General features: G+C 44.8%; 2 protein-coding genes and 1 pseudogene across 2 annotated transcripts in view; all 3 read left to right on the plus strand.

Annotated features, from left to right (window-relative positions):
• Positions 1–221: 221 nt before the first annotated feature.
• Positions 222–32,776, plus strand: HTR3B (5-hydroxytryptamine receptor 3B). Its single transcript, XM_022559165.2, has 9 exons — positions 222–267; positions 5,518–5,678; positions 19,618–19,662; positions 19,983–20,092; positions 21,047–21,216; positions 21,730–21,887; positions 30,941–31,151; positions 31,285–31,467; positions 32,460–32,776. The coding sequence occupies exons 1-9, from the start codon at positions 228–230 to the stop codon at positions 32,693–32,695; spliced, it is 1,314 nt and encodes a 437-aa protein (XP_022414873.2). The 5' UTR covers positions 222–227; the 3' UTR covers positions 32,696–32,776.
• On the plus strand, positions 31,858–31,955 carry LOC115801609 (U6 spliceosomal RNA; annotated as a pseudogene).
• A 26,251-nt stretch (positions 32,777–59,027) lies between the features above and the next one.
• Positions 59,028–71,750, plus strand: part of HTR3A (5-hydroxytryptamine receptor 3A) — a 13,093-nt gene continuing 370 nt past the window's right edge. The window contains 9 exon segments of the mRNA XM_089915889.1: positions 59,028–59,094; positions 61,401–61,579; positions 62,571–62,615; positions 64,773–64,882; positions 66,269–66,438; positions 68,694–68,854; positions 69,175–69,436; positions 69,439–69,717; positions 71,610–71,750. The exon segment at positions 71,610–71,750 is cut by the window's right edge and continues 370 nt beyond it. Coding sequence (XP_089772015.1) covers positions 59,028–59,094; positions 61,401–61,579; positions 62,571–62,615; positions 64,773–64,882; positions 66,269–66,438; positions 68,694–68,854; positions 69,175–69,436; positions 69,439–69,717; positions 71,610–71,750 — 1,414 coding nt within the window.

Consider the following 71,750-nt stretch of genomic DNA (forward strand, 5'->3'; position numbering starts at 1 on the left):
AAGAGGTATTGCAATGGCATCAATTCCAAAACATTTGTGTGGTGCTGGTACTGCCTTTGGTCCCATTTAGTGTTTACAAAATAGCACCAGCGAGGACAGCATAAACTGGCAAACAGAGAACGGAATGGAAAGGAGGTCTTTTAGGAAAGATTGAGCGGCATTCCATCCAATAGGCAAGTTTGTGTTTCTCATCTTCTGGAAGTGCCTGGGGAACACTGGCAAGTTCAATGGCCCCTCTGTGGCCCTTGGTCCTGGTGGCCGCCTCAGGTGAGTCCTTTAATGATATTACTAGGCTTTGAATATTAACGCCTAGAAGCTAGAGACATGGTTTTCTACGTTGTGCTGTATAACTCGTCACAGGTGTTTGTTTTTATTTACCATCTGTAAAATGTCAGTCCTGTGAAGCTACACGGAGACCAACAATTTGTTACGACTTTGCTCCTACAATTATAGATGTATATACACATAGAGTCACACAGTGGGGCTTTACACATGGCTGAAAATATGCTCTGAAATGTTATAATTGTCTGATAAATTTCTGCTTCCTTAGAAATCAAGCTTTCTTTACAACAATTGACATTGAGGGTTTGGGGTATTCTCTTTCAGATTTACTTTTATGTCTGAATAGTACATTTTTATTATCCAAAGTAGTCTTGGCTTTTAGTAGCCCAGAGAGTTCGTTCCTTGGATCCATCATAGCTACAGAAACCTGGATGTCATTTTGGTATTAGGGGCTTTACATCCAGCCATACAAAGTCTGTGTAGGTGATGAGTGTTTCTCTAAAGACGAGCTCTATAAACTTGCATGTTTTGAGTGTACAATTCCCCTTAAAAATACTTTAGAAACTAATATATATATATATGTATATATGTTTTCTTTCCCTAAATTTCTGAAACTAAAATTCCATAGTGCCAGTATTAACTCTACTGAATTGAGCCATTTGAATAGGATACAATTGGTTCTTAGAAAATATACACAAATCAAAAATTTATGTTTATGCTGGTGTTTCCCAACACCCCACTTTCTTGAGGGTTCTCCTAGAGCTCGTATCTGAATTTCCATGTTTTAAAATATAACTGAAAGTGGAATGAGTCAATTACGGAGATGAGGAAGGAATTTGGTAGCCAAGCAGCTGGCAATGATTTTTTTATTGGATAGAGAAGAAAAATAGCCACTTATTATTAAAGAATAAAAATGCTGGGTGTTGAACTTAAAGGATAAAAGCATATCTTAATTATAAAAATGAAAACAGAGGGAATTTCATTAAATGTCAAATGGGTTTCTTAGCAGAAAATAATTGTGAACATTAAACTAAGTAAGATAAAATAGAATAATGAAGGTTTGAAAACAGAAGAAATTCTTCTTCAAGATTTCTCTTTCTAATGTTTTGCATTATGCTTGATTTTTGCTCTAACTGTGGCAGAGAAAGTGTTTTAATAGTGTCTCGTAATCAGTGCTTGACCATAAATCATACTGAGAACATTTGTTGCAGAAAAATTCATCCTTTGGAATTTTTACTGGTTTAATATCAAGATGATTTGTAAACATTAAAGCCCTGAACCAACCACCAATTCACCGCTGCACCCAGGAGACAATGTGCTAGGGTAGGGGGCCTGGATTAGAACCATCTAGGTCCTGCCACTCTACTCACCAGCCACGTGACCCCGGGCAAGTCAATTAACCTCTTAGAGACTCTGTTTCCCTATAAGTTAACTGTTTATTTTGTATATTCATGAAGACCGAATAAGATAGCATTATGAAATTGTAAGCTACAATGCAAATGTAACATATCACTGACCTGAAAACACACAAATGGCAGTCCAGTGGCTAAGACTCCGTGCTCCCAATGCAGGGGACCCAGGTTCGATCCCTGGTCAGGGAACAAATCCCCCAGGCAGCAACTAAGGGTTCACATGATGAAACTCAAAGATCCCGAGGGCCGCAACGAAGCCCCGGCACAGCCAAATAAATAAATATTCTTAAAAACCCCACAAACACAGAAAATAACAATGCGCTGTTTCTGTCCAAAAATGTACAACATGCAACTCTTCCTTTTGAAGGGTTACTCACCTAGTATTCTCAGGGAGCCAGTTCAGGGTAGTGCCAGAGTAAGAGCTTGACCTTTGCATCCAGATCAGTCTCGTTTAAATTCTGGCCTCCTCACTTACAAGCTGTGTGATCTTCAGTGGTACTAACCTCACTAGGCCTAGAGTCCCTCACCTGTAAGTGACCCTTCATGGGGCTGTAGAGTACCTTCTTGTAGAAGTTAAATGAGATAATTCATGTAAAGGGCTCTTAGCCCAGTGCCTGGCACACAGCTAATTATTTAATCAGTATTAGGTATTCAGTAGTACCATGCCCCCAAACCTCTGTTTCCTTGTAACATCTCAGATATATGTATTGTTACCAACCAGGTTTCTTGGCCTTCCTTAATCAATAGAAATTGATAAGAGGCCAGACAAGAAGTTCAGGCAAGGCTCTATTGGGACTCCTACTATATAGCAGGGAGGAGTAAAAACAAGTAACAGGTTCCCTTGCTCGCTCCCTGAGGTGGGAGGAGCTGGTTCCTTAAATGGCGTGAGGGTAGGGGTGTGTCCAGGGGTCCAGCCAGAGGGGAGGCTTAGGTGGTCTGCCCACCCCCTTGGTGGTGCTGCGTGCAGGGGCATGTGCAGTACCCTGCTTTTGCTCCCTGCTCTTCAGAAGTGGAAGTTGGGTTTTTTTGGTCTTTTTGTATCTTGTTGTCCATAATTTGCCCTAACTGCACATGCACGCAGTTATTTTTAGTCCCTTTTAGTTTCTTTGTATTTTTCTTCTTAAGGAGACATTTGTCCAGGTGTAAGCACTGCAGCAAAGGGTCCTAGGTCCCAGGTCCCAGCCTGTCTCAGTATCATTCTCTTATAATCCTAAAGGTGGTAGACTCACTAAAGCAAAAAGAGCTCTTTTCATCAAAGTGCCCAGAACATTCTAAGATAGGCATGTGTGTAACTCGTTGAAATAAGGAAAACAAAGGAATAATTCTATTGTATCCTTAACTTTTTAAAATCTCTCTTCACCAAAAGTGCTTCACAGCTCAGTTCCTAACACATTCTACTTTCCAGAAATTTACAAGTGAATTATTTGAAGCTGATTATTATCATTCAAGGAGGCAGAGCTAGTGAGGAATCTTTCCTGGGTCTGTTGATAGTTTACATCAGTGTCTGTTGAAACATCACTGAACTGTGAGTCATTTAGTGCTTGTGTGAATGTCACATTAGCTTTCAAGGGGCATAATTTACTGTTAATTAATGGTCACTTAAATCCTTAATCTCTCTCCTCTAATTGATCTTTCTCCTCAGGCAAATTTGCACTCATAGTAGAAATGTAATTTATTATTTCTTCCCATTTTAAACAAAGAACTCTTACCCTCTGTAGTTTATTTAAGCATACTTCCGTTTGCTTCTGATCTTTCTCCAATCATTGCCTGCTTCTCTTTTGTTCCTATTTCCAGCTTCCAGAACATTCTCTTTTTACCCAAAGACTATGACACATTCTAGAAAGTATGTGTTTATCCATAGGGGACCTATGGATTGTTTCCTAGAAAAGGTATCAGAGGGGAATTTGACTCTCCATGAACAGAGGGTATAGGGAGCACACATTCACTTCTCAGAATTATGTCTTAACTCTGTCTCAAGTGGTTTCCTGTATTGAAACAGGCACATTTCAGTGGTTCCCCAGCTGGGACTTGAATTGGGAGCTTCCAAGGGAGGTAAGAGTGAACTTGCCCAAAGCGAAGTTCTCAGGAAAAGCACCAGACCAGCTTTGCTTTGGGCTCCAGAAATCTCTACCCGCAGCGTCCGCCAGCAAGAAACAGTCTCAGGTAGAGAGATTCACAGCACACTTTTTGACAATCACAGTTCACAAAAACTAAAGATGATGCCTGATGCAAGTCACCCACCTTAGTCCCGCATGCCAGAATAGCTGTTAACACTTCTGGCGTCTTGTCGGGTGAATAGTTAGGGAGTTAAAACGCTAATTAGATTCCCGGTTCAGGTGATAATGAAAGTGAATATTCCACTGCCCACAATGAGTCTGGAATTGCACCTCCAGCACCGTTGTTAGCATTTTGGTCACACTGACATTGATAAATATAGAAATTGCTGACTGCGGCAGCAAGTGACCCAGCATCATTCATAAAGAGATGGGTATAAACAGGATTGTCGCATGGGGAGACGATATCTCATTTACAGTTTCCTGCTGGATCCCGCGTACCTTCAGCAGCTCATCAAAATAACCATCAAAACCGCTGAGAGCCGAGGTGAATTCACACGCAGGACACTACAGATAGATTTCACTCAGGCGCTGTTGGCGGGAGGTGTGCAATTTGCTTCAGTCCAATGACTTAGCGAAGCTTTGAATCCCCCAGGGGCCGGCAAAGCTGGTGAACAAAATATCTTTTTGCAATTCTGAGAAAGCCCTCACAGATTTGTCACTTCCAATTGCTGGTGCTCATTTCTCTTGCTTGCTTTCCCCTGGCCTTCTCGGCCTCAACACCAATCACGGCTCCTCTACAAATCAAGATTCCTGGGTCATAGGAAATGGTTGTTCCCTGGAGCCACAGAGAATTTTCCCAAAATGAAGATCTCATTTTCTGACAAGTGCATTTTAAGGCAGAGTGAGAGAACAGATATATTTTTGAGGAGAAAAATATGAATTGGAATCTCACTTATCCCATTATTCAGAAATCCACACAAATTTTTGTGTTCAACTGGTTTGTCCATGTTTCTGCTTTGGGCTTTCTATGTGATTTTGAATTACGAACAGAAAATCAAAAGAAAAATCCAAAGAGGAAGTTAAATGTTGGCTAAGTGCATAGGAAGTTTTCTCCTATGTACCGGGAGGGGGTGATACAGGAAAAAAGAAAGGATGTTGTCTCCAATATGCAAGATTGTTGTACAAATGGAACTGTAAGTGAAAGTTTGCATCCTCAGAGATGGGGTTGATTTATTTATCTTTACAATGAGATTTCTCCATTGAGCACTTAGACCATCAGCTTACTTTGCTTTTTTTTTTTTTTTTTTGCTTTTTAATTGAAGTATAGTTCATTTACAATGTTTCAGGTGTACAGCAAAGTGATTCAGTTATAGACACACACACACACACACATTTTTTTTTTCAGATTCTTTTTCATTGTAGGTTATTGTAAGATATTGAATATAGTTCCCTGTGCTATGCAGTAGGTCCTTGTTGTTTATTTTATATACAGTAGTGTGTATCTGTTAATCCCAAATTCCTAATTTATCCCTTCCCCCTCTTGCCAGTTTGGTAACCATAAGTGTATTTTCTATGTCATCAGCTTACTTTAAACAAGTGTCTGCCAATAAGCCCGCTAGTTGGCTGTGAACTTAAGCAGTTCGGATGAGCTGAAAACTATATCCTGCTAGGAGCCACTGAGTCCTGAGCAGTCTGAAGTGTCCTAAAGATGCTAAGTTCTTTTTATTTTCATAAACGATGAAAACGATGATCGTTTTCTTTTTCAGGAATCCTGGCCATAGATACCCCTCATCCCAGGAGTTCTGCTCTGCATCATCTCACCGAGCAGCTATTACAAAAATATCGCAAGGAAGTGAGGCCAGTTCACAACGGGACCCAGGCCACCACAGTATACCTGGATGTGTTTGTCTGCGCTGTGTTGGATGTGGTAAGGACCATCTTACCATCTCCTAGTCCCACCATTCTTTTGTAAAACTACCTGCTGTTTACGCAGGGGTCTAGGAGAAGTTTTATTCTTGAGACTCTCGTTGAGCTGATAGAGAAGTTGTGCTAGGCTCAGCAGTGAGCCTGGGGTAAATATTTATTAGGCAAATCATGCTTTCTAGCCCCTGACTTACAGTGTGAGGGCAGATATAGAAACAGGAATTTCTATATCTAGAAAATGTTCCTAGAAATAGGAATTTCACAGAAATAAGATGTTTTAAGAATTGTGGTCATAGGTCACAGAACATATTTTATGAGCATTGCTGAAACCAAAAATGGTAATAGGTGTTATTTTCTATGGTTCACATTTCTTAGTGATAGTAGCAGGTTTATGAAACAACTTCTACAACTTACTGCCTGAAATTTTAAAAGGGGGAAAAAAGTGCCTTGCTATCCTGAGTTTTTAAGGGAATTTATACCTAAGGTATTTGCTAAGGGTAGTGGGAAGGTTTGTTTATTAAAGCACATCTTTCCTACTATGTCTGAAAAATGGGTTGTTGTGGGTATTAAATGAGAAAGTGCATGTAAAGCAGTTAGCAGAGGTCTTAGGAAGCCCTCAGTGATGGCCCGTATAATTATCTCTGCTTCTTCTTTCTTCTTTTTCTTAATCACAAAGTCTTCAGTATCAATAGATCCCAAATTTCTTTTGATTTCTTTTAAAGCAGACTTTACTGAGCTTGTTTGTTAAAGTAGTTTAATAATTGTTTTTCAATTTACTTCTCAAAACTTTTTTTCCAATTGAGGTATAATATACAGATATTGAAATGCACAGTATGAGTTTTGATAATTGCATGCACCCACATAATCCATATCCCTATCAATATGTCAAACATTTCCATCACCCCAGAAAGATCCCCCATTTCCTTCCCAGTCAATCATCATCCCCTCCATCCACAAGGACAACCACTGTTCTGATTTCTTTCATCATAGATTATTTTTGCCAGTTCTAGCACTTCTTAAGAATGAAAATTTACTCTATGTTCCCTACTGTGCCTGGATTTTTCACTCAGCATGTTTTTGAGCTCCATTCATGTTGTTGTGCATATCAGTAGTTTTTCTTTTTTATTGATAAGTAGTATTTGGTTATGGCTATACCATGATTTGTTTATCCATTCTCCTGTTGATAGGCATATGGGTTGTTTCCAGTTTTAGTGTATTATGAATAAAGCTGCTGTGAACATTTCTGTACAAGTATTTTGGTGTATATATGTTTTTATTTCTCTTCAGTAAAACCTAGAAGTGGAATAACTGCCACTTCTCATAGGATAGATGTACATTTAATGAGAAACTGCCAGACTGATTTACAAAGTCGTTGTACACTATACACTCCCGCCCATCAGCTACGAGAGTTCCCATTTCCCCACATCTTCACCAACATTAGGTGTTATCAGTCTTTTTAATTTTAGCCATTCTGGTAAGTGTGTAGGGATATTTCATTGTGGTTTTTCTTTATACTTCCCATGGCTAATAATTAGGGGCTCTTTTTTTATGTGTTTATTGGCCACTTATATATCTTTCTTTGTGAAGTACCCGTTTAAGTCTTTTCCTATTTTTTATTGTGTTGGTTGTATTTTTATTATAGATTAATAGGGATTACTTATATATTCTGGACACAAGTCCTTTGTCATCTATGTATTGCACATGTTTATTCTCAGTCTGTGGCTTGCCTACTCATTTTCCTAATGGGTCTTATGATGGACAGAAATTTTTAAATTTAATGAAGTCCATTTTTTACCAGTTCTTTATTTATGGTTAGTGCTTTCTGGGTACTGTCTAAGAAATCTTTGCTACTACAAGTTTACCAAAATATTTTCCTATATTTTCTTTCAGAAGATTTATAGTTTTTAGCTCCTTAGATTTAGTTCTGTGATCTTGAGAATTAATTTTTGTAATGGTGTGAGGCATAGTTCAAAGTTTTTTGCTGTTGTTTTGTGTTTTGTTTTGTTTTTGCATTTAGAAAGGATTTGTTCCATCACCATTTTTTGAAAAGTCTTCCCTTTCCCCGTTGAATTGCTGTGATGTCTTGGCTGAAAATTAAGTTAACTTATAAGTGTCAGACTATCTGATATCTTGAAATCAGATAGTGTAAGTCCTTGAACTTTGTTCTTCATTTTTAAGATAGTTTGGCTTTTTAGAACCTTTGTACTTCTACATAAATTTTATATTCAGTTTGTCACACTTCATTAAAAAAAAAAACCTGCTGGGAGTTTGCTTGGAATGGTGTAGTACCCACAGAGAAATTTAGGGGAGAATTGACATTTACCAATACTGAGTTTTCCAGTCTTTGAATATGGTATGTCTCTTCATTTATTTGGGTCTTCAGCAGTGTTTTATAATTTTAAATGTAGAAGTTTTATACATATTTCCATTAAAGTTATCCCAAAGTATTTTTGATGTAGCTATAAATATTACTTAAAATTTTAAATGTTCTAGTTATTTGTTGTCATTATAAAGAAATAGGATTCATTTTGTATGTTGACTTTGTGTCCTGTGACCTTGCAAAATTCACTTACTAATTCTAGTAGTTTTTCAGATTAATATTTTCTACATACACAATCATTTCATCTGCAAATAGTTTTACTTCTTTCTTTTTTAGTCTGTGTACCCTTTATTCTTCTTGTCTTATTGCATTGCCTAAGACCTCTACTACAGTGTTAATGGAAGTGGTGAGAGCAGACATTTTTATTTGTTTCCATCCTTACAGAAAAATCTTTCACCATTAAGTGTGACGTTAGCTATAGATTTTTCATAGATGATCTTTATCAGGTTGAAAAAGTCCTCTCCTATTTTCTATGTGCTGAGAGATATTTTAAAAATCATGAATGACACTAAATTACATCAAATTTTTTCTCAATCAATTTGAATGATCATATGATTTTTCTGTTTTATGCAGTTAATGTGGTAAATTATTTTTGATTGATTTTCAAATGTTAAACCACCCCTGCATTCCTAGAATAAACCCCACTTGATCTTGATATATTATCCTTTTTATATATTTCTGGATTTGAATTCCTACTTATTGTAGGTTGCATCTATGTTAATGAGGAGTATTGGGCTATAGTTTTATTTTTTGTAATGTATTTTTCTGGTTTTGGCGTCAAGGTTATGCTGGCTTTATAAAACTAGTTGAAAAGTGTTCCCTCCTCAATTTCCTGAAGGAATTGTGTAACATGGATAATTTTCTTCCCTAATGTTTGATAAAATTCACCAGTAAAACTACCTGGGACTGGAGTTTTCTTTGTGGGAATGTATTTAAATATAAATTCAATTTCATTAACATATATAGGAATATTCAAATTTTCTATTTCTTCTTGTGTCCGTTTTAGTAATTTGTATTTTTCAAGGAATTTGTCTGTTTCATCAAAGTTACAAATTTATTTATTCATAATATTCTCTTTTAATTCTTTTAATGTCCAAAAGATCTCCAGTGATACTGCCTCTTTCATTCCTCATGTTGGTAATTTGTGTTTTCTCTTATTTTCCCTTGACCAATATTGCCAAATGTTTATCAATTTAATTTATTTATTTAAAGAACCAAATATTGGTTTTGAATTTTCCTTATTGTTTTCTATTTCACTGATATCTACTCTTATCTTTATTTCCTTTCTTCTACTTACTGTGTACTTAATTTTTTCTTCTTTATCTTGTTTCTTAAAGTGGAAAGTTATATCATTGATTTTAAACCTTTTTTCTTTTATAATTTTAGCATTTAAAGTTATAAGTTTTCCCCCAAGCACTAATTTAACTGTATCCTATGAAATTTTGATGCATTTTAAAATTTGAGGTAAAAATTATATAGACTGAAACTCATCATTGTTTTAAGATTTATTTATTATTGACTTTATTTATTTTTAGCTGCATCAGGTCTTAGTTGTGGCATGCGGGATCTTCATGGAGGCATGCAGGATCTTTTGTTGCAGTGTGTGGGCTTCTCTCTAGTTGTGGCATGTGGGTTTTCTCTTCTCTAGTAGTGGTGCGTGGGCTCCAGGGCTCCTGGGCTCTGTAGTTGTGATGCACAGTCTTAGTTATCCTGCAGCATGTGGGATTTTAGTTCCCTGACCAGGGACCAAACCTAAATCCCCTGCATTGTAAGGGGAATTCTTTACCCCTGTACCACCAGGGAAGTCCCTGAAACTCATCTGTTTTAAGCCAGTCCCTTCCCCCTAGCCCCAGTCTCTGGCAACCACAGATTTTCTTTTTTCTCCCTATAGTTTTGCCTTTCTAGAATGTCATATAAATGGAATCATATTGTATTTTATTCTTTAGTTTTGGCTTCTTTCACTTAGAATAATGCCTTTGAGAGCTATCAGTGTTGTGTTGTTGCATATGTCAGTAGTAGTATTCTATTGTACAAATGTACTGCAATTTGTTTACTTATTTACCAGTTGTTGGACATGTGATGTGGGTTGTTTCCAAATTGGAACAATTATGAAGAAAGTCACTATAAACATTTGCATACGTTTTCAATTCTGTTGGATAAATACTTAGGTGTGGGATTGCTGTGTTGTATAAGTCTATGTTTAACTTTATAAGAAGCTGCCAAACTGTTTTCCAAAGTGGCTGTGTTGTTTTGCATTCCACCTGCAATGTCTGAGAGTTTCAGTTCCTCCACATGATTGCCAGCACTTGATATTGTCACTCTTTAAATTTTAACCATTCTAGTAGATTTGTCACCACAAAGTAGATTTGTGATATCTCGATGTGGTTTTAAACTTTCATTTCACTAAAAACTAATGATGTTGAACATCTTTCCATGTGCTTACTTGTCAACTGTATATCTTTTAAAATAGAGTATTCACTCAAATCTTTTACCTTTTAAAAAATAGCGTTGTTTATTACCTTATTATTGAGTTGCAGAAGTTCTTTATATAGTTTTGGTCTATTTTTAGATTCTATTCTGTCCAACTAATCAATATACTTCTCCTTACACCAATACACTGTGGCAATTACTGTGCATTACAGAAGTCTTGAAATCAGATAGTGTGAGTCTTCCAACATTATTCTTCTGTTTTAAAATTGTTTTGACTCTTCTAGGCGCTTTGCATTTCCATATAAACTTAAGAAAATTCATCAACTTCTATTTTAAAAACTACCAGATTTTTATTGAGATTGCATTAATCTATAGATCAATTTAAGGAGAATCAACATCTTAACAATAAGCTTTCAATCCATGACAACAGTGTATCTCTCCATTTGTTTAGTTCTTCAATTTCTTTGCATAATGTTTAGTGCTTTTCAGTGTTCTACACATATCTGGTTAAATTTATCCCTAAGTATTTCACATTTTTGATGCTATTATAAAAGATTTTTTTTTTTTTTTTTTTTGCGGTACACGGGCCTCTCACTGTTGTGACCTCTCCCGTTGCGGAGCACAGGCTCCAGATGCGCAGCTTCAGCGGCCATGGCTCACGGGCGCAGCCACTCCACGACATGTGGGATCTTCCCGGACCGGGTCACAAATCCGTGTCCCCTGCATCGGCAGGCAGACTCTCAACCACTGCGCCACCAGGGAAGCCCTATAAATGATATTTTTTAATAAGAAAGAGAATTAAAATTTTAATAATATAAATGTTTTTTAATTTTGTGTCTCTGTTACTTACTAGCATACAAAAATATAACTGATTTGTATATATTGGCCTTGATCCTGTGACCCTGCCATCTAATTAATTTTTGAGTCTTTTTTGTATATTCTTTCAAATTTTCTCTGTAAAAGATCATGTTGTCTGTGAATAATGAAAGCTGTATGTCTTTCTTTCCAATCTTTATAGCTTTTCTTTCCTTTTATTTCCTACTGCCCTGACTCGAACCTCTAGTGCAATGTTGAATAGAAGGGTGCACTGTTTTATAAATGTAAATTCAATAAATGTGTTTATAGTATTGTTAAAATCTCCTATAACAATTTTTTTGTCCAGTTGTTCTTTAATTTTGTAGAGAGGGGTATAACAATCCCCAATTATAATTGTGGTTTGTCTATTTCTCTGCCCTGTTATTAGATGCATACACATTTAAGATCATATGTCTTCTTAACAAACAGAACCTTTTACCATTATAAAATACCCTTCTTTATCTCTGGTAATATTCTTTTTCTTGAAGTTTTTTTCTTGCTTACTTTTTGCATGGTATGTATTTTGCCATCCTTTTATTTTCAATTTCTGTGGTACTCAAAATCATCTCTTAGACAGAGCATGTAGTTTGGTCTTTCATTTTGTTAAACTTTTTATTTTGAAATAACTATAAATTTACAGGAAGTTGCTAATAAATTTATAGGGAGGTTCTGTGCACCCTTCACCCCCAATGCCCCCCAATGTTAACATCTTGTGTAAATACAGTACAGTATCAATACTAGAAAATGGACTTTGGTGCTTATTCAGATTTCTCCAGTTTTACATATACTCATTTGCATGTGTGTGTATGTTTCTCTATAATTTTATCATACGTGTAGCTTTGTGTAACCACCACTACCACCACATCAAGCTACACAATCATCATCACAGGGCTCCCTGGTACTGTTGCTTTATAGCCGCAATCCTTTCTCCCCTCTAACCCTTAGCCCCTGGCAACCAATAAATCCCTTCTCTATCTTTATAATTGTGTCATCTCAAGAATATTATATAAATGGAATCATGTAGTATCTTACCTTTGAGGTTGGCTTCTTTCATTCAGTGTAATTCCCTTCAGGTTCATCCAAGTTGTTGTGTGTATCAATAGTTCACTCTTTTTTGTTGCTGAGTAGTGTTCCAGGGTATTGCTATTTTAACCTGTCAACCTATGCATTTTAATGGAAGTGTTTTGTCCATTTACCAATACCATCTTGCTATTTGTTTTCTAGCTGTCGCATCTGTTTTCTGTTTTCTGATCCTCTTATCCTGCCTTATTTTGGATAAATTAAATATTCTTTAATATTTGATTTTAGTTCCTCTGAAATCAAATTAGCTTTTTTGCAATCCCTCTGTGTATTATTTTTAGATGTTATTTTAGGGATTTCCATATCCATCATTAACTTAATACAATGTATTTAGAATTAATGTTATTACACTTCATATAAAATGTACAAATCTTACAACAGTAAAATTCTATTTACCTGTTCCCCTTACACTTACATATATAATATGCCCTATAATACAGTGTTATTATTTTACTGTACTTTAAAAAATAATTCAATAATTTCTCTTTAATTTATTTTAATGGACGTGTTTCTCTATGTTAATATCTTAGTGCTGCACTATGAATCATAGACTCTGATTTTTTGACTGAGACTCAGGTATTGAAATTGATGAAAAATACTTCAAAACTGAAAGTATAAATTTTCTGTTATAACATGGTTTAAATTATTTTTTATCCAATGAAGTTATTTTAGCATAATTTTCCTCGAGCTTAGATAAACCCCTACTCATTATTTCTTCGTAAGCAGGTACATTTATTTATTTATTTTTAACATCTTTATTGGAGTATAATTGCTTTACAATGGTGTGTTAGTTTCTGCTGTATAACAAAGTGAATCAGCTATACATATACATACATCCCCATATCTCCTCCCTCTTGCGTCTCCCTCCCACCCTCCCTATTGTACCCCTCTAGGTGGACACAAAGCACAGAGCTGATCTCCCTGTGCTATGTGGCCATAAGTAGGTACATTTAAATGCAACACAAAAAGTCCTCCTTTTAGCACACAATTTCACTTTTCTCAGCTTTATTTTCCCACTCACACTAGTAAAAGTACTCTAAGATCCTAGAAATTACTGTTTAATTAAATGCCAGAAAACGGCCACCCTTACTATCCAAAAGACCTAGTCTTATACAAAGCCCCAATAGAAAACTCCTTTAAATCTCTTTTCTATTTGGATGTTGAACTAGAATTTGGGAGACAATTTTCTGGGGCTGCATCTTCACTTACTTAAGAGATATTAGTCCTTGCTATTTAGTTGTCAGTGGGTTATTATGTCTATATTGTTTATCGGACATTGTCCAAAGGGAAAAACATGATTTGAATAAAGACACAATATGAACCATGTTATATGAAACTCCAGGGAAGAGATAGAATCAGCCTTGAGTTAAGAGCTGAAGACAGGTTTCTAGGTCTCTCCTCTTTCTTTTACTTTCTGAGTTCATATTGGCGAAGGTGAAGTAGAATTGCTCAGGCTTTCATTTAGAGGCTTATTTGGAGATAAAGAAAAGGAGTAAAGTCTTTATTTTACTAATTCCCTTGGAACAACTGTATCAAATTGAAAGTTTTAATCTAACTCTTTCTTCCTACCCCAATAAAAGAAAATAAAATTATATCCCTTATGGTGGGTAAGGAGAACACCGTTAGTTTTTCAAAGATATGCTTTTCTCCACTGTTGTGAAGTATACTAATTTTTTACAAAAATATGTTAGACATATTTTATTGGATATGGAAAACTTGCCTTCAGAAATATGGAAAAATCTTATATTCCATCCCTCTAGTTTTATCCCTATCTACTGTCTTAACTTTATCTTCTACATGTACTCAATGCTACAAGGAACCTGAACTTCTTGTTTCCTGCCTATATGCTGTTAATTCTGCTATTTCCTCCAATGCATGTGTTTTCCTCTTCATTTGCCATCTATCAAATATTATAGTCCTCAAATCTCAGCTCCTAAGAGAAATTTTCCTCAATTCTCCAAACTGACAGCAATGTCTCCCTCTTTTGAATCCAACGAAGTATGTGTATTTCTTAATGCCCATAGTTAGCTGTTAAAATGTCACATACACTAATAGCTACTTGAGGGAAGGATTTTCTAACTCATGGTCCTATTTCCCACAATATGCAGCATAGTATACCTTACTTCAAAGCTACTGGGTAGATATATGTCTAACCAACTAATTAAGATATGTGAGTACAATTCTAGGGTTGTCTTTATGAATGACTTAGTCTAATATAATTTGCAAATGTCTCTATTACATTCAGGTGGGCTGCTCCTAAAGTTCGTTCCAGAGGCAGGGCCGGTTTGAAGGACTTGATAAAAATCACTTACAAATTCTGCTCAGACAAGGACACTCCCAATGTGAACAGATAACTTGTTGGATACATCTACCAACAGCTGAACTGCTGGCAACTTTTGTTTGGAGTGAAGAGCTTTCAGCCCAGCTTTCATCAGTGCACCTCCCTTCCGTTATGTTTTGCCTCCTGTTTTGTTTACGTGAAAGACTACAGTCTTGTCTTAGAATTTCTGGGTATTATGTGTACCTTAGGGAAATCTGATTGTAGAGATAATCTACTAACAGGGATGAGTTTCCATTTGTTTCTATTGAGTTTTGTCAATTCCGAATCCAAGATTCCTTTGTGTTCCAGTCCATTGACTAGAGACTCCCAGCCAGACGTTGAGGCATCTGTTTCTATAGTCTTTGGAACTGGGAAAGATAAATAAGAATGTGCAGGAATTATCTGTATATTTGCTAACCACCAATTTAGATCTAAATAGACTCCCTCTGTTAGGAAGGCTAATGAATTCCAATTCTCTGAAATATCCTTTGCTTTTAACAAACAAGATGGAAGGCATCTAAAGAAAAAAAAGAAAGAGATGCACAGAGGGAAAAGCGTGAATAATGCCACCAGAGAACCAATTATGTTCACCAGCTGGCATTGAGAAACTTGTTTCCCTTGACAAAAAAAAGACTTCAGTTTTAGCTTCAAACTTCTTTTTGACATTGTGTTCTTTAGGGCTGAATGACAAATCTTCCCAGACACCCCCATAAGATATTAGGAAAAAAATTCTTGACACTATTGTTACGTGTAACATGACAAAGGGCTTGGCAGGAAGAGAAAATCGAGCGAAGGCATCAACATGGCAGTTAATAAGAACCAACTAGGTAAAATGACAGTGAAAATGAAACATTAATACGTAGAGACCTTCCTCCCCAGCCACATGACTGAGTCAATGAGTTATATTCACAACTTGTCATGACAGTGATAAAGAAACTGGTTGGGACATTTCATAGATGTAAAAGTATATTTGTTATGAAAGAGTAGCTAAAAGCTATATTTCTCAGTAATAGAAACAACATTTTGGACTTTTTCCATTGTTAAGGGGGGGCCCTCTTTGATTGCAGCTAAGCCTAGAACTGTGCCTTTTGTGTGTTAGTGGGTGAGATATGATCTATTTCAGGCTCTCTCAGCCAGTAAAACTTGGAAGAAAGTGGTGTCACCCAATCTTGGGCTCTCAGTAGAGGTCTTTTTTTAACTGCCCTGAGCCCCTCAGAGCCTATCTTGGCTGGGAGTCCTCTCTGTACCTCCTCCAAGCTGTTTCTTAGGGAATTACTTGTGAATTCAGTGTTTACATTTTGTACAGTCAGTCCTCCATATCCGTTTTGTATTTGCAGATTGAACCAACTGTGCCTCGAAAATATATTTTTAAAAAATTCCAGAGACTTCCCTGGTGGCGCAGTGGTTAAGAATCCGCCTGCCAATGCAGGGGACAAGGGTTCGATCCCTGGTCCTGGAAGATCCCACACGCTGCGGAGCAACTAAGCCCGTGTGCCACAACTACTGAGCCCATGTGCCACAGTTACTGAAGCCCACGTGCCTAGAGCCCACGGTCCGCAACAAGAGAAGCCACCGCAATGAGAAGCCTGCGCACCACAACAAAGAGTAGCCCCTGCTCTCTGCAACTAGAGAAAGCCCGCACACAGCAACAAAGACCCAAGGCAGCCAAAAATAAATAAATAAAATAAATAAATTTATTTTTAAAAATTCCAGAAAGTTCCAAAAAGCAAAACTTGAATTTGCCACTCATCAGCAACTATTTACGTAGCATTTCATTGTATTGGGTATTATGAGTAATCTAGAGATGATTTAAAGTATACTGGAGGATGTGTGTAAGTTACATGCAAATACTTCTCCATTTTATACATAAGGGTCTTGAGCATCTATAGATTTTGGTATCTGAGGGGGTTCTGGAGCCAATGCCGCATGGATACTGAGGGACAACTGTATACCATTTTAAAACCTGCCTTTCTCATGTATCTCTTTGAAGTTCATAAAAATCTGCAGAGCAAGTTCACTCCAGCTAACCTTTGCTGAACCACTGAAGTAGAGTCCCTCTGTATCTGTGCACAATCCCTTTTTTCTCAAGGTATCTAGAAATGTTTATTCAATAGCAACTTGCTTTTTTGATTGCAAAAAGGGGGAACTTTAAAAAGTTTATTGTTTCTCTTTCAAATGATGCCATCCTGTGTACACCTGTATAGTCTGAGCACTACACAATTCCAGGTGCACCCCCCGCAAGAAGTAAATGACAATGGCTCCTCCCTACCCCCCACCCAGGCTGGATTGAAGAGAGTGGTAGTCTTGACCCTACGCACAAAGATTATATATATATATATATATATATATATATATATATATTTTTTTTTTTTTTTTTTCGGTACGTGGGCTTCTCACTGTTGTGGCCTCTCCCGTTAAGGAGCACAGGCTCTGGACGCGCAGGCTCAGCAGCCATGGCTCACGGGCCCAGCCGCTCCACGGCATGTGGGATCTTCCTGGACCGGGGCACGAACCCGTGTCCCCTGCCTTGGCAGGCAGACCTCCAACCACTGCGCCACCAGGGAAGCCCTATTTGTCCTTTTGTGACTGGCTTATTTGTGACTTTGCATAGTGTCTTCAAGGTTCATCCATGTTGTAGCATGTGTCAGAATTTCCTTCCTTTTAAAGACTGAATAATATTACATTGCATATATATACCACATGTTGTTCATCCATTCATCCACTGAGGGACACTTGGGTTGCTTCCACCCCTTGGCTATTGTGAATAATGAACATAGATGTACAAATATCTGTCCAAGTCCCTGCTTTCAATTCTTTTGGGTAAATGCCGAGGAGAGGAATTGTTGGACCATGTAGTAATTCTATTTTTAAGTTTTTAGGAACTGCCATACTGTTTTCCATAGCAGCTGCACCATTTTACATTCCCAACAATAGTGCACAAGAATTCCAATTATCCTCACCAACACTTATTTTCTGCTTTAAAAAAAAGATAGTAGCCATCCTAATGAGAGTGAAATGGTATTTCATTGTGGTTTTGGTTTATATTTCCCTAATGATTAGAGATTATATCAGCCAGCTCCAACTGCCGTAACAAATACCATAGACTGGGTGGCTTAAACAACAGAAATTTATTTCTCACAGTTCTGGAGGCTGGGCAGTTCAAGATCAAATTTCCAGCCAATTTGGTTCCTAGTAAGAGCTCTCCTCCTGGCTTGCAGATGGCTGCCTTCTCACTGTGTCCTCACAGGGAGGAGAAAGTGAGATCATTCTCTTTTCCTTTCTTTCTAAGGTCACCAATCCTATTGGATGAGAGCCCCACCCTTTTGACCTCATTTAACCTTAATTATCTCCTAAAAGTCCTATCTCCAAATACAGTCATATATGAATTTTGGAAGAACACAGTTTGGTCCATAGCTGTGATGTTGAGCATATTTTCATGTATTTATTGGCCATTTGTATATCTACTTTGGACAAAGGTGTATTCAAGTCTTTTGTCCACTCTTAAATAAGGATATTGGTTTTGTTTTGAGTTGTAGAAGTTCTTTAATATTCAGGATAATAACCCTTTATCAGATATAGGATCCACAAATGTTTTCTTCCATTCTATGAGTTGCCTTCTCACTCTGTTGACTGTGTCCTTTTTTTTTTTTTTTTGCGGTACGCGGGCCTCTCACTGTTGTGGCCTCTCCCATTGCGGAGCACAGGCTCCGGATGCACAGGCTCAGCGGCCATGGCTCACGGGCCCAGCCGCTCTGCGGCATGTGGGATCTTCCTGGACCGGGGCACGAACCTGTGTCCCCTGCATCCCCAGGCGGACTCTCAATCACTGCGCCATCAGGGAAGCCTTGGTTGTGTCCTTTGATGCTCATTTTTAAATTGGGTTATTTATCTTTTTATTGTTGAGTTGTAAGAGTTCTTTATATATTCTGGATACAAGCCCCTTACTAGGTATATGATTTGCAAATATTTTCACCCATACTGTGGTTTGTCATTTGACTTCCTGAAAATGTCCTTTCAAACACAAAAGTTTTAAATTTTGATGAAGTCCCATTTACTTTTTCTTTTGCTGCTTGTGCTTGTGGTGTCATATCTAAGAAATTATTGCCTAATTCAAAGTCATGAAGTTTACTCCTATGTTTTGTTCTAAGAGTTTTATAGTTTTAGTTCTTACATTTTGGTTTATGATCCATTTTGAGTTAATGCTTGTATATGGTATGAGATGTTCCTTTTCTTTTAATCTCTAAGAATATAATCATTTTAGCATGTTTTTACTAGATTCAATATGAAAAAAATTAGTAAAGTGGATTTTTTTGTTTGTTTGGGGAGATCCTTTTTTTAAATCACTGACGTGGGAAGCCACATCTATTTATATCACCAAAAATATACCTCACTTGGATTAAGCTCATTCAGTCTGTTTTATAAGCAGAGAAATCCAAGCATAAGGTAACAACAGGAATGGCTGCCAATGGCAGTTGAGATAACACTCATTGAAAGATTATGAATAACATCTTGATTACAAATAAAAGTGTGGTCTCATCTTTTTAGTCCAAAATTGGCTACGACTACATATCATCTTTTAGTCTGATTAATGGCAGGGTAACAATTAGAGTAGGAAAGAGATTCACAAATCATTTAAGATGTCAAGTGCAGTTAGTGTGTCGTTTTATCATAGATAATATAGTAAAGCTCATAGCGACAGGTGTATGTAATAAATAAGAACTGAGAATACTCAGATATTGAAAAGTCAAGGTAATGTTTCTAAAATCAGCATTATTTCATTGGATTTGATTCTCTTCCTCTGAATTGTCATACTGTTGAACTGGGCTTTGATTTACTGACACTCTAAGATTTGGTGTGTATGTTCTTTTTGCTTTGCAGGATGCACAGAATCAAAAATTAAAGACAAGTGTATGGTATCATGAGGTAAATGATTATGTTTTCTTCCGTGCATGCTGGACTCCTGAACTCGATCTCTTGCAAGATGTAATTATTCGAAGAAATAGATACTATCTTGTGTTTCTAGTTCTTTATGTCTGCAGCAGACCTGATTTATTAGAATCTGAGTAAGATACATGGCTGTGGTTTCTGGTTGGGGCAACCGTCTTTAGGAGTTGAATGGAAAGTCCTCTTCCCTGACAGATAGAACCAACGGGCTGTTCAATTGAGCTATTCATCCGAATCCCTCTTCAGTTCTTTGATGAGATTGGCATTGCCACTTTGTGATGTTTCCTTTTTGGATACAGGTTTGGGATGATGAGTTTTTATCCTGGAACTCCAGCATGTTTGATGAGATTAGAGAGATCTCCCTACCCCTAAGTGCCATCTGGGCTCCTGATATCATCATAAATGAGTTGTAAGTGTGCTGGGGTGTGTTTCTGTGGGGTTTAGACTGCTTAGAATATTCAGGCTGGTTGCTGCTCCCTTTAAGTCATTGTTACTATTTTTTGTTTCTCAACTTGAAGAAGAGCATACTGTTGGGAATATTCAGGTTAGAAGTACCATGAGTTGACATCATTTAAGATACAGATTTGATTGCTAATGCTTGATGTTACTCATGGATTATGTCTGTGTGTGTGTGTGTGTTTGTTTTATACATTTACTTATTTATTTATATTTTTTATTTTTGGCTGCATTGGGTCTTTGTTGTTGCGCGTGGGCTTTCTCTAGTTGAGGGGAGCGGGGGCTACTCTTCGTTGCGGTGCGTGAGCTTCTCTCATTGCAGTGGCTTCTCTTGTTGCAGAGCACGGGCTCTAGGCATGCGGGCTTCCGTAGTTGTGGCACGCAGGCTCAGTAGTTGTGGCGCACGGGCTTAGTTGCTCCGCGGTATGTGGGATCTTCCCAGACCAGAGCTCGAACTCATGTGCCCTGCGTTGGCAGGTGGATTCTTAACCACTGCACCACCAGGGAAGTCCTATGTCTGTGTTTTTTTTTCTTTTTTTTACATCTTTATTGGAGTATAATTGCTTTACAATGGTGTGTTAGTTTCTGCTTTATAACAAAGTGAATCAGCTATACATATCCATATGTTCCCATATCTCTTCCCTCTTGCGTCTCCCTCCCTCCCACCCTCCCTATCCCACCCCTCCAGGCAGTCACCGAGCTGATCTCCAGTGAGTTGACTTACAAGGCTGTCATTGCTGAACCCACCTTTGCCAGGGTGGCTATCTCATGTAAAGTGTGATTCTGTCTTTGCACTTCTAGGCTAGTCTTGGGTGTTACGGTCACTATCATCTCATAATCAGTTCTGCTTATGTATTGGAATGACTAAAGCCCTTTCTGTAACAAAGATCTTTTGTGTTTCATATAGTGTGGACCTTGAAAGATCACCTGATCTTCCCTATGTTTACGTGAACTCATCTGGGACCATTAAGCACTCTAAGCCCATCCAACTGGTCTCTGCATGCAGTTTAGAGACATACGCTTTTCCATTCGATATCCAGAACTGCAGCCTAACCTTCAATAGCATTCTGCACACAGGTAAGCCATGAGAGGTGTAGCCTGCTAGTGGGCAAACACACTTGTGCTGGGTTGGCACACATAGGTGAAATGATTACATTACGCTGTCCCTCAGGTCTATTTTATTCTTGCACATAATTGACTTTTTATAAAGCTAAATCTCTTCTTGTAGTTATTTGGCTCCTGCTGTAATTCAGACTAAGTACAGTATTGTGCCCAGAGATATTGCCCTTTGCTGCTGTTGGTTTGAAAATACAATATTAGGCCTCTACTGCCATTGAGAACGTTACAGAAGTCTCATTCTATCGACAATGGAGTACAAACCCTCAGTTCATAGCTGCTTTTTTTCATGACCTGAAAGTTTTTATCCCCCATCCCTACCCCTAATTCAAAATGGTATATTGAACCCCATCTCCATAAGATTGTCCATGTGGGGACAAGAGTAAAAAGGAAGGATTTGAATTGTGAGTTGGAAAAGTGGGTTAATATTGGTGCCTCTCTCCATGGGAAGTCAAGTGTTTCTGTTGTTTTCAGTGGAAGATGTAGACCTGGCCTTCCTGAGAAGCAGAGAAGACATGACACATGACCAAAAAGCATTTTTGAATGATGGTGAGTGGGAACTTCTTTCTGTGTCCTCAACATACAACATCCTGCAGAGCAGCGCTGGAGATTTTGCACAGATTCAGTTTAATGTAAGTCCTCCCCCTTCCTGTCCCTGTTGCCCACTTCTCTGCAGTCTTTCACCTTCTCTATTGGGCTGAGGAGTCTCTCTCCTGCATCTTCTCATTCATTACCACCTAAGTACAGGAGATTCCAATGGTTCCATCATCCACTTGCATTTTGGCATTTCAGAGACGAGAGATTCAGCCGTAGATCCTGGACTCCTGCTGTAGCTATTCCATATGTGAATATAAAGAGAATGGTTTTCAGACAGAGACCTGAACCAGCCCCTACAGCAGGAATCTCCAAGGCTTTCAATACATGTAACATCCTCACTTTTAATTGCTACTGAGAGAGAGAGAAAAAATACCCCACAACAACAGCAACAAAAAATTGGGAGAAGAGTGTCTCTTCAACATTAATGTCCTGTTTGCAATTGAGTAAATTATTAATTAATCCCAGACTCAAGTGCATAAAATTATCGTATTATTAACTTGAGTATCTTGAGGTATTAGCTAACAAATCACCTGCAGGATCCACAGAGACCACTGGTGGTTTCCAGATCAGAGAGAACAACTACTCTAGAACGACGTGATAAGAACCCAAACTTCTCAGATGTGTCACCGGGAATGTCCTTGGCTGCACTGTTCCTGGGGAAATTTGTCCAGCAGACACCTGGGAGGCAGTTGGGAGCAGGACAGTGAAGGCTGATACTTTGCAGCAAGTTTCTGCAGCCGGCAGACTTGTCATTGGTATTCAGCCCTGCTTTTCTGCACAAAGTCAGCTGGTGGTGGGAGCTGGGGGCAGTGGGAGGGTCTTTCATGACAGGTAATCTGATTGAAAAGTAGAGACTACAGACAGGTCAGGATTGCACAGATGAATTCACACAGATGAAGTCTCCTGGAAACAAACCTTTTGAATAAGAAGGAAAAGTCAGACTAGACTAAGGTGCTACGGTTACAATGGATGATCATATGCTAAGGCGAGTGGTGGGGATGAAATAAGCGATTATTGAGGGCATGGAAGTCCTCCATTGGTTAAAAGGTGTGGTATGCAGCTTTCTAGCAAAGCTCTTGTTAAATCAAGGCCTCTTAGACACAGCTGTGATTTGAACATGACTAATGTATAACTCCAGGCACCAGCTAATCCCAATTCATACCTTCTTTGCGGTAGGGCTTGGGTTCTTGCCTATTCTGCTTGGTTTTTATCAAAGCTTGCATCATGGCTTGTTTGTCCACTTTTTTTCCAAGAGAAAGGGAGGGGAAAAAGAAAGCTTTTTTAATTTCAATGAGTTTCTTGGCTAAGAGTAAACACCTCATTAATTTTAAAGATATCAGCCCACAAACATTATTAATGCAGCCCGAATAATGGAGATCATTAAAGGGAAATGTGAGGGAGTAGCACATGCAAGGTGGAACACAGTCACCTATCAAGCACTCTGGAGAACGCTGCACACACCATTACCTACACTGCACGGAGGAGACAAACAAAGATGGGAGACGGGGCAGGTAAACAGGAGTGTGTGTTCCCGCGCACACAAACGCACTCTCTCCATAGAGCAGCCATTATTTGTAGTTACATGTCACTCTTTACCCTAAATATTAATTGTCTTCTCAACAGTGGCAAGAAGTTTTCTTTTTTTACTTTATTTATTTATTTGTTTGTTTATTTTTGGCTGTGTTGGTTCTTCGTTGCTGTGCGCAGGCTCTTCTATAGTTGCATCGAGTCAGGGCTACTCTTTGCTGCTGCACGTGGGCTTCTCGTTGCGGTGGCTTCTCTTGTTGTGGAGCACGGGCTCTAGGTGTGCGGGCTTCAGTAGTTGTGGCACGTGGGCTCAGTAGTTGTGGCTCGTGCACGGGCTTAGTTGCTCCGCAACACGTGGGATCTTCCCGGACCAGGGCTCAAACCCGTGTCCCCTGCATTGGCAGGTGGATTCTTAACCACTGTGCCACCAGGGAAGTCCTGGCAAGAGGTTTTCTATGTCCTAGCTCCATGTAAATATGATGAACAGAAGCGTAAAAGATTGTTAAAGGGAGAAGACGATCTCCTCCCTGGATCTCGGGGACCAAGGTCCCATTCGTTTGTTGTCTTCACTGCCACCCTTCTTTTCCATTCAGTGTTTACATTGAGTGGGGCTGGAGGGGACATCGGTGTGAGATTTCATGCTCTTGGAACTTCTCCCTGGGGACCTTTGCCCTGGAGGTTAAGGTTGGTTATCTAGCAGGCTGCCTTCCACCCTGGCCCTCTGGAACAGAGTAGGGAAAGAATCCTGAGAAGAGCCACAGATCGTGTTTGGTAAGGCAGGGAGTCAGACTCAGGGGCATTCCTGCAACTTTGGAAGACAAAGTAGATTGAATGACTCTCCAGTTCAGTTCTTTGTCCCCCTCGACCTCGTTCAGCCTCCCTGACTCCCTATTCCCACTATGTGCACCGTGTCGGCCCATGTTCTCCTACTCCGTGCCAGACATCCTACTCTGAATTTAGCAATCAAGTCACCCTGGTGTCCTTCAATGACCTTTAGCCAATAATGTGAAATTCAGAGCCCAGTTCCATGCCAACAGTGGGCCTGCCAGGGTCCTGACAGCAAAGGGCCAACTCCCTCTTAATCTAATCACCTCCTATGTCCAAGTCCAGGCTACCCAGCAGCGGGTAGGGAACAGGTGGGGCAGGCAGGAGGAACAAAGATCTATTCTAAGTACGTCATCAACCTGGGCCTGATGTACATGCTGCCATTGATACTGAACCAAATGCTCCGGGTGCCCCATTAGTTCTGGCTAATGTGCAATCCTGTCTGCAGCTCTAGGACATGTATTGTTGATCAGAGGGCACCGGTGACACTTTGGGTCAGGCTGCATTCCACAGGGGGCCCAGAGCACAGGCACCTCTGCCTACGAGGATGTCTGTGTGCAGCCTGGCACCCGATCCAGCAGCCATAGGAGGGGAGGTTTCCTCCAACACATTGCCAGAGGTGCTGGTTCCCAGAAAGAGCAGGGTGAACATTTGATTTCTATATGGTAGTGTTTTGTTTCTTTTTTGTTTGTTAAAGAATGAGGGTAGAAGTGAGAGGCGGTAGAAATAAAATTTGAGAACTCACGTTGGATAGAAAAAGGCGGACCGTGGGAACTAAAGTGAGCCGGACCACAGATGTCCTCTCACTGACTAAATGTTCATGCGGCCAGAATTGGGAGGCCCACAGGGGACTCCTAGAAAAATGCAGAGGGGCATCTGGGAAAGAAAGGTGCCTTGTTTACCCTCACTTTCAGATGTAATTTTCCTTTCTAGAGTAGGGTAGATTAATTTCATTGAGATATCCTTTGAATGCAGCTCAGAAACTTGATAGAGGATCCTTCTAAGCTCTATTAGGTCACTCCAGAGACAGAGATAAAGAGAGGAGAGAGACACACACACACACACACACAGATATATAGATAGATGATAGATAGATAGATAGAGAGATAGAGATAGAGAGAATTTAGACCCCTAGAAACCCTTCCAGGGTCACTCAAGTAACCCTGGAATCACGGACTCTCTGCTAATCCAACCCGACCCATGGTCTAGTTCCAAGAAACTCTCACTCTTGTGCAAGGATCTTACTTAAATGGCCGCAACTTTCCCATTCTTTCTGAATTGGGAATGTTAGGAGGGGCTTGGGAGAGGAGGAGAATGGGCTTCTGTATGAAGCATGAGTCTGGGCGTCAAAATTCCAACTATGTCATAAAGATGGTCATGCAAAATTGAGTACTGGTGAGGTCTACCATCAAGGAGGCAATTAGAGGCTAACCTTGGGGCCTATTCCATCTCCAAGGAGCTCTCCACATACACATTCTGAATTAGATTGATCTCTTTCATTAACATCGATAGGCTCCAAATACCTTTGTGTACTTATTATTACCTGGCTTTAATGGATGATGAAATTGTGGCATAATACTGCTAACACCTGAAGGGTGTCTAATGGAGAATACGGACTGAAACCAAAGTGCTGTTTCTTCCCCTTCTGTGGAATTTAAAGGCACCAGCTCCTTTAGTCCATTAGAAATGACGGGCTCTAGGTAGGGGCAGTTCTGCAGAGAGTGGCGTCTCACTGGGCTGGTGACATACCGTCCCCTGGCATACAGGGGTCACTGCCTGACATGACCTGCAGAGAGGCAGCCCTCAGCACACTGACCTTAAGATGAGAGCCCCCCGTTGGGCTCGCTCCACTCTCCCACCCTACTGGAGCTAAAAGAAGCATTATTAACAGACTCTAATACAGCTCAATGAACACCTTTTGTGTTCTTATCATGCACCAAGCTCAATGCTGAGCACTGAGGACACAACCATGAATAAAACAAGTCTCTTGGTTCCTATCACAGGCCTCAAAATCTGCCCAGGGAGACATGATAACAGTAACCACAAAACCAAGCACTAACTCCAAACCAGGCACTGTTTTAAGAGGTCGTACTGTAACCCTCACATCTCTATGAGATGCAGCCTCTAAGGATCCACATTTTTACAAGTGCTTGAATTGGGGTGCAGAGAAGTTAAGTATCTTAACCAAGGTTATAGGGTGACTGGTGGAGCCTGGACTTGACTCCAGAAACTATGTGCCTAATCCTATATGATGGTGACACACAACTAAAGACAAGCAGTAATATTCCAGTCCAGTCTGTGGCATCCTTCCACTGTGTGTTACCGGCCAAGTCGCCTGTATTAGTTTCTTAGAGCTGCTATAACAAAGTACCACTTTAAAACAATAGAAATTTCTTCTCTCACAGCTCTGGAGGTCAGAAATCTGACATCAACGTGTTGGCAGGGTTGGTTCCTTCTGGGCACTCTGAGGGAGAGACTGCTCCATGCCTCTACCTTAGCTTTTGGTGGTTGCTAGCAACCTTTGGCTTTCCTTGGCTTGTAGACATATCACTCCAATGCCTGCCTCCATCCTTACATGGCATTATCCTTTGAATGGATACAAAGGATATCCATTTTTTCTTCTTCTTACAAGGACATCAGTCATATTGGGTTAAGGGCCAACCCTATTCCATATGACCTCACCTTAACTAATTTCATCTGCAATGATCCCATTTCCAAATAAGGTCATATCCTGAGTTTCTGGAAGGACACGAATTTTGGGGGGCATTATTCAACCCAGTACCATCTGCCACCCTCTGACTCCCCCAAATTCATGTCTGTCCCATGTGCAAAATATAGACGCCCTATCCCAACATCCCCAAATGTCTTAACCCATTCCAGTACTGATTCTAAGACCAGAATATCACCTAAACATAAACTCAGAAAGTCCCAAATCTTGTCATCAAATCAAGTATAGACCCTGGGTATGGTCCATTCTGGGGCAAACTTCGATCTGCAGACTTGTGAAATATCTAACCATCAGAATCTGGTTCCTGATCCCATAAGACATGGGTTGGGGGTTTGCGGGGCAAGAGTAGAGACCTGTCCTGTCACCAGTTCTAACTCTATCATTTAGGTTAGTGCCTGATACTCTCTTCATGCTCAATTCATGTTTCTTGAGCGGGGGGACAGAGGGCTTTGAGCATCAAAGGAGATCATGAAAACAAAACATTTCTGAAAACTGTGGGATAAAATTAGAGTTTCTTTAGGCTGTACTGGGCTTGTAGAGAAAATTAGTCTAGTCCATAGGTAACATTGCCCCCAGATCAACTTAAAGTAAAAGGTGGGTCCTTTGTGCTTGAAGAAAACCAAAACTGTAGGAACTATTTGATCTGTTTTAGGAATTGGAACATCCTTGCTAAAAGGCAGAAAAACGGCTAAGGTAGTTCTGGAGGGTCTGTCTCGTTTCACGATTTTACAAGCCAAACAGACATAGAGCTTTCTGCTTTATGTCACAGCCCAAGCTAATCGTCCACCCTTGTACCTACCTGTTTACTTTCAGCTATTGTTGATAGCCAGTGAGGAGTATCGTCACAACAGGACAGGCTACATACTTTTTGGGGCCTCCTGCAAAGTGAAAATGCAGGGTCCCTTGCTTAAAAATTATTGAGAATCTCAAAATGGCACAAAGCCAAGCATGGGCCCATCTCAGCGCCGGGCTCCTTGTGACTGCATGAAGCTGGCGTGCCTCTCAGCCTCTTAGCTCTTGCCACGCCTCTCCCCTGGCACCTTGGAGAACACGAGGTTTGGTGAAACTTCACTTTCCTAGGAACCAGGGACCCTAAGGAGCCACACTGCCCATGCTTGGTTCCGTCCCAGATTTCCATCCACTCTCTGCGTCAGCCTCTGGGTGGAGAAGAGTCATCTCAGCATATGCGCTGTTTACACGGGAACTTTATTTAAGGAGTACAACAGCTAATCTCAATTGTACCCAAGATGCTTGGCAAGGCAAAAGTAAACTGCTTTTTTAAAAAGGGAAAAATCAAGGCAAGGAGAGGTTCGATACCATCCAGAATCACTTGAACCAGCACATCAAATTGAGAAGCTTAGGAACTCTGCTGTTCCTTTGACTCTAAGTCTGGGCTCTTTCTGCTTAACCAACATGCCTACTGGTACTTTTCTTTAGGGTGGTATTCTTATTCCTTTCATCTCCTTTATGTAACATCCACCACGAAGTCTCTGGGGGTCTTCCCACTTCTACCCTCCAGAGACAGCAGGCTTGGTCGCCCCCATCTCCCCATATGGCTAGATCACCAACAGCCCAGGTGGGGCTCACAAAACAAGAGCCCCTGTGGACTCTGGCGCCTTGACTCCCTTCCCCCTGTGCCTCCAAACACGGCTATGTCTGTCACAGCACAACGAAGGGAGTAGAAAGGTGCAGGTTGATGACAGGTCATGGTTTTCCTTGTTGACTGCACTTGGGTAAAAATGTATTTTAACCAAATGATTGCAAAGCAGTGAGTGTCACTCTGGTTTAGATATTTGCAGCCAGTTATGTCTCATGTGAAAGACAATAGCCCGACTACAATACGCTGAATGGCTCTGGTCTGCAGAACTCCCCTGAGTCAGGACACGCTTCAGGACCCAAAGGCTGGGGAGGCCCTGCTCTCACCAGCAAGGTGACATCTGGTCTCACCCAGCCAGGCTCTTCGCCCACCACCTTCTGCTCTTTCCCTGGTCTCTGACCTGGCTCCCTCTATGTGATCCTCGTCCAGAGAGGGAGGCAGAGGTGAGAGAGAAGACCCTGAACTCAGCTCAGAGGTCTGATCAGACCAAGAGTAGGCTGTATGGGAAAGAGCACAGTGCTTGGAACCAGAAGATGTGGGAGCACATCCCAGCTCTGCCACTTACTCAGCTTACTTAGGGGGTTGAGCTTTATTTTTAAAGATCTATAAAGTGGGGATGCTCTATTACCTCCCAACAAACTGACAGTGAAGAGTAAATAAATCACATCCCATGTGAAAAAGTATCTAGCACACTAACTGACACGTAGAAATCGTTCAGCTGTTTGGTGAATCAGAGAAATGGGAGATTTCAGACATTATTTTTTTCCAAATCTAACAGCAACATGGCCCAGAACATTCATTTGTTCAGTAAACATTTATCGAACACCCACTGTAAGATAGGTATTATTTCTGGCCCCATGAAGGATTAAAAAATGCCATTTTCACCCTGAAACGGTCATTGCAAAGCAGTAAGTGTCTGATGGGGGAAACAGCCCTGTCATATCATAGTTTCTCTCCAGGAAGGATGAGAATAGATTTTGGGTTAATTACAGACATCTCCTATTCCCATCCCAGAGAAGCTAGGTATAACAAAATGGCAACAGCAATCATTGTAATTTTATGAGTCTTAAATTCCCAGCTAAAAAACCTGCTCAGCAGCTCCCTGCCCAGCCGTGCTGCAGGCCCTGCTGGGTATCTGCAGTTGTCCCCACCTCACGTCTACTTTTGCTCCTGGAGGCTGGTCTACGGCCTGTAGAGTTGGGACTCCTCATCATGTTTGGCCAGTAGCGGGCAGGGGAGGCAGTGGCAGGAGATTGGAAGGAGGCGGAGAGTCAGTGGGGCATTTATCTCTCCATTTCTCCCCACCCCGCGGTGTCTCCGCCAGCTGGCTGTGCTCCTATGAGGAAGCCACAAGTCCAACCAGCTTTCTGTCCCCTCAAGTTCCAACCACATTCCCGGTCTTTGGTCCCTTCAGGCCTAAGGGTAGGAAGAGCTGACGCAGTCCCCCGAATCCCTGGGGCACTGTCCTCTTCCTTGTGGTTTCTCTATGTCCTGTCCACACCTTGTCAAGCCCTCCTCAACTTTCCTAGTTTAACTGTGCTCTTTGTTCCTAACAAGACTCTGACAGATACACAGGTACTAAGGTGTTTGCATCCCAGGTAAGAAGAGAGACTAAACCAAAACCAATACAATATATTGCAAACTAAATGGTTTAAAAAGAAAGATTATGGTGTAAGACCTGGTTTTAAAACAGTTTCTCACTCACCAGTTATGTGAATTTGGAGAAGCAATTTAATCTCTAGGAACCTCAGTTTCTCGGTTTGTAAAATGGATATAATAATACCCAGCCCTGTGAGAGAGTGGTAGTGTATATATGGACATATATACACTACCAGATGTAAAATAGATGGCTAGTGAGAAGCAGTCGCATAGCACAGGGAGATCAGCTCGGTGCTATGTGACCAGCTAGAAGGGTGGGATAGGGAGGGTGGGAGGGGGGGAGACGCAAGAGGGAAGAGATATGGGGATATATGTATATGTATAACTGATTCACTTCGTTATAAAGCAGAAACTAACACACCATTGTAAAGCAATTATACTCCAATAAAATCGTTAAAAAAAAAAAATAATACCCAGCCCTCAGAGCAGCCCTCAGAGCTGTTGTGAGGATTAAATAAGAGAAATCATATGAAACACTTATTCCAGTGCCTGGCACAGAGCAAGCGCTAAATAAATGGTAGCTTCTTCTTATAATGGTTAATAATATTAATATTAGTTCTATGTAAAAGCTTAAAGGATTTTTTTCTATTTTCTAAACCACAAGATAATCTCCTATTCTAAACTACATAGACTTTTCATATTATGCAGAAATGTTGGGATGGCAGAAAGTGTTCTTGGCTAAGTGTTCTTTGGCCAAACATTTGTCCATTGGCTTAGACCCTCTTGGCAACAGATTCCTCATCCCTGTCCAGGTGGTGATTCGCAGGCGCCCACTGGTCTATGTTGTGAGCCTGCTGATTCCCAGCATCTTCCTAATGCTCGTGGACCTGGGGAGCTTCTATATCCCGCCCACCTGCCACGCCAGGATTGTGTTCAAGACCAGCGTGCTGGTGGGCTACACCGTCTTCAGGCTTAACATATCTGATGAGGTGCCGAAGAGCACAGTGACCACCCCTCTAATTGGTAAGCAGCTCCGGGGTCGCTAGGTACCTGTCTTGCATTACTTCTGTCCAAGATCTGATGTTGCCTTTCAGATGGGGAAGGAAGAGGCCCAGGGACCCCTGCTAACTCCACCTCCATTGGCTCCTTCCCTCAGGGGTCTTCTTCACGGTCTGCATGGCCTTCTTGGTCCTCAGCTTATCCAAGTCCATCCTGTTGGTCAAATTCCTCCATGATGAGCAGTGCAGCCGGCGGGAGTGGACCTTCTTGTGCCTTCGAGGGGACACCGATGCGGAAGGGTCTAGAATGGATCCCTGGGCCCAGCTCACTGGGGTAACAGGTTTGTGAGAAGTCTTGATGTCCCTGCCTGGTTCTGCTTTACCACCCTCAGCCTTAGTTCCCATGGGTGGAGTACCAGACCGTCTTGAGTCAGCTGTATGAAAAAATGGAAACACCTGCTTCTTAACCTCTGCCCTGCATATTACATTACCTCCCTGGAGACTGAAGACCGTCTCCTGCTGGCTTGCCAGGAAGCCACATGTCAGCCTAGAGATCAGGGCCTCAGTCCCCTTAGCTTGTTTTATTTTCCAGTTTGGAGCCATTGACTCCAGAATAGCAGAGTGCGTGCATGTGCACGCGCGCGCGCACACACACACACACACACACACACACAGTTTGTATACATGTGGGATCTGATCGCTTAATGTGCAAAAGTATACAAATCATCCCAGTGTTCCCTTTGGCAACACATACACTGGAATGATACAGAGGTTAGCATGGCCCCTGTGCAAGGATGATATGCAAAGTCATGAAGCAATCCATATTTTCACTGTATCCTTGAAAGTTGCCGAGAGAGTACATTCCAAAAGTTCTCATCACAAGAACAAAAATTTGTAACTGTGTGGTGATGGATGTTACCTAGGCTTATTGTGGTGATCATTTCACAGTGTATACAAACATTGAATCATTATGTTGTACGCTTGAAACTAATATAATATGTCAATTATACCTCAATTAAAAAAAAAGAACCATTCCAGCCCCTGAAGCTCTAAGTCAATGTGGGCTGGCTGCTAGCTCAGAAAAATCTCCCGGATAGATGTAGCCTCGACACCCTACTTACACAAACACGCTACTTGCTGTGTTCTCCAGGGGTTCCTTCAGCACAGTCTTTCCTCCCCTCAGCAGGTAGGGAGAGGGTCCCCAATCCTAACTAACCCACTGCCCAGTTTTGCCCACCACCTTTCTTGAAGGTTGAGGCCATCGGCTTCAATGGGAAGGCTGGGGGAGCCTTGGTAGCCCCTGGCTCACCTAGAGTGTCTTCCTCTCATGTAGAGTCCCCCATCTGTCAGGAGCACCAGGCCCAGCCATGGACCCTGAGGGAAGTCTGGTCCCAGCTTCAACGTATCAGCAGCTACTTCCAGACCCAGGACCAGGCAGACCGACAGGAGGCTGGGTGGCTGGCCCTCCTGGAGCGCTTTGACCGATTGCTCTTCCAAAGCTATCTTGTTGTGCTGGGGTTCTACACCATCACCCTGTGTTCCCTCTGGGTGCTGTGGAGTGGCTTATGAAGACCCAAGCTTGCTGGTCTCCATCAATGTGTTTGCATGGCACTTGGGGAAGGCTGAAAAGTTTTTGTGGGGATATTGGAAGGGGACAAATGATGGGGTAAAATGTTCTCCAGCCCCCGTTGCCTCTTTTCATTCAGCCCAGGGATGCACATCATCGAATTAGCTATTGAATGACCCATGAGTAATGCATTCATGATGAAAATGCATAAACAGTACGAGGTATCCAGTGAAAAGTAATCCTGGCCTCTTACCCAGTTCACTCCCCAGAAGTAACCACCGTTAGCAACCTCTTTCAGAAAATTTCTAGCACATGCAAGCATACGTGTGTGTTTAAATGGTTTTTTAAAAGGTGTAAGAGCACTCCATCTCCCAGTCCTGTCTTGGTCACTTATTCAGTCGGTCGTTCAACAAAACTTGTATTGAGTGTTGATTAAGTCCTAGGCCTTGTGTTAGGCACACCAGAGAGTACAAAATAAGTCAGTTTCAGATCATTCTTCACTTGACTTGATCCCTAAGGAACATTGCTCCAACCAGAACACAAAGTTCCCACCTTATCTATATCCTGGAGCTCTTGTTCCCTTCATCCCAGGTGAGTCTATCTTCCCCTGTGCCTTCTCAGCAGTGCATTCCTATTGGAGGGGATCCAGATCTAGCACAACATTTCATCAACACGCACCATGTGTAAGGCACTGAGCTGGGGGATAGGCTTAATGCATGGCCCTTGGGTTCAAGGAGTTTATTATAATCTGCTATCCTTGTATTAGTCTGCTCTGGCTGCCATAACAAAATACCACAGACTGGGTGGCTTAAACAGAGATTGATTCTCTCATAGCTCTGCAGGCTGGAAGTCCAAGATCAAGGTGTTGGTAAGGTTGGTTTCTTCTGAGGCCTCTCTCCCTGGCTTGTAGATAGCTGCCTTCTTCCTGTGGTTCTCTTCTGGACACATATGTGTCTAAATTTCCTCTTCTTCTAAGGACACTAGTCACACTGGACCAGGGCCCACCTTATGAACTCATGTAACCCTAACTACTTCTTTAAAGGCCCTGTTTCTAAATACAGTCCCACTGTGACGTATTGGGGGTTAGGACTTCAACATATGAATTCTGGGGGGACACAGTTCAGCCCATAACACTCACATGATTGTGGAGGCTTGGCAAATCCATAATCTGTAGGGTATTCTGGCAGGCTAGAGACTCAGGAAGGAATTGCAGTTTATGTCCATAGGCGGTCTGCTGGCTGGATTTTCTCTTCTGGAGAGGTTGGTCTTTTTCTATTAGGGCCTTCAAATGATTGGATGAAGCCCACCCACGTTCTGGAGGACAATCTGTTTTACTCAAAGTCTACTGGTTTAAAGACTTTAAACATTTAAGAGATACCTTCACAGAAACACCAAGAATAATGTTTGAACAAATATCTGTGGCCCAGCCAGATTGACACAGAAAATTAGCCATCAGAGTCCCGATGGCTCCTTAGCTCCCCATCTGTGCCCACAGCCATCTGTCCAGATAGAAGAGCCCTGATCACCTTGCACTTGGGTAACTAATCAACTGCTGGTTCACTCTCCTCAGTGGCCAATTCTGTACTGATTATCCTATCTTATGGCAGTTCCTGTGGCCTCATAACCTGAATCCTAAGATCAGAATTCACGCCTTCCACAAAGTTTCCCTCCCCTTATATTTAACTTTCTTCATTTCTCATTGCTTTCTATTACAGAACCTTCAATCTAGCCAAGCCAGCCTGCCTACCATCCTGCTCAGGAAGGGGTTCATTTCCATCTAAGCCTCTATTTCTAGTTGGCACAGTCTTCTTCTGTTTCACCAATCTGTAGGTCCCTGTCTAAGACCTGGCTCAAAAAACAGCCTTCCTCCCCCACCCTTACCACCTGATCACCCTATGACTCTGTCCCCTCTCCTCTAACTTCAGACTTACATTATCTCCTATCCTTCTCCCCTTGAATGTTTCGTGGCTCTGGCTCTGTGTGTGTGTGTATCACTTGTCAAATAGATCGCACACTCCTAAAACAGAAATCTTGTTTTCTATTTCTAGGTCATCCTCATCTCTGCCCAGGTCCATACAGAGTTTTTTTCATGGTGATTCTGCCATAACTATTGCAGAGAAACTCATTCTAGCTCATGGCTGATGATAGACACATTTCTACCATCTACCAGTGTGTTTCCCCAAGTCTGAGGGACTGAATCTGCCCAGGGTCAGACACCCAGTCCCTCAGCATCCCTCACTCAGGGCAACCATCAGAATTTGGTGGGTAGAAGAACACCATGGGCTGAGGGTAAGGCATTACTCCTAACACTGCTTACAGAGGACTGCTGTTTGCTAGGAACTTTTTCCAGCACTAAAATTGCCTTTAAAAATATCTGCCCCCCCATGCCCCCAAAGGAAAAGAATTTAAATTCAAACAGTCTTTACCGCATCCTCCCTCTCTCATTACCTCCCAGTTAATGCTCAACGCCAATTGTCCATGAAATTCCGCTGCTGCTGTTAATGAAATGAGGAGCGTAAGAAGTTTGTGAACAGGAAGTGTCCATGCAAACGTCCACCTGTTTCCCTCCTCGCTTCCTACTTCCTGCTCCTGGTCTCCTCTGCCTCGACCTGCTCAGTTAGCCTCTAAATTGATCCCAAATCTTTCTTCACTGTCTCGGTTATTAGAAAAGGAAAAGATCTGCGGTGAGGTCCCCACTACAGTCTCCTTCCTTTCCACCCCTGTCTTGGACAAAGCACCTGACTTTGCTCCTGGCTCCATCACTACATAGCCAGGGGACCTTGAGACTGACCTCTCAGAGCTTCGGCTTACTATTTGACGTCGGGGCTGCTTATACTTATTCTACCCATATCACAGAATTTTGAGGCTCAGAATGAAGCAATGTATTTAAGAGTACTTGGAAAAGTAAATCATATATTGAGAAATAAAAACACCTGCCTGCTATCAACAGATGGATTCCATTCTTTAGTCTTTGCTGTGAGGTCCTCTTCCAGCTACCTCTATCAGAACCCATTTATGGACTGGATGCCCCAGAAGGGCCTTTATTCCAGAATCCAAAGGCCAAGGGCTGAAGCCACCATATGCCTCCTTGTCAGGGACTTGGGCTGCAGGCCGGGCGAGGGGTGGGGTTGGGTGCTGCCCAAGGGACTTCCCATTTCACTTCCCATGCAGCTCACCTTGGCTTTCTCCCTAGGGAATCTCTCCCAGCCTCTCTATGTCAGCAGGCGTTCAGGAGTGAAGCCTGGCTGCTGAACCAGGCCCCAGTGTGTGGACCTCCTCTGTCCAAGTGCCAAGTGGCCCTGATGTCAACATGGCAGCCAGGGACTCATTCTAAGCCCTGGGTCAGGGCCTGAAGCAAAGCTATCATTAGCGAATGGCACTTAGAGCCCTCCTCCTGGAATAGTGTCCCTCTGCAGTGGGACGAAGATAGGGCACCAGCAGCCCTTCCTTACAGAACAGCATTGGCTCAGCCTCTCCAAGTGTTTATACCTTTCATGATTCCCATTTCATAGAGCAAGGCAACTGAGAAACAGAGCAAAAGTGGGATTTTCCCAGCTGTGAATGCTCCTACCGTCTGCTGTTTCCCAGAATCTCAGGTAGTTTCAGCACTCACCAAGAAATCACAGCTCTGGGACTTCACGGACATCTAGAATAAAGAGTTAGTTACGCACAGCCCCTGGCTGCACAGGCAGCCCTCTATTTGTCATTACACCCAGAAAAACTTCCAAGGGCTGCTGCCACAATCTCCCACAGTCTCTGCAGCCTGTTGGATGGCCAATAATTCGATGGCAGAGGTCTCACTTTCCTCCCAAGACATCCCCACCTCCTTCTCCAGTTGTCCTAGAGGAGAGGAGCTGTGTGGTTAAGGATGCTGAGCCCCTCGCCTCTTACATCTCCATGACTCAGCCAGTCTCCCGGGGTCCAGCTTTAAGCCTCTATGGGCCAGACCCATAAACGAACCGAAGAGCCGCCCTGCAGGCAGCCAACCTGAAGCTGCCCGAAGGCATTAGCTCTCCCCTCGCTAAAGCCCCGAGGCTTCCCGGGCCTTCTCACTCCTCAGGGATCTAATTATATATCTAAAGGCAAGGTTAGTAGGAAGGGGTGGAACTTAAATTTTTGCCCTATCCTGTGGCTCTGAGGTTCCAGAAAACTTCAGGTCTTGGGTTTTCCTTTTTTTTCTTTTTTCTTTCTTTCTTTCTTTTTTTTTTAAATCGAAGTATAGTTGATTTACAATGTTGTACCAATCTCCGCTGTACAGCAAAGTGACTCAGTTATACATATATAGACTTTCTTTGTTTTAATATTCTTTTCCATTATGATTTATCCCAGGAGCTTGGATATAGTTCCCTGTGCTCTACAGTAGGACCTTGTTGTTTATCCACTGTAAATGTAATAGTTTGCATCTGCCAACCCCAAAACTCCCAGTGCATCCCTCTCCCGCCCCCCTTCTCCCCCTCCCCCTTGGCAACCACAAGTCTGATCTCTATGTCTGTGAGTCTGTTTCTAGGTCTTGGGTTTTAAGACCAGTTCCCAGATGGTAGGTGGTCACCCCAGGGCAGGGACAACAGTCCCTGTGTCCCCTCCAGGAAGGCTGTGCTTCCCTCCCTGCAACCCCATCTGTGCCCCAGGGCCCATCTCAGGTGTTGCCCTGTCCAGTTCCCCAGCTCACACTCCATCTCAGCAACCAGAAGCTCTTAGTCCTGAGTTATTCACCTGGGAGACAGTAAGAGATTTGCAATTAGCTGAGCGCCAGCATGGAGGCTTTTGGGAGCTGCCACGCCCCCAGCACACTCCGGAATTGAAATGACCCATGCCAGTGATTAGATTAGGGGCTGAAGCCACCCAGCGTTCCACTCCAGCCCCTCCCTGTCCTGTCAGGGGGGTGATGTAGTTAAGTTTGTGCTTCATTTGGCAGAGGCCATAAAGTGGGAATTGCAGCCAGGCTTTCTGCTGGGCAGGAGGGGACTGCTGGGCACTAGGTGGGCTCGATAGCAGGCAGTAGAGCCGGGGTGGGGAGCCCTTTGCTCACCCTTTACCTCACCTTCTACCTCTCCCCAAGCCTAGTGCCGGGCTCCAAAGACCTGGGGCCCACGAGGGCCTAGCAGGATTATCAGCCCTAACTGGTGTCACTAGGGACAGACCTGCATGGGGATGGCCAGCCCCCTGCCCAGTCGTCTTGCTCATCCTCTTTAGAAAGCTCCAGGCCGAGAGCAAGGGAGTTGAGCAGCTGTTGGTAGTGCTTTCCCTCCCCACCTCCCTGGTCAATCTTGGCTTCTCGGCTCTTCCCCATATGAACCTCCCTCTGTCTCTGTCCCATCTGCCTCCTCCTGGGTGCTGACACCACAGGCTTTGAGGTCAGAAATGTTCATTTGTTCCATGATTACTCAGAGCTGACATAGCTTTGGTGTCAGTGCAGACAGAGGCTGCCTGGAGTGCTGTCTTAAGACAGGTTTTTTGGACAGAGGCAGGCTCTGCGGGAAAGAATGCTGTGATCAATTAGTGATGTCTGCCACAGGCAAGAGAAGGGTAAGAGGACAAGCAGAGCTAGTATTCATTGAGGGTTTTGCCATGTGCCAAGCACTGTGCTGAGTGCTTAGGAGGTATCAGTCTAGGACCCCTAGAGAGCAGGGGGTTTATTGTGCTTACTGCTGTATTTCCAGTGCCTACAGCAGTGCCTGGCACACTGTAAACACTCAATCAATATGTCAATACGTGTTGTGTGAATCACACTGGGTTCAAATTCCAGCTCTGTCACTTATTAGCTATGTGATTTGGGGCAAGTTATTTAAACTCTGTGCCTCGGTTTCCTCATCTATACAATGTGATTAATATTAAACCTAGCTTATAGAATTATTATGAGAACTAAATGAGTTACTACATGTAGAAAAGTGTCTGACACTTGCAAAGTCTTTGATTGAATGATAGTCTTTATCTTTAGTATCAATATCCCCATTTCACAAGTAATCATATCACTGATATTTGTGCCAGGCACTTTTCTAAGTGCTCTCTGTCTATAATCTCATTGAACAGATAATATAAAAATGAATAAACAGAGACCTTAATGAATCTCGAGTTGAGAGGTCAGAAGGAGGAGTTCTCACACCCTGGATGATAGCAGAGCCCTACAGGAAGAAGAAAATCTTTCTCTTCTAGGCTGGCAGGAGCTCAGCCAATGAAAAGCCACTATGCTTTGAACTCTCAATTCCTCCAATGGACTCTACGTTTACTATAGCCCTCCCAGCTTCCTTTCCCCCTCTATAAAAGAGTTCTCCTCACTTTGTTGCACAACACTTACACATGGTTCATCATGCTTGCAGACCCCAAATTACAATTCTTTGCTGATCCTGAATAAACCCATGTACTGCTGAAGAAATAACTGTCTATTTGTTTAAGGTCAATGATAGATAGATAGATAGATAATACTATGGTTATTATGAGGATTATATATATTATGAGATGCATATATAATGAGATATCATAGTATCTACAGTGTCCCTTGGTATCTGAGGGGCATTGGTTCCAGGACCCCACCCCCTTGGATACCAAAATCTGTAAATGCTCACGTGTCTTACAGTCAGTCCTCTGTATCTGCAGGTTCCACATCCATACAAAAGGCTGACTGTATAATCCTCGTAATAACCCTAGTATTATCATTGCCATTTCAGTTAAAGAAACTGAAGCACAGAGAGGTTAAGTAAGTTGTCCAAGATCATCAAGCTAGCAAGTGACAAAGCTAGCATTCAAATCTTAAGAGTCTGGGTCCAGATTCTTGGGCTCTCTGCTAAAGTCAGGCACACTCTGTCTCCAGAACTTACACCCTTGACCATTACTTTTTAAAAGAAGCTTAAATTTGCCAACCTTATATATAAATAGAGGAGGGACCAGTGTTAGAAGATGGAAGTTTGAATTCCAACTCCACCGCTCATTGGGTTCGTGACCTTGTCAAGTTATCTCAGAATGTCAACTTTTTTCTCACCTGTAAATTCTGAGAAAGAGCTCTTTTGCTGAGGTGCTGTGAAGATTGAAATAGGATTTATGAAATTCGGGGGTTCAGTGTCTTGCATTGGAGGCAATGAGAATGATATACGCTACTACCATTATTATCATTACTCTTTCCACAGGGCTGTTATGAGAGCAGAGATCGTATACATAATAATGCTATGAAAATTCTAAAGGTGTCCTACTCAGAGCATTGTCCCTTGCATCAGCAGCAGCAACAGTACCGGGAACTGGTTAGAAATACAGAATCTTGGGCTCTAAATTGGAATCTGAATTCTAACCACATCCCAGATGATTCACTTGCTTATAACAGTTAGAGAAGCGTGGATCTAAAGAATGATGAAGGGAAAGGGGGACGGTCTGAGTTTTGGGAAGGGGACGCACAGGAGTCCCGGGAGCTGGGGCTTCTCAGGCAGTACAGCGTCACATGGAGCCTGCCTCTGCTACCAGGGCAGCCGGGCCCCCCAGGCACCTGCCAATCACTTCACTCCACTCAGTAATCTGCCCTCCCCACAACCAGAGCAGCCAAGCACTCAGTGCAGCTGGGTGGCTGAATTACAGGCTGTGGGCAGATGCTGGAGATGACTCTGTGTATGCCGTCCAAAGAGAGAGGGCACTGAAGGGAAGAGAAGGCCCCTCCCACTGCCCTCCTTCCCCTGACAGCAGACACCCTCTTTTTTGGAGAACCAAGCTGCCGATACCAACCATCAGGTGGCCCCTTTCCCCCAGAGCCCACTCACCGTGGAGCAAACTCAGTGCAGCAAACTACTGAGCCCTCCTGCCGGCCAGGTCATGGCCAGAGTATCTCCATGGACCTCCATTGTGTGAATCCTTGCCCTCGCAGGAGGGGCTTCCTCTAACGGATTGGCCTCTGACAGATGGAGCAGGTTTGCTCACCCAAATCCTCGCCACTCTCCAGAGCTTGGCGCCTCAGAATACCGGGCGAAGGTAGACCTGCAACCAGAGCTGCAGTCGCCCTAACCGTATCTGGCATGTAATCACAGGCCCGCACAGCGTGGGGCACTGGGTGTCCTGGATGTAGGAACATGTGCTCCAGTTTCCCCGGAAGGTAGCCGGCCAAGCTACGGTGGGGCAAGCGCTTTGCTGCCATCTTGCATCAAAGCGCTGGGCCCCGGGGGTGGGGACGGGAAGAACCCCAGGTGACAAGGTGCGCCGTGCTGCCGTCACCGCTCATTGCCTGCCTTCCAGAGGTGCCAGTTCTGGGAGGAGGCGACGCTCAAGTGGAGACGACGCTCTGTCTCCCCACCCAGGTCTCCCTGCCACCATGTCTCAGCCCCAGTTGCGGGGAGGGATGAAAGCTCTCTCCAACTCCCAGACCTTCCCTGGCTGGTGATATTTCAAACACCCATTAGGTTTTACGGGGCACTGATTCCAAGTGATGGCTCTGGGGCTGCACTCCAGGACCTTAGGTCTCCCTGCACCCTGCTAACCCTTCTGGGCATTTGGCCTGTTTCTCCCTCACCCTCTATCCTCTTGCCTTTCAGCCGCCATGACACTCTGCCTACTCCCTGAACTTGACCCTTGAGGGTAACTGAGCAGAGCTCAGGCTTGTCACTGTGGCTTTGTAAATCTGGGGTCCCCTGCGCTGCCTCTTTGAGCAGCAGGGTGTGTGTGTGTGTGTGTGTGTGTGTGTGTGTGTGTGTGTGTGTGTATGTGTGTGAGTTTGAGGGAGTCACTCAAATTTGGAAGGGAATTAGACCATCTCGTTCAAAGCTCTCATTTTGTAGATGAGGCTGGGAGAAAATAACAATACCATAGATAGTGATAAAGATGATGGTAATGATACTGATTACTGACGGCTACCACCTATGGAATATTCACTAAATGTGAGAACTTCCCATATTGCACATAAGTGAGTCCTCCTGATAATCTTACAGGGTCGAGTAAATTTACAGATACAGAAACAGAGGCCCAGAGAGGCTAAATAACTTGCCTAACTAACATCACATAGTGAGTAAGAGAAAGAGTAGAATTTGAGCTCAGGATTATCTGACTTAACACCTATTAGCTTTAGTATCTAGATGTCAGTATCTAGGTGCATCTAGTATCTCTAGAGTTTAGGGAGGTGGTGATGATAACCGGGGCCCTCCCTGTCGCAGGGAGCTGTGGCAGAGTTAAATCAGCTCCTGAGGGGATGGGAGCTGCAAACATGAGGGGTTATTATTCTCAAGTGCAGAGCCCAGAGGAGAGCTGGGGTCTTCTGTTTCCCAATGCAGTGCGCCTCCCCGAGGTTAACCCTGCTGGGAGAGAGGCCCTGCCCCCGTGCTGTCATGTTAGAAGATACACACACCGTCCTGGGCTAGAATCCTGAGGACTCCCTGTGCTCCCCTGCCCAGGTTGGAGAGAAGCTGGTGGGAAGGGTAAGGGAAGGGGTCAGATATGGGACTGGGCTACCGCAGGTCAAGTCAGGATGGGCCAGGTCCAGATTTAAGGAGGAGGCTAAGAAGGCTGGCACTGTAATGTGACAAGCCATGCTGCTCTGGGGAAGTGATGGAACTAGTTGGGGCTGGAGTAGAGGTGCAGGGCTTAGGGGTGCCCAGGGCTGGGAGCCTTCTCTTTCAAAGAAAATAAAGAAGATGATGGGGAGAGAGTCATCCAGGGCTAAATTCAAATCCTGGCTCCATCATTTAATGACTCTGTGACCTTAGAAAAGTTAAATAATTCTCTGAGCCTCAGTTTACCCATCTGTAAAATATGGATACTTCTGCAAAAAATGCCATTGGTAATTTGCTAGAGAAATGCAAATCAAAACCACAATGAGGTATCACCTCACACCGGTCAGAATGGCCATCACCAAAAAATCTACAAACAATAAATGCTGGAGAGGGTCTGGAGAAAAGGGAACCCTGTTGCATTGTTGGCGGGAATGTCAATTGATACAGCCACTATGGAGAACAGTATGGAGGTTCCTTAAAAAACTACAAATAGAATTACCATATGACCCAGCAATCCCACTCCTGGGCATATACTCTGAGAAAACCATAATTCAAAAAGAGTCATTACCACAATGTTCATTGCAGCACTGTTTACAATAGCCAGGACATGAAAGCAACCTAAATGCCCATCGACAGTTGAATGGATAAAGAAGATGTGGCACATATAACAATGGAATATTACTCAGCCATAAAAAGAAATGAAATTGAGTTATTTGTAGTGAGGTGGATGGACCTAGAATCTGTCATATGGAGTGAAGTAAGTCAGAAAGAGAAAAACAAATACCATATGCTAACGCATATATATGGAATTTTAAAAAGCGGTACCGATGAACTTGGTGGCAGGGCAGGAATAAAGACACGGACATAGAGAACGGACTTGAGGGCACAGCGGGGGAAGGGGAAGCTGGGACGAAGTGAGAGAGTAGCATGGACATATATACACTACCAAATGTAAAATCGATAGCTAGTGGGAAGCAGCCACATAGCACAGGCAGATCAGCTCGGTGCTTTGTGACCACCTAGAGGGATGGGTTAGGAAGGGTGGGAGGGAGACTCAAGAAGGAGGGGATATGGGGATATATGTATATGTATAGCTGATTCACTTTGTTGTACAGCAGAAACTAGCACAACATTGTAAAGCATTTATACTCCAATAAAGATGTGAAAATATAAAATAAAATATGGATAATGATGTCCAACACATAGGATGAAGAAAATTCGGTCCCCTTTTCCTTCCTGTACCTTACCAACAGTCACTTCTAACTAAGGGGACTCTGGGCAATTAACTGAATTTCTTTTATAATAATAACAGTAACAACAACAACAGTGACTACAGCTTCCATTTACTGAGCATTTACTATGTGACAGGCACAGCACTAAGAATTTTATTCATATTATCTTGTTAAATCCTCCCCCAAACTCTGTGGCAGATGCCATGCATCCATCCTGCCAAGCTCTAGAGAGGCTGACTGACTCATCCAAGGTCACATAGCTAGAAAGTGGCAGAGCTGACTTTTAAACCAGGTAGTCAGGAGAAGCTAGTGGTGGCCACATGACCCCCAGCTCTCAGTGGCTTACAGCAGCATGCTGTGTTCCCGCCTTGGATCAGCCCCAGCTCTGACCCATGTCCTTCCTCTGAGACCCACATGGATGGAGCAGCCTCCATCTGGGACATCGTTGGTCACCGTGGTAGAGAGAAGAAGATCTCACAAGGGTCTTGCCTGGCCTGGAAGACAAACGTATCTTTTCTGCTCACAACTCACTGTCCTATTGTCCTCAATCATGCAACCTGCCCAACCACTGCAAGACCAGGAAGTGAGATTCTTACAAGTACCAGAAAAGGGGACATCTAGAACATATGGAGCATAGCTCTAATGGTCACCATATCTGGCTTCTAACCACCACATTCCACGGTATCCTGAGCCTCAGATTCCTCATCTATAAGGAGGGAATAATAATTCTACCTTTCAGGATTGTCATGCTGACTTGTTTATAAAAAGCCCAAGTCTGGGAACCCTGCATCATGGCGATCTGTGTTTATGGGAGAATTCAGGAATACTCTGGGGCTGATCAGTTCAACCTTCGTTTGGTGGAATGACAAATAGAGCTATAGAGTTTGGAAGGTTCCCAGGAAACAAGAGGATGTGCTTTGGAAAGTGCCGCCGCTCTCAGTGTGCCTGCAATCACTGCAGTGGAGCCAGAGGGGAAGGAAAGTTTCCAGGATGACCAGAAGCAACAGCAACCATGCAAATGTGATTATGTCGGCAGATGTGCAAAGTGCTCTTCACTTTTGGAGGATTCTTCATTTAGAACTAATTAAATATTTAGAAGCAGGAAGATGCAGAGGGTCTTCTCAGGGAAGCTATTCCAGGCCAGCAAGACCTTTGGTAAAGCGTTTGGAAAAAGCTGCAGAGGAGGAGAAAGAGGGTGGCTCAACTTGGAACAACACAAGGTTGTCAGGGCTGCCATCACCTGGGACACTGCAGGGTCCTCCTGCCCCAGTGTGGGTCTGAGGTTCCGTGTGGTGTGAGAAAACACATGTGGGGGGGTTGTGAAGGGGAGCTGCCAGTGGAATGGCCTGTAGTAGGTTCCTATGGCTGCTGTAACAAATTACCACAAACTTAGTGGCTTAAGACAATACCCTTCCCTTCCCCCCGTGTCCACACATCCATTCTCTACGTCTACGTCTCTATTCCTGCCTTGCAAATAGGTTCATCTGAACCATTTTTCTAGATTCCACATATATGCATTAATATACAATATTTGTTTTTCTCTTTCTGGCTTATTTCACTCTGTATGACAGACTCTAGGTCCATCCACATCTCTACAAATGACCCAATTTCGTTTCTTTTTGTCTGAGTAGTGTTCCATTGTATATATGTGCCACATCTTCTTTATCCATTCATCTGTCGATGGGCATTTAGACTGCTTCCATGACCTGGCTATTGTAAATAGAGCTGTAATGGAACATTGGGGTACATGTGTCCTTTTGAATTATGCTTTTCTCAGGGACAAATTGGGAGATTAGGTTTGACATAAATACACCACCATGTGTAAAATAGATAGCTAGTGGGAACCTGCTGTGTAGCACAGGGAGCTCAGCTCGGTGCTCTGTGATGACCTAGTTGGGTGGGATTGTAGGGGGTGGGAGGGAAGTCCCAGAGGGAGGGGATGTAGGTATACATATAGCTGACTCACTTCATTGTGCAGCAGAAACTAACACAACATTGTAAAGCAGCTATACTCCAATTAAAAAAAAAAAAGACAACAAAGATATGTTCTCTTACAGCTGTGGAGGTCAGAAATCCAAAATCAGTTTCACAGGGTTAAAGTCAAGGTGTTTGGGCAGGACTGGTTCCTTCTGGAGGCCTTGAGGGGAGAATCCATTTCCTTGCCTTTTTCAGCTTCTAGTGGCCACCTGCATTCCTTGGTTTGCATCCCCTTCCTCCCCCTCCAAGGCTCACCACTCCAGTTTCTGCTTCTGTCGTCGCACGGCCTTCTCCTTTTCCGTCATAGGATCTCCTTCTGCCTCCCTCTTATAAGGACACTTGTAATTACATTTAGGGCAGATTGGGATAATCTCTCCCTCTCAAGATCTTTAACGTAATCACACCTGCAAACTTCCTTTTGCCATATCCAGGATCCAGGGATTAGGACCTGAGTATCTTTGGGGTCATTATTCAGCTTACCACGTGGGGCATCTGAGATGGGTTGGAAAGCAAAGGGGGCAACCATGAACCCAGTCATACTGCAAAGATCTCCTGCTGCGGCCTGGCATAGAGGGCACCCACTAGGCCATGGCCATGGGTGGGACCTCTGTGGCAACCACAGGAGAGCCTGTGTACACACCTCTTCCTTCAGCTGGGTAGCCAGTGCCCAATACACAGTGCTACAGAACAGCAAAGACATGTCATGTAATCAATCAGTCTATCTATTAATAAATGTGTATTCAGCCCCTACTGTGCCCTGTTGGCAGCCGATTCAGACCTGGGGCCCTGCTGCATTCTCTGAGTAGGACATTCATTCAACAAATATTTACTGAGCCCCTATTAGGTGTCAGGCACTGTTTTAGGTATTTGGGATACATCAGTAGACAAAGCCCCCAAAGATCCCTGCCCTCACGGAGCTAACATTCTATCAGTGGAGACAGAGGATAAAGAATCAACAGGAGTCAACCCTGTAGAATATTAGGAGGTGATGGGGCTATGGGAAAAAGTAGGGCAAAGTAAGAGGGATCAGGTGTGCTGGGGTGGGACTGGGCAGGTGAGGGTATTAAATGGAGTAGTCTGGGTAGGTTTCACTGAGCAGGTGAGATTAAGGCAAAGACTTGAAGGAGGCAAGGGGGAATTAGCCGAGTGGGCATCTGTGGGGAGAGAGCCCTGGGCAGAGAAAACTAGAGCAAAGGCTCTAAGGCAGAGTGGACAGGATGATGGGAAGGGCCACAGGAAGAGGAGCAGAGCAGATGAGGACAGAGGGAACAGGGGCCAGATGGGCTACGAGGCCAAACCCGAAAATAAAAGACAAAGCAAAGCAAGGTCTCTAAACATTCTGGTAGGGGACTCTGGAAAATCCTCTGAACTGGAGCTAGTTCTGGTGTGAAGAGCTGATGGGCTTGCGGACATCACTAAGCCTCACTGAGATGCACTTTACTTGAGAAGCTTGCACCGGATTCTTTGACTCATCCATTCATTCAATGGACTTGGTCAAGCACCCATGAGGCCCCAGGCACACAGCACAGCACTGCAGACTCTAAGGCGGGTCATGCATGGCCTCAGCCCTCCCTGTCCAGGGTCCTTCCTGCTCTACACTCTGTGCTGGAAGAATTTAAGGGCATGGCCTATAGAAGAGAAGGCACGATGATGGAATGACTTTGATACTGAAAAGGAATTTGCCTTCCTCTGAGTAGTCCCAAAGGAAGGTCTGGATGGGTGGAAGGTTTTGTGTAACCGATCTGGGGAACAAGAAAGACTTCTGCAAAAATACAATGGGCTGTCATGAAAAGTCTCCTCATTGGACGTCTGCAAGCAAAGGCTGGAAGATCGTTTGCTGGAGATGTCATAGAGATTTGGGTGCTGGATGGAGGCTGGACTAGGTGGTTTTTAAGACCCGAGGGAGTTTTCTCTATCTGCCACTCTGGAGGACGTTGATACAAAGGCAGATTGAGTCTGTTGGGATGTGGTGTGGGCCTTGCTTTGAGCTGAGAGGCAGACTGCTCTCCTATAAGGAGAGCTCCTGTGAGGGCTTGCTGCCTCCCCCTTGTCAGGAGTGAGGCTGGAGTTTCTCTCATGCCTGTCCTCTCCCCATTGTCCCATCTCTCTATCTACTCACACAGGACTATAGGCTCTGGGTCCCAGAGTATTTTCTTACTCCAGGTAATGGTATCTCAGGGGGCCCAAATGTTCCCCATTCCAAGAAATGTGTTATTACACAAGCCACCCAGTGGTCAGCTGAGTCCCATGTGTCCAAGAGAGCAGCAGACCAGAGTCATGGCAACAGTTGGACCATGACAGTGTGCTCAGTACATCCCCAGAACCAAAGAAGGCAGCCAAGGATCCCAGCTCCAGGGCTGGCAGCATCCTCTTACCTCAGTTGACAGGCCCCCCAAGGAGGTCAGGAGAGCTCCAGAGCACAGGAGGATTTTGATAGAATAGCCCCATTTTTCTTCCCTTCTGCTAATGCCAGTAATTCACTCACCCAACAAATAGTTATTGAGCATCTACTATGTAACAAGCACTCTTCCAGGTTCTGGGAATTCAACAATCAACACAGCAGGTTAAAGAACTCCCTGCCTGTAAAGGATAGTCTCTTCAATAAATGGTGTTGGGAAAACTGGATATTCACATGCAAAAGAATGAAATTGGACTCCTATCTTACATCACTCACAAAAATTAACTTAAAGTGTATTAAGGACTTAAATATAAGACTTGAAAGCAGAAAATTCCTAAAAGAAAACACAGGGAAAAAACTCCTTGACGATGGTCTTGGCAATAATTTTTTTGGATATGACACAAAAAGCACAATCAACAAAAGAAAAAATAAACAAGTGGGACTACATCAAACTAAAAATCTTCTGCACAGCAAAGGAAACAACAAAATGAAAAGGCAACCTACGAAATGGGAGAAAATATTTGCAAACCATATTATCTGATAAGGGATTAATACCTAAAATATATAAGAAACTCATACAACTTAGTAGCAAAAACAACAAATAACCTGATGAAAAATGGACAAAGGACTTGACGTTTTTCTAAAGAAAATGGCCAATAGGTACATAAAAAAGTGCTCAACATGACTAACCATCAGGGAAATGCAAATCAAACTACAATGAGATACAACTTCACATCACACCTGTTAAGATGGCTGTTATCAAGACAGGAAATAAGTGTTGGTGAGGATGTAGAGAGAAGGGAACCTTTGTACATTGTTGGGGGGAAAGTAAATTGGTACAGCCACTATGGAAAACATTACAGAGGTTCTTTAAAAAAGTAAAACAGAACTACCATAAGATCTAACAATCCCACTTCTAGGTTACATATCCAAAGGAAATGAAATCAGACTCTCAGAAAGAAATCTGCTCTCTCATGTCTAATAGCCAAGATTTGGATAAGACCTAAGTGTAAAGAATATGTGGTATATAAACACAATGGAATATTTATTCTTCATCCATAAAAGAGAAAATCTTTCCATTTGTGACACCATGGATGAACTTGGAGGGCATTATGCTCAGTGAAATAAGCCATACAGAGAAAGATAAATACTGTATGGTATCACTTGTAGGTAAAATCTTAAAAAAAAAAAAAGTTGAACTCATAGAATTAGAGAGTAGAATGGATGGTGGCTATTAATTCTATTGCTTCCCTTTTATTTGTAATAAGAAGGATACTACACAGCTTTTGAATATATACTAGGTCCTGGGCATTGTGCTACATGCTTTATATCACCACCTTATTTAATTCTCACAATGACCTTCAGGGAGAAGTATGGTACACTCAATTTAGACACGAGAAAGATGAGGTTGGACACTTTAGGTATCTTGACCAGGATCATACAACTAGTAAGCTGAGCAACTGAGATTTGAGCTCAAGTCTGACTCCAGGTTCTGTGGTTTTTCATAACACAGACTGGTTATGAATTATGGTTTTCATAATTGTGTAGTGGGGAAGGGGGAGCAGGTATCAGAATACCTGGGTGGAGGGGCATGTGTAATTTCAACCAGGTGATGCTGATACTGTCTTTCCCATTCCACATTAGTAGTTACTGAACGATTACTCTCAAAAAAAGTCCTGTGCGTTTGATAGACAGGTAAATGCAGTAGTCAGGGCAATTACTCCTTATCCTCATTTGATAGGTGATAAAACCGAGGCATAGACAGTTTAGCTGACTTACCCAAGGTCACTCGGATAGATTATGATGGAGCCATGACTAACCGGCTTATATTCCATTCTTCCCATAGCTTCTTTTTAAAAACTCATTTTTTGAATAGGTAATATATTTACATGGTACAAAATGTAAAGGCTTAATAGGTAGATACAGAAAAACTACCTCCACATCCTGCCTACCCTGTTTTTAGATCCACATTCCACAACACCCTAGGGGCAATGGCCATTACAGTGCATTGTGTTTCCTTCCTCTTTGCTTCTTACCTCAGTGGAAAAGGTAGATGACAGCATCCATTTTTCATGAGTGTAGCCCTAGTTGGCTTAGGGTTCCTAGCAGACTTGGCCACCTATTAGCTGAGTGACCTTGGACAAATTACTAAAAGTCTCGATGTGGTAGTTCTTCATTTATAAAATGACGATAATGTCACCTACCTCAGAGTGCTCTAGTGTATTTCAAAGGGAATGAGAACATGCATGAAAGTGCATTGTAATCCATGCAGTGCAGTACAAAGTTTGGTAAATGTTATTATTCTTTGCCTCTGCTTTCTTCTCTCTGGAAGAGTCCAGAAAAGCGCACTGTGTTCTCACCGCCTCTCAGAGATGATGGATGGAGATGCGACTCATTTCTACAGGATAGAAAGAAACGATTCAAAGTGTACCAAGTGCAATTAAAGTGAGATATTAGAAGAAACTTGGTTTTGGAATCCCAGAGGGGCTTGTGAGGTCTCTTTCTTTGAAAATTTCTCGAAGAAGGACCTTCACAATGGCAGAGAAGTAAGATGTGAGATCACCTTCCTCCCTACAAATACATCAAAAATACATCTACATGTGGAACACCTCCTACAGAACACCTACTGAATGCTGGCAGAAAACCTCAGACTTCCCAAAAGGCAAGAAACTCCCCCACGTACCTGGCCGTGTGGCTGACAGGGTCTTGGTGTTCCGGCCGGCTGTCAGGCCTGAGCCTCTGAGGTGGGAGAGCCGAGTACAGGACATTGGACCACCAGAGACCTCCAGGCCCCACGTAATATCAATTGGTGAGAGCTCTCCCAGAGATCTCTGTCTCAATGCTAAGACCCAGCTCCACTGAATGACCAGCAAGCTCCAGTGCAGGGCACCCCATGCCAAAAAACTAGCAAGACAGGAACACAATCCCACCCAATAGCAGAGAGGCTGCCTAAAATTATAATAAGATCACAGACACCCCAAAACACACCACCAGACGTTATCCTGCTCACCACAACGACAAGATCCAGCCTAATTTACCAGAACACAGGCACCAGTCTCCTCCACCAGGAATCCTACACAACCAACTGAACCAATATTACCCACTGGGGGCAGACACCAAAAACAACAGGAACTACGAACCTGCAGCCTGTGAATCGGAGACCCCAAACACAGTAAGTTAAGCAAAATGAGAAGACAGAGAAATACATAGCAGATGAAGGAGCAAGGTAAAAACCCACCAGATCAAGCAGATGAAGAGGAAATAGGCAGTCTACCTGAAAAAGAATTCAGAGTAATGATAGTAAAGATGATCCAAAATCTTGGAAATAGAATGGAGAAAATAGAAGAAACATTTAATAAGGACCTAGAAGAACTAAAGAGCAAACAATGATGAACAACACAATAAATTAAATTAAAAATTCTCTAGAAGGAATCAATAGCAGAATAACTGAAGCAGAAGGATGGATAAGTGACCTGGAAAATAAAATAGTGGAAATAACTACCGCAGAGCAGAATAAAGAAAAAAGAATGAAAAGAATTGAGGACAGTCTCAGAGGCCTCTGGGACAGCATTAAACACACCAACATTCAACTTATAGGAGTCTCAGAAGAAGAAGAGAAAAAGAAAGGGACTGAGAAAATATTTGAAGAGATTACAGTTGAAAACTTCTGTAATATGGGAAAGGAAATAATCAATCAAGTCCAGAAAGCACAGAGAGTCCCAGGCAGGATAAATCCAAGGAGAAACATGTCAAGACACATATTAATCGAACTGTCAAAAATTAAATACAAAGAAAAAATATTGAAGGCAGCAAGAGAAAAGCAACAAATGACATACAAGGGAATCCCCATAACGTTATCAACTGATCTTTGAGCAGAAACTCTGCAAGCCAGAAGGGAGTGGTAGGACATATTTAAAGTGATGAAAGAGAAAAACCTAAAACCAAGATTACTCTACCCAGCAAGGATCTCATTCAGATTTGATGGAGAAATTAAAACTTTTACAGACAAGCAAAAGTTAAGAGAATTCAGCACCACCAAACCAGCATCACAACAAATGCTAAAGGAACTTCTCTAAGCAGGAAACACAAGACAAGGAAAAGACCTACAATAACAAACCGAAAACAATTAAGAAAATGGTAATAGGAACATACATATCAATAATTACCTTAAATGTAAATGGATTAAATGCTCCAACCAAAAGACATAGACTGGCTGAATGGATACAAAAACAAGTCCCGTATATATGCTGTCTACAAGCGACCCACTTCAGACCTAGGGACACATACAGATTGAAAGTGAGGGGATGGAAAAAGATATTCCATGTAAATGGAAATCAAAAGAAAGCTGGAGTAGCAATTCTCATATCAGACAAAATAGACTTTAAAATAAAGACTATTACAAGAGACAAAGAAGGATACTACATAATGATCAAGGGATCAATCCAAGAAGAAGATATAACAATTGTAAATACTTATGCACCCAACATAGGAGCACCTCAATACATAAGGCAAATGCTAACAGCCATAAAAGGGGAAATCGACAGTAACACAATAACAGCAAGGGGCTTTAACACCCTACTTTCACCAATGGACAGATCAACCAAAATGAAAATAAATAAGGAAACACAAGCTTTAAATGACACATTAAACAAAATGGATTTAATTGATATTTATAGGACATTCCATCCAAAAACAACAGAATACACTTTATTCTCAAGTGCCCATGGAATATTCTCTGTGATAGATCATACCTTGGGTCACAAATCAAGCCTTGGTAAATTTAAGAAAATTGAAATTGTATCAAGTGTCTTTTCTAACCACAACGCTATGAGACTAGATATCAATTACAGGAAAAAAACTAAAAACTACAAACACATGGAGGCTAAACAATATGATAATAAATAACCAAGAAATCACTGAAGAAATCATAGAGGAAATCAGAAAATACCTAGAAACAAATGACAATGAAAACACGATAATCAAAACCTATGAGATGCAGCAAAAGCAGTTCTAAGAGGGAAGTTTATAGTAATATTATCCTACCTTATAAAACAAGAAACATCTCAAATAAACAACCTAACCTTACACCTAAAGCAATCAGAGAAAGAAGAACAAAAAACCCCAAAGTTAACAGAGGAAAGAAATCAGAAAGATCAGATCAGAAATAAATGAAAAAGAAATGAAGGAAACGATAGCAAAGATCAATAAAACTAAAACCTGGTTCTTTGAGAAGATAAACAAAATTGATAAACCATTAGCCAGACTCATCAAGAAAAAAAGGAAGAAGACTCAAGACTAATAGACTAATAGACTATTAGTAATAGTCTAATAGTAATAATAATAGTCTATTATAGACTAAGACTCAAGACTAATAGACTTAAAAGCTTTTGCACAGCAAAGGAAGCCATAAACAAGATGAAAAGAATGGGAGAAACCCTCAGAATGGGAGAAAATATTTGCAAATGAAGCAACTGACAAAGGATTAATCTCCAAAATATACAAGCAGCTCATGCAGCTCAATATCAAAAAAACAAAAACCCAATCCAAAAATGGGCAGAAGACCTAAATAGACATTTCTCCAAAGAAGATATACAGATTGCCAACAAACATATAAAAGGATGCTGAACGTCACTAATCACTAGAGAAATGCAAATCAAAACTACAATGAGGTATCACCTCACGCCAGGCAGAATGGCCATCATCAAAAAATCTACAAACAATAAATGCTGGAGAGGGTCTGGAGAAAAGGGAACCCTGTTGCATTGTTGGTGGGAATGTAAATTGATACAGCCACTATGGAGAACAGTATGGAGGTTCCTTAAAAAACTATAAATAGAACTACCATATGACCCAGCAATCCCACTCCTGGGCATATACCCTGAGTAAACCATAATTCAGAAAGAGTCATGTACCACAACGTTCATTGCAGCATTATTTACAATAGCCAGGACATGGAAGCAACCTAAGTGTCCATCGACAGATGAATGGATAAAGAAGATGTGGCACATATATATAATGGAATATTACTCAGCCATTAAAAGAAATGAAATTGAGTTATTTGTAGTGAGGTGGATGGACCTAGAATCTGTCATACAGAGTGAAGTAAGTCAGAAAGAGAAAAACAAATACTGTATGCTAATACATATAATGGAATCTAAAAAAAAAAAAAAAAAGGTTCTGAAGAAGGTAGGGGCGGGACAGGAATAAAGATGCAGTCATAGAGAATGGACTTAAGGACCCAGGGAGGGGGAAGGGTAAGCTGGGACTAAGTGAGAGAGTGGCATGGACATATATACACTACCAAATGTAAAACAGATAGCTAGTGGGAAGCAGCCGCATAGCAAAGGGAGATCAGCTCGGTGCTTTGTGACCACCTAGAGGGGTGGGATAGGGAGGGTGGGAGGGAGAAGCCAGAGGGAGGGGATATGGGGATATAAGTGTAAGTATAGCTGATTCACTCTGTTATACAGCAGAAACTAACACAACAATGTAAAGCAATTATACTCCAATAAAGATGTTAAAAAAAAAAGATCATTTCTCAGAAAATACTAATAACAATATATTAAGGCTCTAATCTTCCCGGAAACAAGAGGATGGATAAAAAGGCCACTCCAGTTCCTTCCTTGATTGGAATTAGAATTCAAGTAAGAGAGAAATTTAAGCCAAAACGTCTCCATCCCTAGGCCCAGCTCTGGGGTGTCCAGATGGACTAATGGCCACTCACTAGGAATAAGGTGTCTTCTCTAGTCCCTTCCTCCCTGGAATTTAGTAATTCTTTTGAGTGAGAGAAATGTAAGCCAAATGACCTTCTGTCCCCAGGTCTAGATCTTGGGTGACCAGATGGACTGACCCATAACCAGCCCCATTAAGGCCTGGCTTTTGTTACTAGCTTGCTAATTCTAGATGCATTTCCAGGACCTTCTACCTTGGAGAAGTTTCTCTGTTTTGGGGGGCACAGAAGAAGAGATTCCATCTCAAGGAGCTGAAGAAGCTAGAACTTGATGGAAATTTAGGGAAAAGGGAAGGGGAAAAGTTTCATCTTTAGGAAGGAGACATATTCAAGAGGCTGGAATACCCCCCTCTTGGACCTTTGCTAGGACTTGAGTGAGACCTCCATCCTTCTTTGCCAGAAGGACCCTGCCTGTTCTGCTGTTTCTCACACCCATGACCCCACCACCACCACCATGGATTGTGTGAAGGATTACCAGCTCCCTTGTGAAAACAAGTCCCTGATCTCTGAAGTTTAGCAGCAGGAAGATGGTCAGGCAGGTGAGGCAGTGGGACCAAGCAGCCCATCGTGGTCCCTTGGGTTTCACTCTTCTCAGTGCTTCTCTCTCAGACCGTCGCTGCTGCCACCACACTGGCTTAATCAGTGGTAAACTCCCCTTCCTGCTCCTCCCCTCAGCGTGGAGGATGAAGGTGGGGCAATCAGTATTGAGTACATATTAAGGGAAGAGGTGAGGGAAGTAAGCAAAGGGGTACATGAAGACTGAGACAGTCCATCTTGTAGGGCACAGGGCACTCATTCCTCCTCGACCTAGTGTCCCAAAATAGCTTCATAGAGTCCCAGAAAGAACAGCATAACTTCACAGGCCCCTTGCCTGGGTGTCTTCATTCCTACTTCTTGCCTGTCTGCGTGTGGAAGGTGGCAATATAAGCAGCCACCTCCTGGGAACAAACCCTTGGTCATCTTGACCTTTGGGGGTCAATATTGAGAGAAAAAGCCCCAATGTATCACTTACTTCAGAATCTCCACCCTGTCTGGTTATAGGGCTAGAAAAAAAGCCTTTTCCTCAGGTGGCAAGACAAGAAATAACCCCATCCTTCTAATGAAGCCCCACCTCATGCACCCAGACTCTACAGAGTAATATCAGACTCCAAAAACTCTAGCATCACGTCCATACCATGAGGAGGGGCTACAGAGTTCACCAGTTCCACATTTACTGTGCGGTCCATACCTGACATTTACAGAGCTTTGCTGGGACGAGGATGGTGGAGTGCGGTGTTTCTGCATCCATTTTGTAGTGGGGAAAATCGTACACTTAACAGTCCATTAAGTTATCATATATTCTACTTATGACACACCTCAATAAAAATATCTTTAATTAGCAGGCTTGTGAGCCTACCCTTTCAACAAAACCAGTCAAGGCAAGAATGTGGACCCCCATGCATTCCCGGGATTGGAGCCAGGGTCCAATCAGCCTGGGTCTAAATCCAGAGATGCTCTGGGATTCAGTGCAATCAGGAGGTTAAAAGCCCAGGCTTCCGAGTCTATAAGACTTAATACCATGTTCTCCACTTACTGGCTATGTAAGGTTGCTTAACTTCTCTGTGCCTCAATTTCCTCACCGGCAATATGGGAATAATATCTTCTCCATAGGAAGTAAGGATTAAATATGGTAAAGAGCTTAGCACAGTGCCTGGCACATAGTATGCTTGGTAAATAGCAGGTACTGTTGGTGGAGCGATGTGGCACCAGGCCATTCCAAGGACCGGTGCCTTATTAGAGAACAGGTCGTGATGAGACCTGATGGGACATCGAGGAAAGAAAAACCCAGAGAGAAGAGACCTTTCAATGTCTGAAGACACTGTTCCTCTTCTCTCCTTCCTATAAAGGCCACTGCTGCCTCTTTGGGCAGGGGAACTAGGAAAACTGATCCTCCTGGTTTCCACCCTCTCCATGAATAGACAACACCTAAGTTGTTCAGCCTCCAGGCCAGGATGTGTCAGGTCCCTGGAACTAGGTGGTAGAAAGGCTGCCCCCATGCCACCCCCAGAGCAAAGAGAGGTGGGTCTCACAGGGGCTCCGTGAGCAAGAACCAAGCCTGGGTGTCCAACCAATGGGCTTCGTGAATCCCTCTCCTCAAGGGGTTGGGGGAGGATAAAGCTCTATCTCCCATTTAGCACCATAATGAGAAACCATATGCTTCCCCCAGCCCTTCTCCAACCAGTGGGCCTCTAGTGGGGCCAGATGTTACTACAGGCTGCAGAATTTTTATAGGTTTATAGGTTTTAAAAGATCAGGTTCTTTGGTGGTAAACGTTTTACAGACCAGTAAAAATCTACTGGAGGAGATGGGAAGCACACAGCTGTAATGGGAAGGGCTGGAACCACACGTCTGGAGGATCTCAGCTCCATCCATAAGTAGCTTTGGGAACTGAGGCAAGTCCTGGAGGCTCTCTGGGCTCTGTGTTTTAACCTGGAAAATGGGAGCAAGAAAAGTGGTTAAAGGACTGTGTCATGGGACAGCATCATGAATGGGTGGAAAGCTCCAGGCACACATGTGAACACAGTCCTTCTTCCCATGGTTCTGGGAGCATCTGGACACAGAGGAAGGCCTGCAGACCCTACAGCCTCCGAGCTTTTCATTACCCACGCTGGATGGCTGCCATCTGTGCGTCTGCCTCCCTGGGAGGAGCCTGGCCGTCTGCAGGCAGAGCTCAGGAATCAAATTAGCCAGGCCTCTGCTTTTCCCTCATCCCCACTGGCCAAGGAGAGTTCATCAAGGCCTCACACTAATTCTTATCTTGTTTTAAAGGGGCAGAAGTGACTCCACAGTTTCATCGGAGGCAGTTTACGCCCCGCCACTGGCCACGGCTTCAACTCCCCTTGTCTGTTGTGCCATCAAGTCCATTAATTTCTTCAAGGGAAACTTGATTGCTGCTCCATCAGAGAGACACACAGGCAATACATCTCCATTGGAGGCCATGGCCTGCCCGACTCGCTCTAATTCTGTTACCTAAGAAGCTAATTCTCTAATGCACACGCTGGGCAGAAGACATCCTCTTCCATCCCTAACACAATCGGGCAGTCCCAGAGGGTCCCAGGAGCTCACTGCAGAAATGAAAGCTTGGGGTCCGTGGCACAGGGCCTCCAGGCTTCCTTACTGTCCCCGAGATGGTCCACCGCAGTATGGAGAGCCCATTGCCCAGAGTCCCATTCGGGGAGAATCAGCCACATTCAGGCCACCTGGGGCTCACCGCTCAGCCCCTTCCTGCTGCCTCTGCTTCACCCTTTCCCCTCCTCTTTCTTCTCCTCTTTTCCTACTTCTTTTCCTCTATTTGTCCCCCTCCTTCCTTGCCTTTTACTTCTACTTTCCTCTTCCTTCTCAGTTTCCTACCAATTTTTCTTTCTCTTCTCGTCTTCCTTTTCTGCTTCTTTTTACTTTTTTGCTGTACGCGGGCCTCTCACTGTTGTGGCCTCTCCCATTGCGGAGCACAGGCTCTGGACGCGCAGGCTCAGCGGCCATGGCTCACGGGCCCAGCCGCTCCGTGGCATGTGGGATCTTCCTGGACCGGGGCACGAACCCGTGTCCCCTGCATCGGCAGGTGGACTCTCAACCACTGCGCCACCAGGGAAGCTTTCTTTTTACTTTTTTACTTCTCCCCCTTCTCCTTCTCCAGACCCCCCCTTTCTATAGTTTACCTTCTGTTTCTTTTCAGCTTCCTCTTGTCCCTTTTTCTCCTCCAGCTTCAGTGCTGCCCCTTTTAGATCAAGTTCAGTGTCTGAGGCTCCTTCCTGGCTTGCTGCCTCTGGAGGGTTTAGCTCAGTGGAAGGAATGGGCCCCAGGCCACATTGGCCTGGGCTTGGAGCAAAATACAGCAGGGCGGGGGGTGCCTCATGTTTACCCACAGGGAGCCCCAAGGATACAGAATGGGACATTCTGTGTCCTTGTGTGTGTGTGTGTGGCAGGGGAGCAGTTAAATGTGTATTTGCTCTTTAATGATAATGCCCAGTCACCCGCTTAGGCAGGGGCACTGTGTCACCTGTGGAGTTAAAGCATGGTCCTCCTGCTTCTCGGACCCCACCCCACCCTGCCCCAGCCCGATGCTACCGACGGGCATAAATGAAGGCAGCAGCCTAAAGCACCTCCCAGTGGACAGGCTGTACCCTTGCTCCAGGAGCTCCTGAAGCCCCCTGACACCAAGTTGCTCCTTGGGGAACTTGGCCAGGCCACCTGGCTGAATGGGTGGACTGAGCTCTGGCCGCATGACATCAACCTGGTGGGCTCCCCTCTCACTGGCTCCCTCTTCTTCCTTCCCCGCCCTGAAACCTGATCCAGCTGAAGGACTGATTGCAGGAAAACTTGGCGGCTTCCCAGCCCTGGTGGCCGGGGCAGTGCGAGGCTGCAGCTTCCGAAGGTGCAGTGAGCAGCCAGCTGGGAGAGGCAGGCTGGCTGGGACATGAGGCTGGCAGAGCGCAGGCAGGCTGGTCCTCAGCAGGGCTCACCCTGAAGGCCACTCGAGGCGTCCGACACCGCGAGAAGCTCGCCATGCTGCTGTGGGTGCCGCAGGCGCTGCTTGCCTTGCTTCTGCCCACGCTCCTGGCCCAGGGAGAAGGTAAGGAGACCGTGGGGAAGCACGCAGGACCTGGCTGGCAGCTACAGAGGTGGGAGAGGGGATGCTTGGCCCCTCCAAAAGTTGAGGGAAAGAGGGTTTTGGAGTGGGTGGGGCTACAAGCAAGTTGGGGATCTTACTGCATATGAGCATGAAAGGATTTTAACACACTGGGATCCAGCTAGAAATTGGGGATGTTGAATGTCGGGTGAGAGCAGGGCTTGCAGAGAGGGGTCCTGAGCTGTGTGGGAAATGCTTAGACAGGCATGGGACAGGGGCTCCTCTCTTTTTGCCCTGCCCCCAAACTCATCGAAGGGCAGCTGCAAGGGAACTTTGAGCTCATTTTGTCCACCCTTTCTTGTTATAAATGGGAATGCTGTGGACCAGAGACGGGGAGTAATTCACTCAGGGTCACACAGCTCCTTAGCAGTAGAGTGGAGACCAGAATGAATGTCATCATGTTTCCCCAGCTTCACTGCTTTCGTTGCATGGGTTCTCTAAAGTTCCTTCCAGGGCTAACCTCTAATAGCACCAAACTTTTCTCTGCATTCCCCCACCCATCCCTTTCCGCCTCCTGGGGACACAGGGCGTTTTGGTCACAAAAGGATCCATTTCCTTTTGCTGCAGACAATATTTGTTCCCCATTTGGGAAGGTTTTCTCTCCATCCAGAGCAGGGTTGAAGCTGGGGCTGGGGCACAGTTAGGATGTGCTTAATTGGACGGATCTGAAGGGCTTCTGGGCACAATGGTTTTCCTCCCATGAGCTGTCGTTTGGGGAAACTCAGCCCAGGATAAGTAGGCCTGGGCTGCAAGTTAGGACTGTGGTCTGGAGTTTCCTTGGCTGAAGAGAAGCTCTATCCCTCCCAGCATTGGTCCTTTGCTCTGAGGCCTGCAGGACCCAGACTTGTTCTGTCCAAAGTGATCAGAGTCCCAGACAGTAGGATCTGAGCTGTCGTGTAGTGAAGACACACAGGGACCTGGGTTTGAATTTCAGTTACTTCCCTTGCAGGGCATGGCACTCATCTTTCTGAGCCTTGCGGAGCCTCACCAAGGCTTCTGAGACTTACCTTCTTTATCTATAAATGGGGTGTCATGATACTCACTCCAGTGGGCTCTCCTAAGACTGAAATGGACAATACGTTCGTTGATATTTTTTCAAAGGGGACACTCAATAAATGTCCTCTTGTCTTCCTCTCTCTCTGCTCTTCTCTGCCTTTCTGAGGGAAGCTGAAAGTTTATCAGGGGCAGGTGGGTGAGGGGCGGGAAGGGGGCTCTGCAGGACCAACTTGCTGTAGAGGTCCACACATGATAGATGAGATGGGAGAAGAAGCAGCCTTGTCGAGAGAAAGCCGGGCCTGCTGGCCCCTGGTCTGTGAAAGACCCTGGTCTCCCTCTGCCAGCCCCTCACGGCCTTGCAGCCTGTGCCTTTGTCCTCCAAGTTGTTCCCCTCCCCGACCCCGTCTTTCACCTTCATATTTCTGGCACCTTTCGGGAGGTGCTTCTACCGTTTCCCAGACGGACAACTGTGGTGCTCATGAAATCCCCAGAGAGCGGGGCTAGGGCCTAGGGGTTGGGGTTTCACTGTTTTATCTTTGCAGGCCTCCTGCTCTGGGGACCGTTTGGTTTCTCCTCACTTCATCCACACCTCAGCCCAGCCCTCTTCCTAACCCCATCAAACCTGCCCATAAAGCTACCCTAGAAGGAGGCCTGGCAAACCCTCCCCAGGAGTTTCTGTGAGTGTGGAGAGGGGGCAGGGATCTCCTCTGAGTAGATTTTGCAGGAGGGAGAAGGAATGTCCATATTCACTGGATGCCCACCCTTTTCTCCTTACCAGTTGCAGGCTGGGGTCAAGGGGACAATGTGCTATGCAGACGCTGAGATGTGACCTTGGCTGAGACTGACCCTCGGCAGACCATTGGGCTTAGAAATTGTGCACTTGGGGACACACTTTCCAGTATCACACCCGAGGGCCAGCTCCCCTTTATCTCCCAGAGCCCCTCATGCAGGGCCCCATGGGCCCACCTCCTCTGGGCAGGCAGCTTCTCTCAATCCTTCTCAGCCCTTGGCCTACTTGAGACCTCACCTGTTTTCTGACACCTGCTTTCACAGCCCAGCTTCCCTTCTCATGTAAATGGGCGCCTAGGCTACCCTTAGGAGACAATATCTTTGTATTTGGGCATGCTCTAGTGATGGGAATTTCAGTCTATGGGAGTATCTGGGAAGGGTGGGGACACTTTCCTTTTAATCGTTTTCAAACCAGGGCCAGAGAACTGGGGGAGACTCAGGCTCTGTTGTCTGATTTGAACTGTTCTCCTTCCCAGCCAAGCACAGGCGGGGCCCCCAGGCCCGGAATGCCTCCAGGCCAGCTCTGCTGCGGCTGTCAGATCACCTCCTGGCCAACTACAAGAAGGGTGTGCGGCCTGTGCGGGACTGGAGGACACCGACCACGGTGTCCATTGATGTCATCGTCTACGCCATCCTCAGCGTGGTGAGCGCCTGTCCCCACTGCCCGGCTCAGAGGTGGACCTTCTGGGTGGGAGACCATGTGAGACCAAGTCACCCCCAGGCAACACGGTGGGCATTCAAGCGCCCACAGTACCTGTGCTCTGGCACCACGGCTCAGGACAGCTGCCCAAACCAGAAAACTGGGGTCACCTTCATGGCTGCCTCTCCTGTACCCTACAGCCAGCGGGTCACTCAGCGCATGTGGTTTTCACAATCGTACCTACCCGTGTGAGCTGTGTGAGGGTTCAGACCGTCCTATTCGTCTCTACACCCTTGCTGTCTTACACACGTCCTTGGTACATGGCGGGTGTTACTAAATTGTTGTTGAAGAATTAATCCTAAATAAATCAATTAATCAATTACTGAAGTAGGGTGGGGTGCACTGCCCAGCCGAGGAGGTCGGACATTGGGCAGAGATAAATGAGAGGGCAATTGCAAGGGCACTGCACTGGGGTAGGATGGGTGGAATGGACTTCTCTGGCTGTCTCTACTAGAGTCAGTTGGCCGTTTCAGGAAGGGAAATTGGGAATTGGATCGAAGGGAGGGATAGTGATGGAGTTTTCATCCTGTGTGGTTTTGTACAGCTTGACTCCATGCTAGAGCAGGAGATAGATACACACATATAAATGTACGGATATACATCTATATGATGCTCTTATATGTCTTCTATCATTATCTTCTATTGTGTTATAAATGTATATGTAAAATACACACAACAGAATAGAAGATAATAGAAGACACACACACACACACACACGCACTATGTTAAAAAAGAAATCACTGGACTTCTTTCTAGGTGTGTCCTAGTAAAAGACCAACTCTTCCGGGCTCACCCCTTTTCCTCCACCTCATTTCCTCACTGTCACTTCCCAAGTGAACAGAGACACAGAGCAGCCCCTCCTGCTGGGGTTGGTGTGCGCAAGGGGCCTGCAGCCCACAGGGCCACCTACGCTGAGCTCCCGTTCTCTCCACAGGATGAGAAGAATCAGGTGCTGACCACGTACATCTGGTACCGGCAGGTGAGCTGACCAGCCCCTGCCCCTCCCCCACCCCCATTTCCTCGGACTGGGGCTCCTACATCTCAAAGGAGTCAGGATCTCAGAGGCCTTGGGGAGGGGAGGGGAGGGGAGGGAAGAGGTGGGAGGCCTACTCACGAGATCCAGGATCTCCTGGATCTGGATCGCTCTAACCTCAGGACTTAAGGTGGCTTAAGGCGGCTTAAGGCGGCTTAAAGATTGGTGGGGCTTCCCTGGTGGCGCGGTGGTTGAGAGTCCGCCTGCTGATGCAGGGGACACGGGTTCGTGCCCCGGTCCGGGAAGATCCCACATGCTGCGGAGCGGCTGGGCCCGTGAGCCATGGCCGCTGAGCCTGCGCGTCTGGAGCCTGTGCTCCGCAACGGGAGAGGCCACAGAGGTGAGAGGCCCGTGTACCGCAAAAAAAAAAAAAAAAAAGATTGGTGGAGGACGAATCCTCCACACCCTGGTTTCTGAAGTTTTTCACAGCCTCACAAACATGTGCTTTTCCCACCTCTGTTGCTCAAACACCTCAGTGACTGGTAGCTCAGAAGGCAGTCACTTTGCTTTCAAACAGCTCTAATTGCTAGAAAGTTCTTCCTTCTATTAAAGCCAAATTGGACGACAACCAAATTGGGTGATTGAAACAGGATGATTCCATCCAGTTAGTCTCCCCATCCCCGGCCATTTGCCCCTCTTCCAGCTTCTGAAGGGCATCGCTCAGGCACTGGTGTGTGGAGGGCTGTGAGGCCTTGGCAGCATTTCTGGCTTGGAGCTGGCCGGGGAGGGCAGGAGACAGTGCGGGCTGCCGTCCACAGGCTGGTCCTGCTCTGGCAGCCCCTGAGGCTGTGGGGAAGACATCAGAGCAGGAGGGGACACCAAAGTGGCTGAAGAGAGGACAGCAGGAGGTGGGGGACAGTTCCTAGAAGTCAAACCCGAGAGAGGCTCTGAGGACACACCTGGTGTATGTGGGTCTCTGTTAAATCCCTCCCGCTCCTCATGGGACAGGGAGTGGGGTGGAGGGAGAAGTCAGAATGCTGATTCCTGACGTCCTGCTCCCTTTCTGCCTTAGCGAGATCTCTTAATACACAGCACACCTGCTTCAAGAGAGGGACCCAAGCCAGAACAGGCATTCTGGGGCCCCTTTCCCGGGACATCTGGCTTAAGTCCCACCTCTGGACCTCCAGGGTCACTTGTCTGCTCCAGCAGTAGGAGATGCCAATCTACTATGTACCAGCAGCTGTGCTAAGGCACCAAATTAGACTCAGGTCCTGCCCACAATGAGCTCATAGACTAGTGGAGGCCACAGACACGTGAACAGACAATGCAACACAGCAAGATAGCCGCTCCTATGCAGCAAAGAAAAGATGCCAATTGTGAGAGCAAAGAAGAGGCACTAAACTCATCCTGGGGAGTGGGGGTCATGGGAGGCTCCTGGAGAAGGAAACAGACAGATTCCTTGGTTACGTCTGGAAGGATGAGTAAGACTCACCTCGATAAAGAAGGCAGGACTGCAGCATGCGGGGAGCAGGATACGCAGCGATGCAGAGGTTTTGACCATGTTTAATTCCATGTGGCTGGAGTGTAGACTCCACAGAGAGCCATGGCAAGAAAAATGAGGCTGGAGAGATAGGTGGAGGCCCAATCGGGTGGGCCTTTGTTGTCCATGATCCTAATGGCAGTGGAGCTCCACTGAAGACTTTTAAGCAAAGGAGTGACATGACGAAATTTACGTTTTAGATCAGTCATTCTGGCAGGATAGTGGAGGAGGCATTGATCAAAATTTAGTAATAACCGTCTCTACCCTATGAGGTGCATGCTATTATCCCTGTTTACATATGTGCCGATCAAGACCCAAGAAGCAATTTGTCTAAGATCCCTCAGTTGGTGGCTAGGGGGTTTGTAACATTAGAAATTATTGAATACCTTCCCGGGGAGAGGCTGCATCCGTCTGTGTTGTATTCGCATGTAGGGATGTGTAAGTATAGAGGTGGGGGGACATCTGGGTACCGCTGAGTGGTCTGGGTGCCACTGACACCCAGATTCTCCCAAGAAGATGCCCACCTGTTACCTGGGCTCCAAGTGGTGAAGTTGGCCTGAGTTGTGGACGACTCGGCCTGAGACGGACGGGGTAGCCTGTGACCGTTCCTGTCCCTCCCCTAGTACTGGACTGATGAGTTTCTCCAGTGGAACCCTGAGGACTTTGACAACATCACCAAGTTGTCCATCCCCACGGACAGCATCTGGGTCCCAGACATCCTCATCAACGAGTTGTGAGTACTGCCATCAGATACTGGGCAGCCAGGGGGCGGGAGACAGGATCACTGCTGTTGCATTTGAGATGCCCCACTAGACCTGCCGAACCATAGGTGAGGTTGAATCGGGCCCCAATTCCCCTTTGTCTTTTTTCTCCCTTTCCTTTCTTTTTAGAAAACTCCTCTTTTTCTATGTCTGATGTTGAAACTCTGCACTTCTTGGTCCAAGGGCCCCCTTCCCCGGGAAGGGAGGCCAGTGAATGAATCCACACTGAATCATAATAGTCTAATGAGGAACGGCTGCGTTTTCAAAAGGGACAGTTACATTACTGAAGGGAATGAAGTGCTAGCAGTGGTTACTGCTCCTGGTCATGAAGGAGATTTGGGGCCGGGAGACACTCAAACTTTCAAGTCACACATGTGCCTCACTGGCCACAAATTGCACCCCCGATATGAAGTGGGTCCCACCAGCCTTTATTCCTAGCCGCCAACATTCCTTCTCCCCATTCTTCAGGCTCCACTGCCTGGGTTTCTGAATCCAAGGTCTGGGAAGATGGCTGGGGAGATACACAGAAGGAGAAGGTGGTGGGGGCCAGTTGCCCTCCACCCAGTACCCCCCGCATCACCCAGTTCCAGGGGGTGCCATTCACCTTGTTATTTGGGGAGGCAGCTGACTCAGAGCCCCGGCCTTGCATAGCTCAGGCTGGAGGGATTGGGGAGCCCCAGTTTCTGGCTGGATCTCCAGCTTAAACAGTGACGTAGCCTTGGTCTTGACTTCTCATCTCTCAACCTGATGTCACAGAAGGCTCTGCAGGCTCAGGATCTGAGGCTCAGCCACAGTGGTTGCTTGGGAGAGCCTGGCCCGGGGTGGGCTGATAGAACGGGATGAAGTTTGCAGGACTTTGCTGTTTTGTTCCAATTCTCCTCACTGATTTTGCCAGTTCCTTCCCCACTGCCCCACCCCGGAAATGATGGTTTTCATTTCACAGGACTTCTAGGGATGGAACCCAAGGTCCTGCTCTCCCACCAAGCCTGCCCGTCACCATCGGGCTGGTGATCCTGGGGGCTGAGGTCTGCCCAGCCCGGGTGGGGGGCGCATGGGGACAGCTGGGCATTCTCCTTACAGCCTGTGGCTTGGGGGTCCATGGACTCCTGGCCTGCCTTTTGTGGTGAGGTTGCCAGGGGAATAAATGAGAAATGCCCTTTACTGCTTGGAAAGTGGCCTTGGCAATGGCAGGTGAGGAAGCCTAAGATAGATAAGAAGGTTGGAAAAATGGAGGCCAGACAAAACTGCCAGGATGTCTTGCTGCCTAGAACCTCCCTGCCGAGTAGCTCAGAGACCTTCAGACTCCCACGGCTTCACCTGCTTCTTGAGTCCCAAACCGACCCCTCTTCCCTGGCCAGTGTGGACGTGGGGAAGTCTCCAAATATCCCGTACGTGTATGTCCGGCATCATGGAGAGGTCCAGAACTACAAGCCCCTCCAGGTGGTGACCGCCTGTAGCCTCGACATCTACAACTTCCCCTTCGATGTACAGAACTGCTCGCTGACCTTCACCAGCTGGCTGCACACCAGTGAGTCTGTGGGCTTCGGGAGGCGGGAGCACATGTTGGGGGTGCCCAGGGTGTCCGCTTGAGGAGCACACCCTAGGATGCAGTCTCCCTCCTCCAACTTGATCACCCCTTGTTTTTTAATGTTGCTGAGCCTCTGTTTCCTTATCTTCCAAATGGCACTACCATTGTTGCCCTTGTTGCCTCCCTCAGTTGTCATAAGGATTGAATGAGACAGTGTAAACTGACGGCAAGATGCTCAGGGACAATTCTTTCCCAATATCACAAGTAGGAGCTGGCACGAAATGTCTTTCAAATCCAGCCACTTCTCCACTGATGGACCCTCCCCACAGTGCAAGCAACCCTCATCTCCTGCCCAGGTTGTTGCAGTAGCCTCCTAGCTGTCCCCACCCATTCATTCTTCCTCCCTCCCCCCCATTCATGCTCCTCACAGCAGCCAGGGAGATCTCATTAAAATGCAGATCTGATCACGTCACTGTCTGCTTCCCTGAGACACAATCCAAATCTCTTACCTGGCCGAGAGGCCCCTGCAAAGTGTGGCCACCCCTCCGGCCTCACCTGGTGTGCGCTCCGCAGCCCAGCTGCCTGCCTTCCTGGGCCCCAGAGCCCCTTGTTCTTTCCTTTACTCGCATGCTGCTTCCTCTCCTAGGCCAATGTGTCCCTTCCCCTCCCTCCCCCTTTCCCCTTTCTGCCCCACTGGCCCTCCCACAGCTGGGCCAACTCCTCTACAGTCCTCCTAATCACAGTGTCCCCGTCCGTGCCCCAGGGAAATCCCCTCTCATCCCCCAGACGAGGCATCCCCAGCACTCAACTTCTTAGTCTCCTGTTCTCCCCACTTCTAGTCACTTGTAAGGACTCGTTCAATGTCTACTCCTCCAGATAGAAACTTAGAGAGGGCAGCGACATGATTTCTATCCACCATTAGATCCCCAGGGCAGTGCCGGCCCAAAGGAAGTCGCTCGGTAAACTTTTACTGAGTGGACAAACGTTAGGTGCCCAGTATGGTCTGGTGAAGTGAGAATTGCCCTACTGCAAAAAGGCATCCTCCAGTTCTATCCTGATTTTATTGCATTAACTGTAAATGGCAAAGGTAATACCTAACTCCCTTGAACAAAAGCCATAACTACAGGGACTTCCCTAGCGGTCCAGTGGTTAAGATTCTGCCCTTCGATTCCTGGTCGGGGAACGAGATCCTGCATGCCACGCAGCGCGGCAAAAAAATTTTATTTGAAAGCCCTAATTACAAATAATCTTTGATCTTTGACCCTTACTCTCAGTCCCAAACGCTTACCAACAACTCCCCGCACCAAGACTTAACAACTTGTACCATCAGTACAGACTCCACACAATATGTTCTTCCAGATCCTGCTCTATCCTTTGAATATATACACATACATACACATCTATGGAAAGTGCCTGGAAATTGTCTTATAGGTTTTTATTTTACATAAATGTAAAATATTTCATGTTCTATTATATACTGGTATCTGAGGCTTTTTACTCAACAACAGGTCTTGGACATTTTTCCAAGTTACTGCAGATTTAGCTCTTCCTCATAAATTTTGACTGCTGTAGAATAGCTTATGATTTGGACTGCATGATACCTTATTGAGCATTTTCCTGATTGGTAGCCATTTAGATCTTCCCCAATATTTTGCTGCAGTGCCTACTTCTGTCCTTTTGTGCATATGTCTATCTGTTTCTCTAGTATTGATACAGAGCAGTATAACCACTGTTCTATAAGTGAGTATAATAGTAAGTGCTTATTTTCCTAATTCACCTTTCTATCAAGGCAAAGGTGAGGAAAGCTGTCTCTTGCTCATTGTCTAAATGAGAAATTCTAACAGGAAACCTAGAAAGGTGCTTGAAGGGCTGTGTGTGTGTGTGTGTGTGTGAGAGAGAGAGAGAGAGAGAGAGAGAGAAACAGACAGACAGACAGAGATAGACAGAGAGAGAAAGACAGAGAGAGACAGAGACAAAGACAGAAACAGAAACAGAGAGAGAGAAGAGAACTTCCGAATAAATGGTTCGCTGGTTCTTTGCATTTTGCTGTGTTCCCACCCAAGACTTCGTCTCCCTTGTTACAGCCCCACTGCACAGACAGGTGCGGTGTGCACTATTACCTCATCGTATAGCTGAGGACACTGAGGCTGAAGATTAAGAGCTGAGGCTTGAGCCACACCACGTGGGTGTTGCCCCACCATCACAGGCACACCCCTGGCTCAGACTCCAAAGCTGCTTGATTTCTCCTCTCTCAGTCCAGGACATCAACCTCTCCCTGTGGCGCCTGCCGGAAAAGGTGAAACTGGACAGGAGCATCTTCATGAACCAGGGCGAGTGGGAGCTGCTGGGGGTGCTGACCCAGTTTCGGGAGTTCAGTATAGAAAGCAGCGACTGTTACGCAGAGATGAAGTTCTATGTGAGTCGGACACGAAGCGGATGTGGGTAAAACAATGAATAAAGTCACACCCAGGTAGACTTAAGGAGGCATAGCCCTTTCCCAGCTCACACTCTTCCCTCAGTGAAGTAGGTGGGGAAACGCAACTGAATTGTCCTTTACTTCTCCTGAACAGCCGCAAGCCTGGATCTGGAGGCGGAATATGGGGTCTGCCCATCTCCTTCTCCGAGCAATCCAGGCTGCAAGCCCCACGAAGCAGGGGTGTCTGGGATGGGGTGGTGGTTCCTGGGTGCAGGACCCGTCTGCTCCCGGCTCCCCCAGAGCTCCTCTCTTGGTCCCAGGTGGTCATCCGCCGGCGGCCCCTATTCTACGCGGTCAGCCTGCTGCTGCCCAGTATTTTCCTCATGGTCATGGACATCGTAGGCTTCTACCTGCCCCCGGACAGTGGCGAGAGGGTCTCCTTCAAGATCACGCTCCTCCTGGGCTACTCGGTCTTCCTGATCATTGTGTCCGACACACTGCCGGCCACGGCCATCGGCACACCCCTCATTGGTAAGGCCCGCTCCCGGGGAGGAGCTCAGTGCGACCGAGGAACAGAGGAACCGGCCCTCTCCTACCTCCCGTGTGTGTCCCCCACTCCCGCCCCACCCCGGGGTGCACAGGTGTCTACTTCGTCGTGTGCATGGCTCTTCTGGTGATCAGCTTGGCCGAGACCATCCTCATCGTGCGGCTGGTACACAAGCAGAACCTGCAGCAGCCGGTGCCTGCCTGGCTGCGACACCTGGTCCTGGAGAGAGTCGCCCTGCTCCTCTGCCTAGGGGAACAGTCGACTTCCCGGAGGCCCCCAGCCACCTCCCAAGCTGCCAAGACCGATGACTGCTCAGGTGAGAGAGGGAACTTCTGGCCTGGATGCAGGGACATGGGAGGGATTCTCTGGAGGGCTAGCTGGGCCAGAGAGCCTGGGCAGGCCCTGGGAAGTGGGTACCATCCTGCACAGAGAACCCACGGTGGACTTCAGCCAAAGGCATCAATAAAACCCTTTCCTCACCTTTGTATTTGCGCATCATCCCAGGTGGGGACGGAGAGGGATTAGGAGTCCCAGAGGCTGAGCAGATCAGGAGCTGAGACCTCTGGGCTGAGGGTGGCCTCTCCTGAGATGGATCCCGAGGCGGGGGGGGGGGGGGGTGTGTGTGTGTGTCAAATGGATGCCTCTCGGGCACTTATGGGACAGCTAGCCTCATGTGGTTCAGCACTGCACCCGGGTTCCTAACACTCTCTCATTAGAAACAGCCAAAGACCAGGTCCATTAGAATTTCAAACACCTATAAGGCAGAGGGACAGGGCACAGAGGGACACTAAATTCCTCATGCCCCTGAGGAATTTGTCATCCTTGCTGTTGGCGGTGGTGGTGGTTGGTTTGCTGGTTTATTTCTTGAGCACTTTACCAGGTGTTTGCAAAGCATTGTTCGTGCATCATCACAGGTGATTCTCATGGCAACTCAATAGGATCTGCACTCTAATTTTTCAATCAGCAAACAGAAGCATAGAGAAGCCAAATAGCTTGCCCTAAGTCACAGAGCCAGGACCTGGTGAACCCACAATTGGAACCCAAGCCCACCTGACTCTAAGCTGGAGTTTTAAACTCTCCACCCCACTCCCCTCCTTGCGTCTTCTTCCTGGCTGGGGCCAGGCCTTTTACAGAAGATGTTTGGTTAATCAAAGACCATCTCATCGTGAGCTCGCGCGACAGCCTAATACCTAATTCAACTGCTCACCTGGGGAAGGTAGTGATGCGAAGGTGTATTTTCTGGCCTAGAAGGATTTGAAGTCATGGAGAGGAGGGCAGTGAGGCAATATGATGTAGTGGACAGAGCAGTGGCTTTGGAGTCCAGATACCTGGGCCTTGGTGGCTTCCCCTTTAAATGATGCTCCAACTGTGTCACCACGGGCTAGTCACAACCCCTCTGAGCTTTAGCATCTTTATATGAAGAGTGTGGTTGGTAATTACTCTTATTCTGCCTCTTTGTGGGGCTGCTGGGAGGCTCAAATGAAATAATGGATATCAAATTGCTGGGGAAGGCCCATGGGTTAAAAAAATGCATGGGAAGGATAAATATCAAATTCATGATCTTGGTGATGTGGGGAGGGAACGGAGGATGTGACTAAGGAGAGGTATACACGGATCTTCCACTGTACTGGCTTTCTTTCTTTTTTTTTAATGAACCATACTTTATTTATTTATTTTTGGCTGCGTCTGGTCTTCATTGCTGTGCGCGGGCTTTTCTCTAGTTGTGGTGAGCGGGGGCTACTCTTCGTTGTGGTGCACAGGCTTCTCATTGCGGTGGCTTCTCTTGCTGTGGAGCATGGACTCTAGGCGCGCGGGCTTCAGTAGTTGTGGCACGTGGGCTCAGTAGTTGTGGTGTGCGGGTTCAGTAGTTGTGGCTTGTGGGCTCTAGAGCACAGGCTCAGTAGTTGTGGCGCACGGGCTTAGTTACTCCGTGGCATGTGGGATCTTCCGGACCAGGGCTTGAACCTGTGTCCCCTGCGTTGGCAGGCGGGTTCTTAACCACTGCGCCACCAGGGAAGTCCCTGTACTGGCTTTCTTTATTTGTTTAAGTTGGATGGTGGGTACACAAATACGTAAGTTATTCTCTATACTTTTTTGGTCTAAGATTATAAATAATAAAAATGTCTGAGGCCTTAGAAACCTAAAGGTCAGTGTTCAAGCAAGGCTACTGGGCCTCCCTCCTTTGCCAATGCTCTGCCCTTCTTCTAGACATGGCAAACCACTGCAGCCATTTGGGGGGATCCCGGGACTTGGAGAAGACCCCGAGGGGCAGTGGCAGCCCTCCCCCACCGCCGCGGGAGGCCTCCCTGGCGGTGCGTGGGCTGCTGCAGGAGCTGACCTCCATCCGGC

Source organism: Delphinapterus leucas, chromosome 7, assembly GCF_059928025.1.
Source record: "Delphinapterus leucas isolate spDelLeu-1000000601 "Yukka" chromosome 7, BTC_Dleu_Yukka2, whole genome shotgun sequence".
In the NCBI taxonomy this organism is placed as follows: domain Eukaryota; kingdom Metazoa; phylum Chordata; class Mammalia; order Artiodactyla; family Monodontidae; genus Delphinapterus; species Delphinapterus leucas.

Excerpts from the sequence above, each read along its gene's own strand:
- HTR3B (XM_022559165.2), top strand. The coding sequence starts at position 228 with ATGGCCCCTCTGTGGCCCTTGGTCCTGGTGGCCGCCTCAG. Across the intron at positions 21,217-21,729 it reads CAATAGCATTCTGCACACAG|TGGAAGATGTAGACCTGGCC; the intron begins GTAAGCCATGAG and ends TGTTGTTTTCAG. Across the intron at positions 21,888-30,940 it reads TTGCACAGATTCAGTTTAAT|GTGGTGATTCGCAGGCGCCC; the intron begins GTAAGTCCTCCC and ends ATCCCTGTCCAG.